Source organism: Peromyscus maniculatus, chromosome 9, assembly GCF_049852395.1.
Source record: "Peromyscus maniculatus bairdii isolate BWxNUB_F1_BW_parent chromosome 9, HU_Pman_BW_mat_3.1, whole genome shotgun sequence".
NCBI lineage: Eukaryota > Metazoa > Chordata > Mammalia > Rodentia > Cricetidae > Peromyscus > Peromyscus maniculatus.
In genome coordinates, this window is record NC_134860.1 from 52667008 (window position 1) to 52734352 (window position 67345).

At 54.0% G+C, this 67345-nt stretch overlaps 4 protein-coding genes across 15 annotated transcripts; 1 reads left to right on the forward strand and 3 right to left on the reverse strand.

Annotated features, from left to right (window-relative positions):
- Positions 1-1574: 1574 nt before the first annotated feature.
- Zfhx2 (zinc finger homeobox 2) lies at positions 1575-32960 on the reverse strand. Of its 2 annotated transcripts, none has more exons than XM_006988509.4 (10): positions 32828-32960; positions 13268-15369; positions 12614-13131; positions 11892-12132; positions 10592-10663; positions 10168-10226; positions 7867-8067; positions 7294-7420; positions 3660-7151; positions 1575-3476 (listed from the first exon to the last, which is right to left on the reverse strand). In XM_006988509.4, exons 2-10 carry the CDS (start codon positions 15318-15320, stop codon positions 2509-2511), a joined length of 7731 nt encoding a protein of 2576 aa, XP_006988571.2. In that variant the 5' UTR covers positions 15321-15369; positions 32828-32960; the 3' UTR covers positions 1575-2508. The 2 variants fall into 2 exon arrangements, with proteins under 2 accessions (XP_006988571.2, XP_042140810.2); XM_042284876.2 differs by lacking the exon at positions 32828-32960 and adding an exon at positions 23759-23859.
- Thtpa (thiamine triphosphatase) lies at positions 32057-39674 on the forward strand. 7 transcript variants are annotated; one of them, XM_006988511.4, is made up of 3 exons: positions 32057-32280; positions 36370-36924; positions 38026-39674. In XM_006988511.4, exons 1-3 carry the CDS (start codon positions 32097-32099, stop codon positions 38151-38153), a joined length of 867 nt encoding a protein of 288 aa, XP_006988573.3. In that variant the 5' UTR covers positions 32057-32096; the 3' UTR covers positions 38154-39674. The 7 variants fall into 7 exon arrangements, with proteins under 7 accessions (XP_006988573.3, XP_076401140.1, XP_042140817.1 ...); XM_076545025.1 differs by lacking the exon at positions 32057-32280 and adding an exon at positions 35498-35639; XM_042284883.2 differs by lacking the exon at positions 32057-32280 and adding an exon at positions 35525-35639 and having other exon boundaries at positions 36370-36967; positions 38026-38516.
- On the reverse strand, positions 39270-47659 carry Ap1g2 (adaptor related protein complex 1 subunit gamma 2). 5 transcript variants are annotated; one of them, XM_042284877.2, is made up of 23 exons: positions 47547-47659; positions 46969-47173; positions 46359-46483; positions 46078-46219; positions 45861-45957; positions 45605-45681; positions 45384-45479; positions 44785-44865; positions 44375-44473; positions 44169-44224; positions 43907-44020; positions 43601-43741; positions 43463-43517; positions 43260-43382; positions 42573-42662; positions 42358-42485; positions 42022-42126; positions 41386-41512; positions 41169-41304; positions 40395-40558; positions 39939-40037; positions 39748-39858; positions 39270-39489 (listed from the first exon to the last, which is right to left on the reverse strand). In XM_042284877.2, exons 2-22 carry the CDS (start codon positions 47170-47172, stop codon positions 39757-39759), a joined length of 2361 nt encoding a protein of 786 aa, XP_042140811.1. In that variant the 5' UTR covers position 47173; positions 47547-47659; the 3' UTR covers positions 39270-39489; positions 39748-39756. The 5 variants fall into 5 exon arrangements, with proteins under 5 accessions (XP_042140811.1, XP_076401134.1, XP_076401135.1 ...); XM_076545019.1 differs by lacking the exon at positions 47547-47659 and adding an exon at positions 47300-47334; XM_076545020.1 differs by lacking the exon at positions 46359-46483 and having other exon boundaries at positions 47547-47651.
- Positions 47660-49070: 1411 nt separating this feature from the next.
- Positions 49071-57952, reverse strand: Jph4 (junctophilin 4). The gene is made up of 6 exons (XM_006988513.4): positions 57300-57952; positions 56211-56760; positions 54692-55463; positions 51647-51765; positions 50839-51371; positions 49071-49906 (listed from the first exon to the last, which is right to left on the reverse strand). Exons 2-6 carry the CDS (start codon positions 56587-56589, stop codon positions 49823-49825), a joined length of 1887 nt encoding a protein of 628 aa, XP_006988575.1. The 5' UTR covers positions 56590-56760; positions 57300-57952; the 3' UTR covers positions 49071-49822.
- Between the last annotated feature and the right edge of the window lie 9393 nt (positions 57953-67345).

The window sequence follows — 67345 nt, forward strand, 5'->3', positions numbered from 1 at the left end:
GAGGAGGGGGAGGAGGAGGAGGAGGAGGAGGAGGAGGAGGAGGAGGAGGAGGAGTTGTTTCTGGTTACAGTAACTTGGTAAAACCATTCATAGTTCAAACTTAATCCAACCTAACCAGGCTAAAATGCATGACACAACACCTCTAATTATCCCAAGGCAGATGTTTACCAAGATTTTCTTTTAAAGTTCCTTCTTTTTCTTTTCTTTCTTCCTTTTTATCTTTTATACACAAGTCACATTCCCAGAAAGCAGAGTTAAGAAAAAAAAAAAAAAAAACAAAAACAAAAACAAAAAAACCCTTTTTTCCTCATACACATGCTGCTAAGAAAATACTTTTATACATAGATTTTCAACAAGTGAGAGAAAAGGATGGGGGGTATGTGTGGCTGTGAGAGATGCTGAGAGGCAGGGACCAGTGGCGGCAGGCACCAGACCACCACGAGCTAGATTTTCTAGTGACTGGCATTTTTGGTATCAACAGAACTGGTTTCATCTTCCCCTCAGCTGGCTCGAGCTAGGAGTTTGTTAACCTTCAAAGTGAATGGCACAGGAGTTTGAGATCCAGAATATGGAGAACTAAGGATTTAAGCTGACCCTCCCCTCTTCTTCCTTTCTGCACACAAAGCGTTGCTTTCCTGTTGGTATGTGGCTGGGGGACCCTGCAAACGCTAAGTTCCAGGGTGGGCAGATAAATATTCAATGGGCAACTAACGCACGAGGCCTGGAGGGACTGCTGGGAGCTGGGGGGAGATGAAATAGCTGGAGGAGGTGGGGAATTGGCAGGCTTTTCTTTGCTAAAATAAAACCTCTATCAAATCTCTCCTGTGCCGTTCGGGCTAGATTTGGGGATTGCCAAAATTACCCCCGACGGTCACACAGGAAGTAAGATTGGGTGTGGGAAGCTTCTCCTAGGACACTGGCCTCCTGTTGTATCCCCGGAGAGCAGGTTGTGTTCAGTCCCGCTCCCTACACATCTTCTTACAGGTCCTTATGCCTTAACAGACAGGCAGACTTTGGACAACACCTCCAGTAGATGCCGGTTAATGGAGGGGCAAGGGAGAGGGCCGAGGACTAGGCGGAGGAAAAGTGGAGGGGGGACAGGGGAGCCTGTAAAAGGCAAAGGAGGTTCCAGACAGTCAGAAACACCACAGGAGCCCTGGGGAGGAAAGAGTCAATGAGAAGAGAAAAGGACAGGCAAAAGGGATCCACGTCTTGATTTCAGAAACCAGAACTGCCCCCAACTGTGCCCTTCTGGGGATGGCCAAGACTCTTGAACAAGGCTTTCTGACCACTGAGAATGAGATGTATCTTCTGTCCTGACACATGGTCACCTCAGGGGACGGGAGTCATGTCGGGGACTTGGCACAGCGAGGGGAAGGCCGCAGAGCCTACAGTCCTGTGGATCGCCCCAGTGAGGACGTCGAGGCATCAGAGCTCAGACTGCAGGAAACTCTCAAATGGGGGTGGGAGGGAGGGGGACACAAACAGAAAAACAAAAACAAAAACAAAACCCAAACCAAAGTGGGGGGAAAAACCACTTGTTTGATGGGAGTTTTCTTTTTTTTTTTCTCTCTCTCTCTGTATATTCAAAGTTTATGTTTTTCTTTACTTCATTCCTCTGGTCTCTCCATCTCTCTCTCGTGAATGTGCACACTCTCTCTTGCTCTTGTTTATTTGGTGTGTTTCAGGTTTTTTTTTTTTTTTAAAGAACTTTGGATTTGCCATTGGTGGGCAATGCTGATCCCCCGAGGCTGGACTGCCCTTGGCAGGGCTGGGGCACGGGGCAGGCCCACGGCTGCTGAGAGGATCTCTGTGTTTAAAGCCTTTGAGAAAAAGTTACTGCGGTTTCCAGGGTATGGGGTGAGGGCTGGTAGAGGGGTTCCTGGCAGCCGCTTCCCCGGGAGTCCAGGCTGCAAGGGTCCCATCAGGTGGGGAGAGGGTCAGGAGGGAGGGGAGTAGGGGAGAGTGAACAGGGGCGCCTCTCCCCCTGACAGCCTCCAGTTTGGTTAGTTTTATGGGCTCCCTGCCCATCCCAGGCTCCAACCTTAGGAACCAGTTGGGTTTTTGGAGTTTGTGAGCAGTCTGTGCTCTGGACAAGGGGCAAGGAGGAGGGGGGTGTGTGTGGCAAAGTTGATTCTTTCCACCCCCTCTTTTGTCTTGGGTTTTCTTTTTTCTTCTTCTTTTCTTTCTTTTGGCGTTGTCTCAGTCAGTGTAATAGTATGGGAAAGGTGTGTGTTTACAGTGGGATCGATGGGCTGGACGAGGGGCCGGGGCAGACGTGTATGCCAAGGTGTGTGTGTGTGGGGGGGGCGGGCGGTGCGTCTGCAAGGGGCTGAGAATGAGGGTCAGAGTATCGGTGGGAGGGGGAGGAGGCAGGACTCTGCTGGAGGTGGGGTGTGTGAAGCCCACTGCCGGTGGGAATCCACCGACTCCCATGAGGTGGGCAGAGCTGAAGGTTGGGGTGAGGGAACCCTGAGGCCCTCTCTTGCCCCATCTTGGTTTATCTGTTTATAAAGCTACAAGTGTAGAGGTAGTAGTAGTTTTGGGGTTGGGGTCCGTGTGAGGTAATCTTGCTTCCTCTTTGGCAAAGGCCACCGCAGCCGGGACAGCAGTGGCGCTGTTGGTGACGGTGATGGGGGGGCCTCCGGGGGGTGGGGCTGCCTTGCGCCTGTGGGCTGAGGAGCGCAGATGGGAGGCCAGGGCCTCGCGCCCGCTCAGCAGCACCTCGCAGGCCAGGCAGTGGTAGGTGCAGACGGGTACCCGCAGCGGGGGAGGCATGGGACCCCCGGAACCCCGCCCAAAGAAGCAGAAGGATCTCTGGTGGGCGGCGGCGGGGGCCTCGCCGTCAAATGCCATCTTGCACTGACGGCACAGGTAGCGGTGAGTGACATCGACGGTGGAGATGCCGGCGCTGCCTGTCAGCAGCTCGTCGGCCTCACCGCTTTCCCCTTCCCGGGGAGCCGGCAGCTCGGGGGGCTTTGGGGGTGCTGTGGCTGTAGGCTCGGGGGCTTGGGGTGGTGGCTGGAGGAGGGCATTGGGGAGCAGCCCAATGAGGGTCTGAGGTATCACTGGGTTCATGGGGAACAGCCCCTTCTTCATGCCGTAAAGCTGTTGGAAGTAGGCCCCCTGTAACTGGGGGCCAAAGACGGCGGGTGGAGCCGCCCCGCCTGACGGGGGCAATGGGAAGGGCAGGAACTGGCCCCCCAGCAGGGCGGGGACAGTGGCCTTCAGTGCTTTCAGGTTCTTGAGCGCATCCGTGGAGGAGTTGGGAAGGGTTGCCACCGGCTTTCGCTCACCGGAGACTTTGTCTCCTGGGGGCTCAGGCGCTGGGCCAGGGGTGGGGTCAGCAGAGCTGTTGGTTTGGTTGGACACGGGTCTCTGAGGTAAGGGGCGGCCTGGACCAGCAGTCTGGACCACTGTGGTGGCAGGCAGGACCGAAGTGGCGAGGCCGAGGAGGCCTGAGGAGGCTGCAGGGCCTAGGAAGACGAAAGGAATGGTGAAGGATTAATCCTTACAGACCTCCCTGCTCCAGACCACTACTGCACACACCCTTCCCCTACCCAGCAGCCCGTAAGAGGAGAGTCAACCCGGAAAAGAAGGGCTTGCAGTTAGAGGTGATGCTCTCTCCAGGCCGGCTCCTCCCAGGCTCCCCAACTCACCTGAATTGAAAGAAGCTATGCTTCCGAGCGGTGGCTGGGCCAGAGCTGGGCCTGGCAAGAGGACAGGGGCCAGGCGAGGCAGGGTCGGGGAAGCCCCCAAGGGCACAGAGGCAGGGGTGGTGGCGGGCGGCCCTTTGGGAGCCAGCGGGGCCTCGGGGGCCGGAGCCAAGTCATAGCATTTGCTTTCACTCTTGAGCTGGGCTCGGACTGCCTCCTTGAGCTTGGCCAGGTGCTGTCGGGAGAAGAGGTGGCCCCGGCAGGAGACGTAGAAGTCGTACTTGACATCGCAGTAAGGGCAGTCGGTGCGCTGGGCCGCCAAGGTGCCCTCGCTGCTGCTGCTGCTGCCCCCGCTGCCTGCAGGCGCGGTCCCCTGCAGTTTGGCTTTCTTCTCCTTGGCACGAGCGTTTTGGAACCAGACCTGAATGACTCTCTTGGGCAGTCCGATTTCCTCCCCCAGCACCTCACACTCCTGCATAGTAGGGGTGCGGTAGGCTTCGTAGCAGGCTTTCATGATCTTCAGCTGCAAGCTGCTCATCTGGGTCCTGTATCGCCGCTGCCCCATCCCATCGGGAACCCCAGTCCCACCTCCTGGTCCCCCGCTGGTCCCTCCAGCCCCAGGGGACTCTGGTTCAGCCAGGCTGGAAGCAGATGAGTCACTCAGGTCTCCTGCCGATGGACTGCAAGCCTCGCTTTCTGGAGATACTTTAGAGGGTTCCTCTGGGCCTTCATCCTCACTGAGTGCGGGAGCTGGGAGGGGCGGAGGGGGCTCTGGTGTTGGCACTGCGGCCTCTTTCCCTGGTGGTAGGAACGACAGAGGCCCGGCAGCCGGGGTGACTGCCGGGTAGGGGAAAGCAGGGGCCTCTCTCTTTGGGGCTTCCTTCCCGGTGTCATCTTCTATCTTGCTCAACAGGAGGTTGAATTTGGGGAAGGGCGCTGGGGTGGGCGTAACGGTGGGTTTCACCGCCGGACCAGCGACTCCCCCAGGGGTGCTTCGAAACTGGCCTTTCCTCTCGCGGGCTCGGGTGTTCTGGAACCAGACCTGCACCACTCGCTTTTTGAGCCCCACCTCCTCAGAGATGCAGTCGAGCATCTTCCGCGTGGGGTTGGAGTCCTGCATGTACCAGCGGTACAGGATCTCCAGCTGCTCGGGCAGGATGGTAGTGCGCAGGCGCTTGTCTTTGGGGGGTTCGCCCTCGCCTCCACCCCCTGCTTCACTGCCTGTGGGAGACAGACTGCCATCGTCGTGCTTCCGCTTGAGGGGCGTCCCCGTCGCCGACGAGGGGCCCGATGCTCCAGGGTGTCGCTCCCCCAACACCAGCAGAGGCAGGTCCAGGAGCTGTGATGCAGCATTGGGCTGCGCCGACGACGATGGTGGGAAATGGAGTCGGTGGTGAGCGGCCAGGAGGTCCTGGCTGGGGAAGGAAACGGCACACTGCTCACAGGTGTGGGCGGGAGGTGGTGGGGACGCCTTCCCTTCAGACTCTTTGCCCTCCGGCCTCGTCGGCTCTGCTTGGTTCAGGTCTTCCCCACCTGCGTGCAGTTCGGGTGACGGGCCACCACGCCCGTCAGCGGGGTCGGGGTTCCGCTCCTCCACCTCTTCTTCCTCCACCTCCTCTTCCTCCTCCCCTGCCTCGGCCTCCTCCTCCTCAGGAGGCTGGTCATCATAGCACTTCTTGAGGTGCCGAACTAACTCGAAAACGCAGGCGAAGGTGGCGTGGCAGCGCCTGCAGCCCGAGTGCACCCCGGTGCCCCCTCCGGCCGCCACCGGCCCACCCTCACAGGCATTTTTGCGGGCTTTCTGGCGGGCATTCTGGAACCACACTACCACCACGCGACTGGCCAGACCCAAGAGACTGGCGAGCCGCTCCACCTCTCCATCCTTGGGGTAGGCGCTGGTCTCAAAGAAAGACTGCAGCGCCTGGGTCTGGAACTCGGTGAACTTGGTCCTGGAGAACCGGCGGCCGGTGGGCACCGTCGTGGGAGGAAGGCTGCCCCTGGAGCCTTCCTCTTCCTCCGGGGCCCAGTGCGCTCCTGCCAGACTTCGCTCCTCCGATGACGTGTGGATCCCTCCGACTTCGGGCTCTGGAACCATGAAAGGCGGGCCCAGCTGGGGAGGTGACTCCAGGGACCCATCCGGAGGTTTGGGGGGCTCAGCTGGGGGCGGGTACAGGCTGTCATAGCTCTTTCGAAACTGGGCAGCGTAACGACTCAGGGCCTCAAAGGGCAGGAAGCGGCGGTGAACGTGTTCCTCGTGCGTCTTGAGGATCAGCATGTTGGAGAAGAGTTTCCCGCAGGCCCCGCAGGCCAGCTTGTCTCCACCGCCCAGAGACTCTGGGGGAGGCGGCGTTGGGGGCGGGGGCACTGCCTGCTTCCCCTCGTTGTACTGAATCACTAACTCAAAGCCGAAGTTTTCTAGAAGGGCCTTGGCGGCCGTGCGGGCAGCCTCATTGGGCGACGCGTGGGGCGGTGAGGAGGGCCCCGCTTCACCCCCCTCTTCAGCGATGAGGGGCCGCTCCCATTCCTGCTCAGCCAGCTCAGCCTTGGGGGGTGCGGGGAGAGGAGGCGGGGTGGCAGCTGGGAGGGACAGCATGGGCGCAGGACTAGCCAGGGCCAGCTTGGGCCCCACCTTGAGGTCATGGAGGTAGAAGGGCAGGAGCAGCTGCTGCTGCTGGAGCTTAAGCAGCGATTCCGGAACCAGAGGGAAGGGGGGCAGCACGGGTGGGGTGAAGAGGGGGGCTGGGAACCGGTGCAGGTCCAAGGGAGGGGGTGGTGGAGACAGGAAGGGCAGTCCAGACATGAAGCCCCCGGGCTCGGGGCCTTTCTTCTCAGGGAGCACCTCGCCCTCAGGCTCGCCTTCCTTGAGCTCGTCTTGGCTGCGCTCCGATCCTTCAGCCTTGGCATCAGCCTTGGCCCCCCTGGAGCGAGTCTGGTGCAGAACGGACCGCATGTGGATCTCCAGGGTGGAGCTCTGGTTGTAGGACACTCGGCAGACCGTGCACTTGAAGGGCTTGTCCGACGTAGCGGTGGTGGGTGGCGGGATGCCCGACTCCCCTCGGGCAGGGCACGAGGGGTCAATGGCAGCCTTCTTCATCTTGTGGAGGTGGGAGACGGAATTATAATGAACCAGGAGGATGTTCTTCTGGGTGAAGGACTCCTTACACACAGTACACTTGTAGGGACGGGCAGGGTCAAGGAATTTGTCCAGGGCGAAGTTGGTGGTCTTCCGATAGGTTAGAGGGTGGCGAGAGTCAGCTGGCGATGGCTCTACGGAGCGCGCCTCCCCCAGGGCTCCCTCTTCCTCCTCAGCCATGGCGGGGGGCGGAGCCACTTCTTCGACTTGGGCATCAAGCTGAGGGAGCGGAGACGGGACTGGAGAAGAGGGCTGATCAGGGCTCCCCGAGGGCTTCTCTGGGCCCTCGGCTGCTGCCAGGGGAGGCTCAGGAGGAGGAGGAGGAGGATCTGGGCTGGCCTCTGGAGTCAGGTTAGAGCTTTCTACAGGAGACAGAGAGGAACTGTGTTCAAGCCGAGCTCTAGCCACTCAACATCCAAAGCCCCTGACTTGATGTCGGTTGCCTTCAAAACTCTTTGATCCCCTCTTCGGCCATTCTGGGAGGTACGCTGTACCCTTCCTTACCTGCTACCTGGTCTCTGCTGGCAGGGGGCTCTGGTCCAGGAGTGGGGCGTTCTAGGCCATCCTCCACAGGGGTTGGTGTGGGTCCAGGTAGCATTTTGGTTGCGAAGGTCATCTCTACGGTGGTGGCCTAGAATGCAGGAGATCCTAGTGGCCTCAGCACTATTCACTGGCCTATGCTATTCCTGACCCTTTCCCCGGGATCCACTCTCCTGTCTAGACAAACCTCCCAATGAATTGATGCTTTTCTTTGGATGAGGGACCGGGTAGGCAGCTGCCCTGACCCCCTTCCCCAGGCTAAAAGTATCTTACCTCAAGACTACCTGGTTCTGCTATTAACAACTCTTTTCAGGGTTTAGTGGAAACTAGAGGAATGCAAGGTTGTCTTGTCAGGAGTGGAGGAAACTAGGCAAGCTTCGCGCTGAGAGCCTCCACACCAACTTTAAAATCTCTCTAGAATGCTGTTTTCCTCACCTCCCACCCCCAGCACACTGGCCTGGGTATTGTTGCCTCTCCCTGTCTTCCCACGCTGCCCTGACAGGACTGTAAGACCGTTTTCCCTCAGCCGGCACTCACCACAAGCAGCAGCTTCTCAACGCACTCGGGCACCACGTTGTGAAGGTGGCTGAGGTGGAAGTGCAGGGCAGGCCGGCCCACCAGCTGCTCCTGGCAGAGTGGGCACCTGTACTTGGGCTGCACGGCATGCTGGGAGAGTGTATGGACCCTCACCTGGTCAGACTCTGGGCTCAGGAAGCTGCAGTATGGACAGCAGTATACCTGGGAACACACAGGGGGGGTGGAGGAAGAGGAGTCAGGGAAGAGGTGGATCACTGTTTCTAGGATTCAGTGCAACACTGTCCCGGTCTCCAGATTTGGGAGACTCGGACAGGAAGGCACCCTGGCCCACCCAGCTCCCAACCAGTCCTGGAAGCTGGCAACTCCACTGGACGAGGACCAAGGCCTCGCTGGCCTAGGGTGCTGTTCCGACTTCCTTCTTTGCCAGCCCCCCTCCCTCCACGTGGTGTGTCTTCCCCATCTCTGACACGCTCGTCAGTCTTCCAGCTGACAGATGGCCCTGTACCAGCCTCTGCCCTGAATCTGGCTCTTACCCATAGCCCACGGCCCGTCTTTTCTGTGAAGTACATCCTTTCTTCCGGACAGTTTCCGGACCCAGAGGTCCCTTACCCCAGCCTAGTTTGCTTCTTCCAGGTCGCTGAACATCTACAGAGGGTCCGAGCTGTCTGCCCCTGAAGCTGCCTCTGCTGCTCCCCCTTCTCCTTCCCTTTCACTACTTCTGTTTGTTGTTTGCTTGCTTTTTTGTTTTTCAGGACAGGGCTGCTCTGTGCAGTCCTGTCTGTCCTGGAACTCACTCTGTAGACCAGGCTGGCCTCGAACTCACAGAGATCTGTCTGCCTCTGCCTCCCAAGTGCTGGGATTAAAGGTGTGCGCCACCACCGCCTGGCTTCACTACTTCCTCTTCTTCTTCTTCTTTTTTTTTTCAAGATTTATTTATAGCTGGGCGGTGGTGGTGCAAGCCTTTAATCCCAGCACTCAGGAGGCAGAGGCAGGAGGATCTCTGTGAGTTTGAGGTCAGCCTGGTCTACAGAGCAAGATCCAGGACAGGTACCAAAACTCAGAGAAACCCTGTCTCAAAAAACCAAAAAAAAAAAAAAAAAAGATTTATTTATGTATATTGGTGTTTGCCTGCATGTATGTTTGTATGAGGGTGTCAGATCCCCTGGAACTGGAGTTGCTGGGAATTGAACCCAGGTTCTTTGGAAGAACAGCCAGTGCTCTTAACTGCTTGAGCCATTGCTCCAGCCCCGGGCCTCACTACTTCTTAATATTAGTAACTGCCACTCCCCAAGTGGCCCAGGGAAATTCTGGTCTGTCCCTCAGCACACTGTGGCCTAGACCTCCAGACAGATGGAGGCAACAGAAGCCTGCTGCCACTAATGGAACTGTCTGGGGGGCATTTTGCCTGCTGCCTCAGATCAAGCTGCTCTCTCTGGCCTGCTTCTCCTGCTGCCCTGCACTTGCCCAGGCCTACACATCAGGGCAAGGCACCCAGGCTCACATTAGTGCACCCCTCAGGACAGGTCCTGCAACACACAGGCTGCAGGGAGGGGTTGGGAGGAAAAGAAACTGAGCACTGAGGAATCTCTGCATGCTGCAACCGAGTCTGGGAAGCTGTGAGGCCCAGGATGGCATAAAAGACCAGAGACTTGGAATCTCCTCAGAACAGACACTTTAGAGGCCATAAGGCCAAATTGCTCCCGAGTCCTTTCAGGCCCAGGTCCTGGAGCTCAGAGCTTGTTTGGTGTCAGGTCAGCTTGCTCCGGCTTCCGGCTCCTGTAGGAAGGAACATCCTCCTAGCTGTCCTATGAGACTGCTCTTTTGTCGTCCCCCCCCCACCCTGCTCTTTCCATTTCCCCACGCTTCTCTCTCGTCTCTCCTACCCTCAATACAATCTCTCTCTTGACGTTTCCTCAAGGTCCCGCCATCCCTTCCTGTCACTCCCCTTATGGGCAGCTTTCTTCCTCACACGCTGAACATACAGAACTGGCCCCGAGTAGAACTTCGCCTGTGATATTCTGAGTTAAATTAGCCACAAGCACAACAAAAGCCTTTAGAGCGGCGGTTCTCAACCTTCCTAATGCTGCGACCCTTTAATGCAGTTCCTCATGACCCCCAACCATAGAATTATTTTTGTTGCTACTTCATAACTGTAATTTTGCTACTGTTATGAATCACAGTGGTCACAGGGGACCCCAGGGGGTCGTAACCCACAGACAGGTTGAGAACCCCTGCTTTAGAGTGCGAGCTCTCAGTAAAGGCAGCCCCCCCCTTCATCGTCCCAGTTACCCCAGTTCTGACCGTGATCTGGTTGGCAGCGTCTGTGGAAAGGCCGGTTCTGTCCTCTGTCACGCCAGAAGCTGAGGGCGAGAGGAGAGGATGTTAGAGGACTCCTTAATCCTCTCCCCTTCTTGCACAGCCCCTCTGCTAACGTAGAGCTTTCAGGGTGGGAAGTGGGCTGCTCAGATCGGACAAGATGGGCAAGGAACTCGGCAGCAGCAGGGGAGGCCTGGCAGGGATGACTTCCGGGCTAGCCAGGGCTGGGTTTTCAAAGAGGCCAGAGAGACGCCTGGGCTGGCATGACCTCTTTTCCCTTCCCGTGCCTTTGGTCAGTTTTGCTCCTTCTGGGAAGGAGGCCTTTTGGGGTGCTCGGGTTTCTGATGGGTCCCCTGAACATCCCAGGACACATAGTGAACTGGACCAGGGAAACGGGTCGGAGGCTCACCCAAATGTTCTGTCTTGTTCTGGGCATCTTTCTCAGAGGTGGGCGGCTTAGAGAAGGGGGTGTCAGCCTTCCCTGTGTGGGATGGAGAGAGAGTCAGCACACCCCGGTGAACACTGGGGAAGGAGGGAGGACACAGGGCAGAGGAAGCAGGACAAGCAGCCAGTCGGTGAAGAAATGGATGGGTGAATCGGGAGGCAGGAAAGGATGAAAAGCCACCGGGAGAAACACAGGGTAAAAGTGAAAATTCCAATAACGGAACAGTAGGGCAAGCCTAGCACCCCATCCCTAGAAACAAGTCCCACCATAGGACTGGACTAAACTTGGCCTCCTGGCCTGACAGACCCTGGAAAGGGGAAGCCCCCAAAACACAGCGGGAGGGGCATCGCAAATGCTGAATGAGGCGGCGGCTGTAGTGAACGGGAGGCGATGGGCAAGGAGATTACCACTCAAGGAAGAATTGACAGATGTGTAGGAATTTATTTTCGGTGGCAGCCTAATTAAAGTGTTAAAAGTTCCTTAACTCCATTCAGCCTTGCGCCAGGATCGTTAGCTATTGATCTGGGCCCCTCCAGCACTTAACTCCAGCCAGTGTATTGGCAATTCAATTAGCACTCGTCAATGCTGCCTGTTCCTGGTTCCTGCTGCCCTGCCCTCACCCTCGCCCACCGCTGGCCTCTCCAAAGCCCAGATGCCCATGCCCACCTCGGACAGCCCCTTCCAGGCTCTTCTCCTGCACCCTCTGGATCAATGGCACCTGGCTGGCTGTTCCCGGCCTCTGCTGGTACAACCTCTGCTGCCTAAGGGGGTCTCTAAGCCCAGCCTTGGGGCTGAAGACCTCCTAGGAGACAGGAAGAGGCTGGGAAACTTGTTGGGGCCTCTTCCCATCCCTGTTGCCTTTGGGCCATGCCCACAGTGCCCGTCTCCTTCCAACCAGTCTAGCCCGGCGGGAAATACGTTTTGGGCTTTTCTTTTGGCCTACCAGCCCGCACGACCAATAGAGCTACTAGTCGTTACTCAGAATCACCGGGTCGGTCATTTCCCCTTGCGGTCTTCCTGTTCTTTACTCGGCAAAGCCTCTGCCATCCTCTCCCATCTTCCTGTGGTCTCTCGTTCCTCTCTTTGCTGGGAACCCTCCCAGTCCCTGAAGCCCCCATCCTGCCTTCTCATCCCTTTCCCCACGCCTTCCTCCTTGCTGCTGGTGGCTCACAGACCCTCTTTCTCCTTTCCTCGGTCACTCCGTTATGTCCCTGCCTCTGCCGCCTCCTGCCCAGCCTGTGTGCTCCTGTTCCCTCTTCCTCACCAGGAGTTCGGAGCCGCCCATGGCTGAAGCTCAGGATGCTCTGAAGAGCTGAGAGTCCTTCTTCGGCGGCCGGGCCGTTTTGTAGCAGCCGCAGACGCCTCTGGGCCTGGGCGTCGCGGTGGGCAGGTGTGCGGAGATGCTGGAGCACGGCGAGGCGGGAGGGTGTGGCCCAGGCGCACAACAGGCAGCGGTAGAGGCCCGGCTCTGGCCCCGCCTCTGCTCCCTCCATTTCCAGGAGAAACTAGAACCATGGAAGAGGCCGGCTCAGATGCAGAAGGGGCAGCTCCAGATCTCTGGGGACACTCCCTCCTCACTGGACTCTTACCCCTGGCTCCCCTCCGCTCCCCTTCTACAGTCACCTAGATAGCACTGCTTCGTCTCTGAACTTCCCTCCTTCTCCTCCCGACCCCGGGTTCCCGAGGATGTGGCTGCAATCTGCTGCTGTCCTCTCATACTTCTGATAACATGATGGGCCGGACTGAGACGGACTCATCCTCCGGCCTCCATTGCCAGAAGAGCTGAATAAAGTCTGTTTCCCCCCTCCTCACAGCCCACTGTCCTCTGGTCTGTTTCCAGGTCTGCCCAACACTCTGCTACCCTGGTACACGCGCGGCCCTGCTCCTCATGTCCATCACTCGGGGTTCCTCCACCACTTCTCTATTCCGCGCCTCCTTTCTCCCTGTTCCCGCTCCCTCTCCTGTCCCCCGCTGCCTGAACTTCACCTTGTAGACCTGGCTGTTTTCTTCGTGGGCTGACCCGCGGGCATGCAGCTGCATCTTCTCTTTGCTGTTGGACTCGAAGTCACAGATGTTGCAGCGCAGGTGGAGGGGGGAGACGGAGCCGTAAGCAGCCCCGTCCCCCAGGGGCAGCGGGGAAGGCGTGCCCGCGGCTCCACCCCCCTCCCGCAGGTGGGCTGCTAGCTGGTACTTCTGGGTGTGCTTGTCGGTCTTGAGGTGGAGCTGGAAGTTGGCCTTGAGCTGGGTGCCGTAGCAGCAGAGCTTGCAGCGGTGGGTGTCGCCGGCCACCTCCTTCCATTCGGCCTCTGGGAGGCTCCGGCCTATGCTGCAGTGGTAAAGCAGCAGCTCCAGGCTGTCGGTGCCGAAGGCCTGGCACACCAGGCAGCGGAACACCTTCAGGGGTGGGCTGTCGTCTGGGGAGGGCGAAGTGGGCAGGCCATCGGATGAGGAGCCCAGGAGCTGACTTGGTGGCAGATGGGTCTCAGGGGAGAGGCTGCCGGGGGCTGGGGGACAGAGACAGATTAGTGGCTAAGGAGGAAAGCAAGCGGCGGGGAGCTAATTAGGGAGCGCCATGTTACCTGGGTGGGGAGCTGACCCCTGGGAGAAGGCTTGAGTAGGGAGCAGAGTCAGGGCACTCACCAGTTGTGGGGAACTTGCGGGCAGGTGCTCCAAGGTGGTGGAAACCATTGAGAAGCAGCTGGGCTTCAAGGGGTTTGTCGGGCCTCAGCCCCGGCCCAGGCATGGGCGTCTGAGGCTGTCCTAGGGCCTGGGGCCCAAAGTACTGGAAGAGTTCAGGGGGGTTGGTGGGGGCAGTCGCCGGTGGGGGAGGGGGTCCCGGCCCCACCAGCCCCGGCGGCAGGCCGAGCGGCAGCCCCTGGTGCAGCATCAGGACGTTTTGCATGTGTTTCTCGGAAGTCATGTGGATCCGCAGGTTCCGGGAGATGTTGGTTTCGTAGCTGCACACTTTGCACTGCCAGGATGATTTGGTCTTGGGCTCTTTGTCCCCTCCGGCGGCGGCGGCGGCGGCGGCTGGGGGCGGGAGGGAGGCCTCTGGGGGACTCCCCTGGCCGCCAGGCCCCGCCTGGAAGCCCTGCAGGTTGGCCAGGTGCTTGTCGGACTGCATGTGGATGCTGAGGTTGCCTTTGGTGGTGGTGGAGTAGTTGCAGACGTCGCAGCGGTAGGGCTTGTAGCCGCAGTTGTAGCTCTCCCCGCGAGCGAGGCGGGGGTGGGCGCCGCCGGCGCTGCAGTAGCTGCAGTGGCTGTTGCTCTCCGGGTGCTTCTCCCGCATGTGCACGTCCAGGGTCTGCTGGTACTTGTAGTGCCAGTTGCACTTGGGACACTTGAGAGTCTTGCAGGAGTTGCGCGAGTGCAGCAAGGACATGTGGCTGGAGAGGCTGAGGCCCTGGAAGGCTGCAGGGGCCGGAGGGTAGTCATCGATCAGGCGGCAGGACTGAGGCAGGTCGCTGGTGTCGTCAGGAGACCCTCCCGGAGCTGGGAGCGTGGTGGCGACCTCCTTCGAGGTGGGTGAGCTTTGGTTGAGTGGGAGGCAGAGCCCTCCATCCTCTTCTTGGCCCTCAGGGAACCAGTCTGGCCCTGCCTCGCCTCTGGATACTGGTGATTCTTTGGCTTGGGTTGGGCTGGGGTCCCAGGTGGCTAGGGCTGTGGGTGGGGATGGTGGGCTGAGGGCCATAACTTCTTCAGCAGGGAGAACAAGGGCCTGCATGTCTGCCTCTGGGGGGCCATCCTCAGACTGGGCTCCGTTCGTCTCCATGGTCACTGTGCTGTTCTCAGGGACTTTAGGAGAAGGGCAAGCAAGGGGTTTTGGTTCCAGAAAGCTAAGGAAGGCCATGCCGCCATCGTCACCTTCCTGAAGTACGGCTGGGCTGCCCAGCAAGCCCTGGTGGTGGGCAGGGCTCAGCTTCACTCCATGAGAACGTGTGTGACCTATAAAGGCCCGGAGCCTGCCGAAACCCAGGCGGCATAGAAGGCAGATCCAGAACAGTGCCCTGTGGTCTCCCCATCGGCTCCCCATGGGGCCATCTTTGGGATCTTCGGTTGGGTTTGGAACCAGCTGGTAGCTCCAGAAGGATCCATCCCTTCCCTCACAGGCGGCCAGAGATGGCGCTGAGGTATCATGGGACAAAATTTGGTCAGAAGAGCTAAAGCCTTGGGTTGGGTCAAAGCCATGCTGGATGTGAAGGGCGGTAAGGTGTGAGGAGGGGAAATGGGCGAGGAGGGGCAGGCTGGGCTCTTCCTTGTCGCTTGCCTCATCCCAGGGGAAGCCCTTTGGTAACAAGAGTTCACTGCCACCTGACAGGGACGGCTTGGCCAGCAGGTAGGCCTCACCTCCAGCTGCAATGAATAAGTGGTTGCTTAGGTCCAAAGGAAGGGTTCCTTCCTCTTCCTCCTCCTCCTTTTCCACCCTGAGGTCCTTTGGTGGGATGTGACCACAGCCAGGCTCTTCTTGGGGATCTCCAATCTCCTTTGGTGGAACAAGGCCACAGCCTGACTCCAGAAGCTCTCCCCCTGGCTCTGAGGACCTTACACTCTCAGAGGGGGAGGAGGCATCAGGGGGATCTTTGGTGACAGGATCAGAGGTGCTGGAGGAGGAGGTGTCTGGAGGTGGGGACGGAGCATCGTGCCCAGGAGAAGGAACGGTACCGGAGGACGAGGCTGAGTTAAGGGTGGCCATGGTAGACGGAGGACTGCTGAGGGTTCATTTCAGCCTGACAGCCAGCACCCTGCAGGGAGGCATGGAGAGAGCAGAGCCGTCAGACCTCAGGGGCCCCGGGAAGGTTGACATCTGGACTTTCTGGTCCCGTTATGTTCCCTGAGCACCAGACTCCGGTGCCCTCAGGTCAAAGCCCATCAGGCCTAAACATTAACACATCTAAAACTAGAATTCACTGTTGCTCTCCAAACTAGCTCTTCTCTGTCTTGCAATCTCAAACCTGGTACTTTTTACCCTTCTGCGGAGGCATGCCCATCCCATGCTCTGAATTTCCACAGCAAGCTTCAGGATGCACCAGACCCTGCCCTTCCCATCTCCCCACCAGCGTCATCTTGGCCCAAGCCACGGTTAACTTCCCCAGCTAGTGCAACAGATGGGCTGCTCATCTCCACCCCTGCCTTCTGCAGTCTAGGGTCTCCGCCTAAGAGCCACAATGACCACTGCGCCTGCAACTACGAAAACCGCCAACTGTTTGCAGGAGACCCTTTATCTGCCACCAAGCAACTCATGAGCAGTCTTATTTCGTTTGTATCCTCACCGGCTCTCCCACTTTTCACAATCTGTTTTAAAATAAATTGTAGGTCATAATTTTCTCTTCTTTTCTTTCCTTCTTTCTCTTTTTGACAGGCTCTCATGTAAACTAGGCTGACCTTGAACTTCTGATTCTCTGACTTCTACCTCTACTAGGATGAAAAGTGCGCACCAGCACACCCAGTTCATGCAGTCCTGGGAATGGAACCCAGGGCGTTGTGACTCCTGGGAAAACACTCCACCAATTGATCTATGTCCTTAGCCCTCCCTCAGAGCTGTCTTATAAAAAAGTTACTCAGGTGTATTTGTGTGCTGCGGCACACACATGGAGATCAGGGAGCAATCTTACTTCTCTCTCTCCACTACATGGGTCCTGGGGACGGAACTCGGGTTGTCGTTCTTGGAAGCAAGCATTCTCACCTGCTAGGCCAGCTTGTCAGCCCTCATAATTGTCTTTAAACACGGAAATCATACTCCATTCTACTTAAAAAACCATCAGTGGCTTCCCATTGCACTCAATAAAATCCAGACCCCTTTCCCTAATCCGCAAGGTCCGACCTGCCAGAAAGTCCACTTTTAGTCTCCCTCCAGACTGCCCTGTTTTAATCCACTGGCCAGCTAGTCAGCCTTCCTGCCTCTCTTTGTCCCCACAACACCCTCTCCCTCTCCTTCGTGGTCTTTCCTGTTTCTCAAACAAGCCAACTTTATTCCTGCTTGGGGGTCCTCGTCTAAGAGTTTAGTCTGTCTGGGGACTCCTCGACACTCATGTCTGCCCTCAGACTTTTCGCGGCCTAGTGAAACATTTTTCCCGACTTCCTCATTTCCCTTCTAGAGGATTGGTTTCCTGGGAGACTCTATCTGCTTTCGATTTCTCTACGATTACACAGACACAGTCTGGTTCTCGTATAACCTAGGCTAGCCTTAAATTAAAGTAGCTGAGAATAACCTTGAATCCTCCTACCTCTACCGCCCAAATGCTGGGATTATAGGCATGTGCTATCGTGCTAATAAATATCTTTCGAACGAATGAGCCCTCGGAAAAAGCCTCAGGTCTGGCTCCTAGTCAAAGGTCTTCTTGCTTTCCCTGGCACACATCTTTCTCAGTGCATTCCAGATCTAGACTGGCTGGGACACGCTGAGTCAGAGGAACTTCCCTGAAGCTGTCTCCTCTCCAAATTGGAGATAAAAATATTAGTAGTAAGTCCTAGTAATAATGGTTCTAGCAGCTATTATTTATAGCATGGTCTTGGTAACAGCTAACGGTTTACTGGTATCTCACTTCATCTCACAGTATTTGTATTTGGAGATGAGGAAGCCAAGAAACTCTCAGGTTTACATACGTAACCAGGCTCCAAAATGGTGGGAAGCGCTTAGGTGATAGAATGATTATCTAGCATGCATGAAGTCCTGGGCATAATTCCCAGCTCTGCATCAATGGGGATAGGCTCAGCTTGTAATCCCAGTACTCTGGCAACAGAGGCAGGAGGATCAGAAGACCTGGCTACATGGAGTTCAAGACCAGTGTAGGATACATGAGACTCTGTCTCAAATAAATAAATAAAAATAAAAAATAAAAATTGGTGTGTGTGTGTTTGTAGACATAAAACAGGCAGAATTAGCAGTCTCCCAAGAGCTAGGAATCAGGAATAGTGGATAAGGCCAGCAGGGCGCCCACCTTCCTCAAATGATCAGTTCCCTGAGCATCCATCTAACTCCTCTCCCACCGTCTGTATGATGAAATGGCTAATATTCAGGCCACCCTGCTTCAGAGAAAGCGTGAGGGGATGGCTTCCTTCTCCTTGGGCCATCTTTAACCCTCATCTCCAGATTCCCAGATTTGATATGGGTCCTTGGTCCAGGCGCCGTGTGGCCTTCAAGACTATTTCCCCTTCCCTCCCCCTCCTGTGAGGCCAGCTAGGTGTGAGTCAGAACCTTCAAGGAATTCTTGGGGGGCAGGATTAGTATGGTAATGAAATGCAAAGAAGTACCAGGTAAACGGGCTGAGGAGAAATCAAAAGGCAAGTGAGGAAACAGAATGGGGTCGGGGGTGGGGTGCAGATCGCTGGTTAAGCAGGCAGTGGGAGCCGAGGAATTGCCGGAGAAAGGCATTTCTCCTATGGACAGAGGAAGGAAGTCTGCTGGATTGGGAGGGTTCAGTCATTTCCACAGTTGGACCCCACCACATTTTACTAACCCACCTGATAGGAGAGCTGAGGGTTGACATGGGGGAAGCATTGTCCCACCCGTCTCGGCAGCAGGATAGCCCTGCTTACAAGTATTCCCTCCCTCTTGGCTTTCCACTCAGCGCTACATCGTAGCTCAGACCCTGGAGTAACTCCCAGGTCTTCTCCCTCTAAGGCTTAATTCCCACACCTAGAAAAGGACCACTGATGGCTAAGGACAAATCAAAGGGCCAGCTTCTGGGTGAGACCCACAACGGCGCAGGGTAGGTCAGCTGGCGGCTGTTTACAATTGCAAATCTCTTCCCTACCTTCCAGCCTACCCCTCCTCTTCAGGAAAAAATTTCAATTGCAAATTTATCCCTGCCTCGCGCACCCCCGACCTATTTCCCTTGTCCCTTTCTCCTGGTGTTTCGCCCATCACACACTATTTAATTAGACTTTTGTGGTCAGGGTGCCTCCAACTTCTAATCCTTCCATCTCCCTCTCTCCCATCTCCTCTCTGAATCTCCAGGTCTCTTCTCCCCCCACCCTTGAACTGGATTTGACACCGAAGCCTCTAAAAGCCAGCGCCCACCTAACCTGCCACCCTCAGGCCAAGATTCGTGTTCACTCTGTCCCACGGCCACTGGTTCCCGTGGTCCCCAGCATTTCTTAAAAGCGCAGCTCTCGGGTGGGGCAAGCCTCACGGGAGGGTAAAGGAAGAAGTCTGCGGTCCCGGACCCCGACACTACAGCTCAGGAGGCACGGGGGATGGGGTGGGGGCGGCGGCTGGTGTTCTGGAGGTGGGGGACAGCAGAGGGACGGGGCTGGGCCGCTGCCGGGCGGAGAGGGGGGGCTGCCGAGCAGGCCGTGGCAGCAGTGTGATTAGAGCAGAGATTGATGGGAAGGGGCGCCACAGACGGCAGAGAGAGTCAATAAAACGAGAGGATCACATTAGAGGCGACAGAGAGAGCTTTAAATTACAAGGGCTGCTGCCACCACGGGGGGTGGAAGGAGGCAGCCCTGGAGCCAAGGGAGGGTACAGGGTTCCGAGGGGCGTAGGCGCCCCGAAAGATGGATCACCAGCTCTAAAGCGGGCCTTCCATTCCCCCACCCCCTCTCTCTAATGCTCCAGCCCCCCACCAGGGTGAGGTGGAGAGGAGGGGGATGAGAGAAGGAGGTGGGGAAACAGGTCTCCCCTCCCCCAGGAACTGTCACCTCCCCTTCCACCTGGTTTTCCCGTCCGCCTGGTCTTTGGGAAGGGAAGCGTGGAAGCCATGGCTGTCCCGCAAACAAGGCAGTCCTAATTACCGACCTAAGGAGGAAGGCAGAGAGAGAGAGAGATGGGGCGGGGAGGGGCGGCGGCGGGGGGGGGGGCAGGCGACAAGGCCACAGGGAGCCAGGGGCTGCCAGCCTCCCTCACATTAGGACCCGGAGAGCGGAAGTGAGATCAGGAGGCAGACACAGAACGGCCGGGATTTGAAGTTGCAGAGAGAAGCAGCGGAAGACCTTTGAGGCAAGCTCTGAGACCCTGCAAGACGGGAGACCCCTGGAGAATGACTAGTGCCGGGGGTGGGAGGTGGGGGGCAGCAGAGTACTGAAATGCCCTCACTGACAGGCCAGGGAGCCCAGGCTGGCCCACAGACCTGGGTGGGACGAGGAGGGAAAGAAACACCACTGCTCCCTAGTGGTCACGGAGGGAACATCACTGAGCCCCCGATGCCCTCGGAAAAGCAGAAGCAAAGCCGGCCCCCCTCTCTCCATTTCCTCAGGCTCAGTAAAGGACAAAAGGTTCCGTGGCCAAGTGGGTCGGAGAGCAGCATCACTTTTGCTTAAAATCTGCATACAAGGACTTTTCACATCAGCTTTCCAAACATTTTTGCCTTCAGCCAGCATTCCCTTAGAGTCAATTCATAAACTCTGTGTGTGTGTGTGTGTGTAGGGTCTCTTTTAGCCCCAGCTGGCTTGCTTTTGGTGTGTGGTGCTGGAGGATGTACCCACCAGGCAACAGGTCTAGCACTGAGATACTCCCAGCCCCGGGCTTTACATCTCAAGGTGGAAGGGCATGGGCCCATGCAGATCAAGATCATCGTGGCTCCACCACTCACTGGCTGTCAGCCTTGGCAAGTTGCTCATCCAGACTATTTCCTCAAGTGGAAAACGGGAGTAATGACGTGAGGACCAGAAAAGGCAACATGAAAGTGTTTGGCCTGGGTGTCAGTGAGGTCCTTCCTTTACCTCCTGTGGTGGCTATCTCCTTCCTGGGGCAGAGTACAGTGTGAGAGAAGGCTGACATCCCTCTGCTTTGTATTGATGAGGGCCGATGGCTGGGCAAGATTCAAACCCAGGCTCCCAGACTCACGCTTCACTTGTTTCTTCTCTCTCTCCTCCCTTTTTTTTTTTTTTTTTGAGACTGGATTTTGCTCTGGCAGTAGACTACCCATGATTCTTCTGCCTCAGCTTCCCAAGTGGGATTATAGGCCTGCGTTACCATACATGGTTGGCAGAGTTCAAGTTTTACTTGGCCTTTGTTTATTATTGTGGTGCTGGGGGTTAAACTTGGGGCCTTGTGTATGCTAGGCGAGGGCTCCACCCCGGAGCTCCATGTCCAGCCCTTACTTGGCTGCTGGGTCTGGAGACACTCATTAACTCAGAGCAAAGGGAAGCTCTTGTGAGCTCACCCTCAGGCTAGGTGAAGCAGCTAATACTGAGGTCCAAACTATTATGGCCCCTCCCTGCACTTACTTTTTAATGGGTTCATTTATTTCGGTGGTTGTAGGCACTGAATCTAGGGCCTCAAGAGGCAAGCGCCCTCCCACTGAGCTACAGATGCGGACCTTTTCTTTTTCTTTAAAGGTTTGTTTTTATTATTTTTAATTATGTAGGTGTGTGCACGCCGGTGGGTGTGAGTGCAGGTACGGATGGAGACCAAAGACATCAGATCCCCTTTGGATCTGGAGTTACAGGCAGGTGTGAGTTGCTCGACATGGATGCAGGGAACTGGGTCCTCTGAAAGAGCAGTGAATGCTCTCAACTGCTGAGCCACCCCTTCAACCCCCCCCCCTTTTTTTTTTCTGAAACATGGTCTCATCATGTAACCCTGGAACTCTCACTGAAGACCAGGCTGTCCCTGGACTCACAGTGATCCTCCTGCCTCTGCAGCCCAAGTACTAGAATTAAAGGTGTATGCTATCATGCCCAGCTGTCCCTTCCTTTGATTTTACTATAATTTTAGAAGAAAATTTCAATCTTCTAAAGATGTTTTTTATTCTCTCTCTCTCTCTCTCTCTCTCTCTCTCTCTCTCTCTCTCTCTGTGTGTGTGTGTGTAGCCTGCAGGCACCCAATGTGGGTCAACAGGCTTGGCAACAGGTGCCTTTATGCACAAACCATACTACTTGCTGGCCCTTTTTTATTTTCTGATATAGGATCTGACTAAGTGGCTCAGGGTGGCCTTGAACTCACTCTGTAGCCCAGGCAAGCCCAAAACTTGTGATCCTCCCAAGTATGGAGATCACAGCCCTGTGCCATGCAAGGCCCAGCTTCCCTTACATTTAAAACGATAACGTCTCTTTAAATCTTACCTGGAATTGAAAAGGAAAATTACAATGCATTACTCCAGCTTCCATTTTGAGTCTACCTTCCCTACTGATGGACCCAGCCTCATGAATATTTAAAAAGTGCTTACTTTGTGTAAGATTAATTTTTTCCAAAAGAGAGGGGGGAAAAATGAGTCCAGAGGAAAGTAAACTAAGCAAGCAGAAAAAAAAATGCTACAGAGGACAAAGGAAGACAGCTAAGGCCTAGAAAGAAGAGGCAGAGCAGTGGCGCTGAAGGCGCGCCTTGATTTGCATATGTACATACTGTGTGTCTTCCAGACTGGGTGGTGAGCTGCCCCTGGAGCAAGGAAGGCGACTGTTTCACACCCTGCAAGATGCTCAAGTTGGGCTTGAGGGAACCCAGTGATATGTGAGGAGAAAAACGGGGAGACTCAGAGGGAGATGGAGGTGGGCGGGAAGGTGAATGGGTGAAAGGGAAGTTATGGGCTGAAGCCAAACATGCTAACACGTACACGGGTTTTTGAGGTGTGCTCACTGCTGGCAGGGATGGGTATCTAGGAGGAGAGCATGCCAACCGGGTGCCCCCCTTGATGGCTCAGAGGTTAGCTATTCTAGGACAGTACTATAGGGCTGCTCTGGTGCACAGGTCTGTAGGGCCATTTTTAAAAACTATTTATGTTTGTGTGTGAGGTGCTGCGTGAGGGAAGGTGTCAGTGGTGGGTGGGGGTGGGGGTGGGGGTGGGGGGTGGGGTTAGAGATGGAGGCGGTTGACAGCTGCCCAATGCAGGTACTAAGGAACTGAACTCTGGAAGAACACACGAAGCCAGCTCCGATCCCTTTTGTAGGAGCCCTCAGAAGTGAAGGGGCAGAGACTGGTGCCCTTACTCAGACTCACCAGCCCACTGGATCCGGGCATAGGATGTCTCTGGAAGATTCTTTGAGTTTGGAAGAATACCACTGTAAGGTCTGTGTGAGTTTTTCTGGTTCTTCAGTTGATGTGAGCTTATGTGATATACTAATGTCATTTAAATACTACTGTAACAGCCCTGCCTATAATCCCAGCTACTTGAGAAGACTGAGGCAGGGACATCATAAGTTTGAGCCTGTCTGGGCTACAAACTGTGGGACCCTGTCTCAAAATAGAAAGTGCCAAGCACAGTGGTGTAGTCATGAAATCCCAGCACTCAGGAGTTAGGAACAAAGGGACCAGGAGTTCAAGGCTAACCTTGGCTACAGAGTTATATGAGAGCCTGGCTAAAAACACCAAAAATAAATACATAAAAAAATATGTATTAAAAAAAAAAAAAAAAGCATCTGTAGGGGGAAATAGCTTAGTGCCTAGGATGTGTGAGGCCCTGGTTCAGTCCCAAGAACTACTAAATAAATAAATCCTACTACAACAACTACAGTAGTTTTCTCTGTTCTAACAATTCCAAGTGTGGGGTGGGTGCACACTGGAGTCGAGTGCTTCCTTGTATGCACGGGGCCTTGGCTCACTATTCAGCCCTGAACGGCATAAACAAACCAAACCCTCTTGGGGTTGGTGGCCCATGCTTATAACCCCAACATTCAGGAGGCCGAGACAGCAGGATTGCCATGAGTTGACAGCCTGAGTTACGCAGTGAGTTTAGGCTAGCCTAGGTCTAGCCTAGTGTTAAGACTTTGTCTCACAACAAACAAAAAACCAAAAGAGGAAATCCAAAATGTTTTAACATTACATTTGAGCATCAATACGATTCTAGTACTGCATACACCTATACTATGTATATGAGTCACTCAAATACTGTGGGAAACGCTCCTCTTCCTCGGGGGCTGGGGAGATGGCAAAGTGATTAAGTACACTGGCTGTCCTTCCAGAGGGTCTCAGCATCCACAGAGTCAATTCAATCTTCTGTAACTAGCTCCAACACAAGCATCCACGCCCACGTGCACACAGGCATATAGATCACTATGAGTTCAACGATAGCCTGGTTTAGACCAGCCAGGGCTACATAAGTGAGACCCTATTTCAAAAAACAAAAAATAAGTAAAACAAACTTCTAAAACTTAGAAAAACAAACCAACCAAATTTTCCTCCGGCTAATGTTAGCTTGACAGGCGTTGTCAGGCTTGGGGGCGGGGCTCTGAAGATGGACGGCCTCCCATTACCTTAGGAAAGGGTGGAGGTATCAGAACTTTGTTAAGGTCCACACAGAGGAAAACTGCTTCTTCTTGTTCAGAGCAATGGAATCTGGGTTCTTCCTCTGGCCCTGGGTGGAGATGAGACATTCTGACTTGCCTTAAATATTAGAACATTGCATATACTCCTGCCCGCCCCCTTGACAGTTAACTTGGCCTGCCAATCGCTTGGCCAGGATACCAACCACTAGGAAAGCTGATTCACCTGAAGACAAGCTAAGGAAAGGGGGGCATAATTATCCCTTCTCTGAGATACTGCACCTCTAAGTCCCAGAAGCCCCTCCCTTAATGCAGTTGCGCGCAGATGCTCACTGCTGAGCCTGAGCGCATCCCTGAGTTCTAGCTCAGAAGTCTAACTTCTCCTTTCTATTTCTCTGGACAGCTGCCAATGTCCTGAGCATTGCTTGCTCTAGCTCTCTGGGCTTTCCCACTCTTCTCTGAAGGCCTCCGACATCCACAGCTGCTTGCAGATCTCTAGCTGATCTACATACTCAAAGGTGCGACTTGATCTTCTCCCCATCTCCTCTCTCTTAAAGCCACCCAGATCTTCAACTTGCCTGCTCTGTTGGTTTTCTCTCAGTTTAATGAAATGGCCCTCAAGCTTCCTTTTAAGGCCATTTTGATTTTGTTCTTTTTGTTTTTTTTGTTTGTTTTACTTTTTTGTTTGTTCGTTTTCTGAGACAGGGTTTCTCTGTATAACAGCCCTGGTTGTCCTGGAACTCACTTTGTAGGCCAGGCTGGCTTCAAACTCACAGAGATCCACCTGCCTCTGCTTCCATAGTGCTGGGATTAAAGGTGTGCGCCACCACAGCCCGTCTTAATTTTTTTTTTTCCCAAAGACAGAATCTCACTGTGTAGCTTTGGTTGACCTGGAACTCCATATGTAGATCAGGTTGGCCTTGAAATCATGGAGATCCAGCCTGCCTTTGCCTCCTGAGGGCTGGGATTAAAAGGCGTGAGCCAACATATCCAGCTTTGTTTTTAAATTCTTCTATCAGTGACACCAAGAACCTATACAAGGGAACCCCAATTCCCCAGTAATACTATATGTCTAAAAGATAAATATGAAACATGATTTTCATGTTTAGACTTCCGTTCTCTAAGCCATCTCCTGTGTGCACTGTCTCTGTTCCTCTGTCTCTGTGTCTCTGTCTCTTGAGCTGAGGAGAGATAGTCCACCTGCAGCTGTAGTAATTACAATAGCTGACATCTTTAACACAGGGTCTGGTATATGCTAGACAAACACACTACCACTGAGATACATTCCTAGTCACAACAGCCAACATCTTTGAACGCTTGCCGTGTGACAGGCACCATGTGGGGCCCCCAGCGAGTATCACAACACCGACCCTCCACTACCGTCTGACAGCCATACAGACACTTCCTTCAGAAAGTAGCCCAGGCTGGCCTCGAACTCAGAGATCCACCTGCCTCTGCCTCCCGAGTACTGGGATTAAAGGCGTGCGCCACCACCGTCGCTGGATGGAAGAGGCTTTTCTGAATCGTTACGCTGCCCTTGTGCATGCACTGGTGCCCCTCTTTGAGCTTGAAGGTACAAGGTGATCATTCTGTCTGTACAGAGAAGTTGGGGGCTGGGCAGGGCTATTTGAATGATGATATGCGTGTCTATTCACGTCTCTTTAAGTTCAAAGTTGGAGAGATGGCTCAGCAGGTAAGGATGCTGTGGTACGAGCTAGACAGCCTGAGTGTGGTCCTAAGAACCTACGTAAAGATGAAAGTCGAGAACTGATTCCACAGAGTTGACCTCTGACCTCCATATACACACAACAAAGAACACATTTTTAAATAGTTACATCTACATGTGTATTCATATTAGCACGGGAACTCCATCAAGCAGAATGACGCTACTTAAAAAAACAGACTTGGGGCTGGAGGTGTAGGACTGCCAATAATAACCCATCACCTAAAGAAAACCCCAAACTCACAGCTTTGGAGTCAGACAGACAGACCTGGTAGCAGACTCTAGTCAGTTCTGGTCTGTGATAGGTAAAGGGACCCTGCTGTGTGGCTTAAAGCCTCAGTCCAGGTCTTTTCACTGTTATAAAGAAGGCAAGTAGTATGACATGGAGCTTTGCCCCCCCTTCAGACCAACACGTTGGATGTGATCAATCAATAAAATAACCACCACTTTCTATTCACATGCCTTACTTCCTGACGGGGGAATGTTTGAAATGCTTGCTCTCTGACGGTGTGTGCGGGTGGCGGGTGGGGTAGGTGGCCTAGGTGTAGCCCTACAGGGGCACCTCTTGGGGGGCTCGTGAACGTGCTCACCTCGGGCAGGCGTGCCCTAAAGTCCTGAGGCTGACACCTATGTGGGCCCTTGCTTTCCATTCCGCACCGTGTGGAATGCTGCTGTGTGCCTGCAAGTGCTCGGTGGCCGGGCGGGCGGGCGGGCGGCTGGCACAGAGTGTTTGGGGTGGTGGTAATTACTAGGATGGCCCAGCCCTAATGAGTGTGATCTCGTTACACTCTTGCTGCTTCTAATGGAGCTAACCTCATTTCACAGCCATTAGAGATGGAGATGAGGCCCCGCCCACAGGCCCCGCCAGCTGCAGCTCTCATAGCTTTGGCCATGGTCTCCCCTCCTGCTCGCCATTATAGTTCACCTCTGTCTCCCTCTTTTTTCATCTTCCTTCTGGGCCCCATTGTTCTTCTCCATGTCCATCTCTCTCTCCTCTCCCCCTTTTCCCATGCCTCTCTTCTGTCTCCTCGCCGCCACATCTGGGTTGCTTTTACCTCTGTTCATTGCCTCCCACACGGTGTCTGGCCTCTGTCCTTCACACTTCCGTCTCCCTGTCCTCTTTGTCCCCTGCCCTTCACCTCTGCTGTCCTTCTCCTCCCCCACACTGCCCTGTCTGGCCAGAGGACACATCTCCCGAGGAAACCAGCAGAGACAAACAAAAGGCAGCGACTTCATTATACTGGTTAATTAGAATGAACCAGCATGGCCTGAACTCAGGACTGACCCGGAGCCGAGTCAAGGCCTTGATGTTTTCATACCCGACAACTCCCTCTCCCTCCTTTGGGCTGTCTTCCTTGGATTAGAGGGTAGGGAAGGGTTCAGACTGCCCGCCTTCTCTGAGGTCCTCTCTGTCCACACCAACCCTCTCTCTTTTTTCATAGAGATGACCGCTCTCATCTCTTTCCCACTCTTCTTCTGGTCCAGTCTGTCCAGAACTTTTTCAGGGAAGAGTCTCGGGCTGGCCTCGAACCCCTACTGTAGCAGAAGATGACCTTGAACTCTGGGTCCTGCCTCCACTGGCAAGCGCTGAGATGACGGACCCACATGTGCTGACATGCCGACTGTCTAGCACCTGTTTCTTTTGCGTTTCTGCTCTTTTCCTTCCCACTCTCCGGCATACTTCAGTTCCTAGAGCACCAGGACACATCTCTGGGTTTTTAGAAGCCACATACATAGTCTCAAGGAGCTGGGGGCAGGAGAAGAGCGCCTGTGGCCTGAGCAGGCCAGTTTTCCAAACATGGGGTGAGGTAGCTATAAAGGAGGAAAGAGGCCTGGGGGAGAAGAGGGGACACTGGACGAGAGGATTGGGGGGAAGGGGCAGAGGGCCCTTGGCTTGTATAGCCAACAAACAGGGAATGGCACTTTTGAGTATGGAAAGGAATTTACTCCGTGTTTTTCCTCCAAGGAAACAATCCAACCCTCTGCCTTCCTTCATTAAGAAGCCAGATGACTGGCAACTTGACCCTTGACCTTTTGCTCAAACCTCGTCCCAGAGGGAGAGCGGGAGGGTAGCTGGCTGGGACTGGAGCGCACAGGGGAAATGTCTACACTTAAACTAAAAGCTTATGGCCCACACCCACCCTGCCCCACCAGCTTGGCACTTCAGCACACCATAGGTCCTATGTGCACACACTCTGGGCACCGTGGTCTCCTAATGGTGTACGCCCCCATCCATACATCCTTTTGGTAGAGGGCTTTGTTGTGGATTCTAAGGCCCCAACTTCAGCTTTGAGATAATCCTGTATTCCTGCCCAAATACAGGAGGACACTCCAGTTCTCAAGTTTGACAGTTGGAGGGAAAAAAAATGTTGAGGGGGGCTGAGCTGCCTTGGTAGGAAACAGAAAAGAGGCTGGACATAATGCTGCATGCTTGGAAACCCAGGATCGGGGGGAGAGGCAGTAAAGGGTCAGGAGTGAAGGCCTGTACCTGCTATGTAGTGAGTCTGAGGGCTACATGACCCCACCCACCCCATCCCAAAAAAGCAAAAGATCAATAACCAGGACTCAGGAGGCAGAGATGGGGGAATCACTGTGAGTGAAGGCCAGCCTGGTCTTCGTAGCAAGTTCTAGGCTAGCTACAACTAAACAGCAGAACCTTGTCTCACTCAAGAAAAAAATAAAAAAGAAAGAAAAAGACTTTCCTATCCCACCAGTAAAGCCTAACACAGGAGCGGATCCAACATCCGGACATTCTCGCCACATCTTCCACCCCGCCTCCCCAGTCAGGGGTGGGTGGGAAAGGGTCTGGGAGGTAGTTAGACAGGGACTTTATTGAGACTTTCCCAGAGAGCAAAGGGGCCCTGGGAAAGCAGGGGGTGGGATGCCCGAAGCTCAGCGTGAGGAGTCTGAGAAGAAAGATGGAAAAATCAATGAAATGAGTTTCTAACAGTGAGGTAAAGGAGCGCCGTGTCGACAGCTTGTCACCTGCTGAAAAATATGAGCTGCCCAAGTCCGGGGCGGCTGCTGACAGTACAGATGGCTGCCACTGTCTACTGCCTTCCCCGACACCCCCACCGCCAGCCCCTTCCGCGGCGAGGGCTTGCTTATTCTAACCCAGACTCTCCCCAGACCCTCTCTGCCTTGCCTTTTCTGCTGGCTTTCCTAACTCATTCAGGGTCTTTGCCTCCTTATTGCAAGAGCGGGACAGGTCCTGAGCCCTGGTTTGATACACCTTTCCTCTCGAAGGCTTCTTTCTGCAGATTCACTCGGAGCCTCATAGGGAGCCAGCGCTGTATCAACAATGGGCAGTCAGATGTGAAGGTCATTTCTTACAGGGTTGTTTACACCAAGGTTTGGGCCGCAGTTAACACCTATCTCTTATCTCTGGGCCACTTGGCCAGTGTTCATGTCCTTGGAACCACTTTGAGACGGGTGTGTAAGGTGGGTCTGGTGTGGATTTATGAACTTTTGTGGTCGCGGTGTCTGTGTGTGCGCCACAGGTGCACACCTGTATGTCTGAGCATGGCTGATTCAGTTTTAGCTTCATGATAGGGAACGGGGCGGAGATGCTACTTCAGATTTGCCTGCTCTTTGAAAACACCCCTGGGCCTTTTCTGGAATCCGCCTCTGTATCCTCCTCTGTATCCTCCCCAGGCTCCTGGGATGGCTCATTCACATTTTCTTCACATTATCTCCACAGACTTCCCAGGTCCACCCTGAGAGTTAGTCTGGCCCTTCAGCCTCTAACACTGTCCCTCTTCTCTACCCCGGGTCTGCTGGTCCTTCCCCTCGTTTCTGATTTCCCAGCCTGACTATGTATGTAGACTGAGGTCTGGGAGACAGGATGGGAGTCAGGACAGGTCTCGGACTCTTTGGACATTTACTCAACAGGTATTTATGATTATCTGTGTGACGGATACCACGAAGTGTTACAAAACAACTAGAAACCAGAGGGAGGTATGGTGCTCAGACCTAAAATTCTAGAACCCAGGAGACTGTCGCAGGAGGATCTCCTCAAGTTTCAGTCCCGCCTGGGCTACAGAGCGAGACCCTGTCTCAACCCTCAACACATTCTCCCCACACAAAAAGGGAAGAGAGTGGACAGAAGATAGCTGCTCAGAAGAGAGCGGACTAGCCCTGTGTCTCCTACTCTGGTCTCTCAAATGAAGGGCCCTTTCATCTTCAGTCAGGTATTACAGTGCCCTCTGGCATTTCAAGACTCTCCTCCATACTCTTTTCAGGCATCAGTTTACACTCCGCCACTGCTCTGGTCTTCTGAATTTCCAGCTTTGGCTTTTACTCCCAAACCCCACACCACTGGGGTGTGATGCTTTCAATAGCCCTCCTTCCGGGTCACAAGGCCTTCTGTCCTGTGGCTGACATTTTCCGTTCTCTTCCTTTTCGGCACGCCTCTCTAGCCTGCCGTTTCAACCTCGATGCCCACTGTCTCTTGAGGTCACTTCCTCCCTGCTTCTGTCAGGACCCAGCAAGCCTCAGGCACTCACAAAGTAGTTTGTGACAATTGTCCTGAGCTAAGAATAGCTCCAGAGAAGCAAAGTCACTGCTAGAGACAGGAGTCCTCCAGATATGACTCCATCCAGACCCCGGTGCCACACGTGATACACAGGGGGCAAGTTGTTCCCGTACGGGTCTCAATATGGTAACACCAGCTGCCTCTGACATCATGGAGGAGGGACCCTGTCAGGTTGCCAAGGCAACGCAGCAATTTATGACATCAGAGGCTTGAAGTCTTTGGTTCTCAGGGGGCTGGGAAGATTCAAGTTCCTGTCATTTGAAGTAAATGGGAATCCTACTTTTTCATCTCTTTTTCTGTGTTCTCCTGGCTTGCTTGGCCATAAAATACAGAGTGACTGATGAGGCTGACGGGGTGAATGCTGGCGAGGGCCTCTTCTGTCGCTCTTGGTCGCTGTCATTTCTTTCCTCATAAGCATCTCTCTTTTAGGGCCCAGTGGTCGTCTGCCGAGCCATTTTCCCAAATTGCTCCCCCCCTGCTGTGCTCTCTCTTTGCCTGGGTCTCGCTGTGTCCTCCTCACACTGGAGGCATTTGTCTCCTTTGATACCCCACTCTCTCCTCTGTTCCCTTCCCAGGGCTCTGTGCAGCTCTGACCTGCTTCAGCACCCCTGCCTGCCTTCGACGACGACATTACCTTCTTTGTACCACCACAGTCTTTTCCACCTCATCTTCTTCCTTCATTCTTCCCTTCCCCCACCTTACCACCACACTAATTTCATGCTGCTATCATCATCTTTCTCTTTCCTCCTGGATGGCTATTAGCTCATATTTATTAATTAATTCTCTCAGTTTTTCATTAATCGCTCCTCAGGTCCTCCCCTTCTCCACTCATCCCGGACAGATTCTCATCGTTTCCTCTGGCCATGCATTTCTTTAACCCATGTGTTTACTGGATCTGTCCTCTCCTTCCTTCCACCGCCTGCCCATATCTACCTCATCTTTTTATCTCTTAAGCTCCCGGGGTCTGGAAAAATAATAATGGGTTTAAACCCACGATAAACTCTGCACGTCCTTTATTCACGATGATCATTCTTTAGGCGGAAGGAACATGGCCCTTGCATAAGATAGGTTTTCTGAGAATAATAAAACCTGCCTCATAAAGAAATGTTGCCAAATTCAAAGAGAATAATAGCAGGATCCCATGAGGAAAATGAACTCAAAAGTGAAGAAAAAGCCACCTGTATCTGGAATGAACTGAAGGATGGGGGCAGCCAGGCAGGGTGGAGCTAGAGAAACATCCCCTTACAAAATTAAAGTTGACAGTTAACTGACATAATGGAACTGACTGATGAAGGAGTTACATGCCCCTGGAAGCCCATTAAATTGATTTCTTGGCCTTTTTATGTGCCGTCACAAAACACAATCCCCATCTCTCACCCAGCCCTTGGCTTGTGGCATCTTCTGCTGCTAGGGTTAAAATGCTGGGTAACAGGATAAAGGATAAAAAAAACAAAAACAACAAACCAAAAACCCAACTTTGGTTGACCAAGGAGAGAAGGGAACAAAGATGGAGGCGGTGTAAGGGAGCTGACCAGCTAGAGGATACGAACACGGGGTGAAATGAACTGGTGGGGTAAAGAATGTATATACAATGGTAGAGTGGGGGAAGGGAGGGAAATTAAGTCAGCAAGGATGAGGTCTGTGGTGGAAAGCTCCTGGAAAGGCAGAGGACACGCTGGAGACCCAAGGCACATGGCATAGAGGTGATCAACAATGCCAGAAGTTCCAAGGCTTCCCTGCTGAAGGCGACCAGAAGGCTGTCCTGCCCATGCTGAAAGGGCACTAGAGTCATGGGGGTAGACACATCCGCTCCATCCCCCTACTTTCCAGGCCCCTGACCCTAGACTACCACAATCATGGCTGATAAGCAAACTCCAAAGTAGCTGAAAAGGCCACCGTTGTGCAGACAAGACCCTGAAGGAGAGCGGTGGATGGCCGAACCCGTCAGTCAGTCTAGGCGTGACACATAGGGACAGGGGTACGCGTCAGGATCACACTCCGATGAGAAGTGTCACAGTCAAGACAGTGACACACAGAACTGGATATGGATGGGGTGGGGAGCCAAGTGAAAAATGGCACAACCACAGATCAGTGGGGGCGCAGGCACAGTGAGAAGCGTGGTCCAGAGCTCAAAAAATGATGAGGGGCTTAGGAGAGCGGGTGGAGAGAGTCGGGGTGGCAGGAGAAGCAGGGCAGGCATGCTTCGCCGTGAATGGGGCTCCCCTCACCTACTTCAGGCAAAAATGAACATTAAAGGTATCCGCTCCCGCTTCCACCCCGCACCCCGGCGCGCTAGCCCATCCATCAGCCTTCCCGCCCGGGTTTCTCCCCCATCCCGCAGCCAGCTGAGCTCCTCTGCGCCGCAGGCCCCTCCCGGCTATAGCCTTGCACTCACCCAGCCTCCCATTCCCTCCAGGAACCCCGTTCCTGGCACAGCTCGGCGCGGTACGTCTAGGCTCTCGCCACCCTCTGTCTGTCCGGCTGGCCCATATCTTTCTCTTCTCCGTTTCTCCACCCCTGCCTCTCTTCCCCCATTCCGGCTCGCACGCCCTTTCTCCCCACACTCCTGTCCCCTTCTTCCCGGCTGTCTGTCCGTCCGCGTCCCCTCCCCCAGCCCCTTCCCGTCCCTCTCCGTTCCCTCCAGTAGCAGTCTCCCAGCGCCTCCTCTCTCCTCGATCTCGAGATTCGGAAGAGCGTAGAAGGGAAGGAGAGTGAGAGGCAGAGGAGAAAAAAAAAGAGAGAGAGAGAAAAAGAAAAAAAAAAAAAAACCCAACCCAGCAGCATCGGAAATCGATGCACTTACACCTCAGCTGGAAGCAGGGACGGGAGTCGAACCGCGGCCGCCAAGCAGCGCGAGGCGGGGAGGGGAGGGGGCGGCTCTTGGAAGGGACTTCTCCGATGTGTTGATTCCTTTTTTTGCCCCTCCTCCTCCCTCCCTTCAGCGCTCGCTCCGGGGCGTCGGGGACGGAGATGGAAAAATAAATAAATTCACGGCGGTGAGGGAAGTGAAAGAAAATAATCAATGCTATTTGGCTGCGGCTGAAGTGTTTTCCCGGCTTCGTGAGTGGGTTTCCATTGATTCACCCTGGGCACTGGCTTGCTCCCTGTCTCCTCCTCCTCCTCCTCCTCGCCCTCCTCCTTCTAGCCCTCACTCCTCCGCCTCATTCACTGGCTGGAGCCGAGGCGTCCCACACAATGGAATAATCAATACCCAGGCGCCCGGGGCAGCCCCACTGAGCAGGTGCAGCGACCCGCCCGCCGCAGTGCATGCCGGGAGCTGTAGTCTACAGGCCTCCGCCCTCCATAGACGGCTAGCGCCAAGTCTACCCGCGTCCCAGAACGCCCAGACCTGGGTAGGGGCTAGGATCTTAGGCCAGCCTTGCCATGCGGCTTCTTCCTTGACTCAGGCGCTGGGTCTACCCTATTCCTGCAAAAAAGGACAGGTCCCTTTAAACACTGGTCCCTCCTCTTTATCCCACTTACAGAAATCTTTAGTGTGTTTTGTTTTAAGTCACTATTAGAACAAGCTGTTTTCTGTAAGCTGCCCGCAGCCTTCGGATCAATGCTTTATATTCTAATTCCTGAGATTCTAAAACAGAGTCTACAGGAGTTCATCTTACAGTAGAGAAAACCAAGGTTTACCCGCTCAAGATGGCAAGGCCAATAAGCAATAGTACCATCATGCAAACCTCAGTGGCCTGACTCCAGAGCCCAAGCTAGCTGCTGTAGCATTATTTTTCTTAAAATGACAACAATAGCAAAAGCCCCTGAAATGAAGGGTGGGGAAGAAACCAGTACCTTGAGTTTCTGCCATGTATCAGTTGTGTTTGTTAATGAATCTTCAATCCTCATATCATTGTGAGGCAGAGCATTGAAAAAGCAGAGACTTGGGGCGGTGGAGTGGCGTGCAAGGGCGATGGTCTACAATGTGAACCAGTTGACTTTTGAGTCTTGCCAAAGAGTCCCATAAGGAACAGATGAGCTTTAGGCTAATGAGAGGAGTTGGGGTCTTTGGCTTTACTTTTCAGTCTTGCTGGCCCAGAGAACACTGACATTTTCTGTGTTCTCTAAGATACAACCCAGTAGACCAGAAACCCCAGTTTGTGTAATGCCGTCCCGTGTTTTAAATGCCATGCCTGTAAATCAGGGGCCTTCCCCAGAATGCGCCCCCCCCCCCCCGTTTCTAGAAACATAAGGGAGCAGGTGTTGTTCCTGTCACTTGTCATGGAAGCAGGTCTAGAGGTTGGCAGTGTCCTCCCTCAGAGGCACCGACAAAATTAAAGTCTACACTACAGTATTAGGTAAGGTTAAGGGTCCGTCTTTGGTTCCAAAAGCAGACAGAGGGTGACTCCTATGTCTTTCTGTGTTTATTTATTTTTACTTGTTTTGCTTGTTTTTGTGTTTTTCTTTTCCAGGATGGCCTGGAAATCAGTCTGTAGCTCGGGCTCACCTCAAGCTGTGATCCTCTTGCCTCTCGGCTGTCCCGGAGGCTGGGGTTACAGAAGTGTACCCGACAACTTCTCTGACTCCGGACAAAGCCAGCTCAAGGACTGCTGGAGATGGACAGCGTAGTCTGGCGCTCACTCACAGCCTTTTTCAACCTGCCCCTCAACTGTACTTCAAGCCACTGTCTGCTTAGATACTGACGAGGGGCTGTAGCTAGCTTTTGGGTCTTTACCCCGGCAGTTCCTTCCACCTAGGTCTCCAGCAGTCAAAGTCCCATCACATTCTCCTTTTCTTCTTCTTCTTCTTCTTCTTCTTCTTCTTCTTCTTCTTCTTCTTCTTCTTCTTCTTCTTCCTCCTCCTCCTCCTCCTCCTCCTCCTCCTCCTCCTCCTCCTCCTCCTCCCCCTCTTCTTCCCCCCCTCCTCCTTCTCCTCCTCCCCCTTCTCTTCCCTCTCCTCGAATTAATTTTTTAAAAAAATTTCAGTATTTTGTTTGTAGTACCCGAGGCGTCCAGAAGAGGGCGTCAGATTCCCCCGTAACTGAGTTAGGTTGTGATCTGCCATGTAAGTGCTGGGAAGGTAATCTCAGTCCTCTACTAAGAACAGCAAGTGTACTTCAGTGCTGAACCATGGCTCCAGCTCCCCCATTACATCTCTCATTCACATTCAAAATATCACTTCCTCCCCTGATGGAAAGTTTCCCACTCACCTCTGTCCTAAACACTCGTACCAGTTTGTATTGGATTCCCTCTAAAATTCCAGGATAGAGGCAGGGTATGGTGGTGGCTCACACATGTAACCCAGCACTCACTTTAAGGGGATCGGGAGTTCCAGGCTAGTTTGGGTTACATGAGATCCTTGTGTCAAAAATTAATTAATTAATTAATTAATAAAACCATAAAAACATTCCAAGTGGCTAAACTGAATTACTCCACTCATGCGCCAGGCCATTACCACTGGCCAGCCCTTAGTGGGCAGCCATAGACTGCAGTATCTGAGTGGCCGTGTCTCATCAGGCCCACCCACAGTTGACGTTGGGAGGGGTTGGGGGCTGGAGCCTAAGCTCCTTGCATTCTACTCTTCACCTTCGCCACCCCCAACCCCCGCCTGTCCCGCTGGCAACAACTAATTGCATGTTTCTGATCACCATTGCGACGGGTGGGCATGGAAAGGTGAGGTGGCCCTTTGGAACTACATCTCCCAGCATGCATCAGGCCCAGGGTGCCAGGCTCACGCTAAGGCTCGAGATCTTGGCCGATGCCCGGGCTCCAGGAAGGATCCAGGATGAGCAGCGGGCGAGAGGGTGGTCTCGCTCCTCTTGCCTACCGGGTTGGGTCGCACGTAACCTAGCAGACCTCTCGGGCCTAGCTTGCCCTCGGCACCCGCCATACCGGTCTAATATGGCCGCTGGTGCTAGGACCGGACCCGCGCGTCAAGAGCCAGGGCCAAGGTCCGGAGCCGGAGACTGCTCCCGGCATTCCTCGCGGGTGTAGCGTGGGTTCCCTTCCCCCATTTCCGGGTCCCCGGAGAGGGAGACCCTGGGGTCTTGAAGAGAGTTCTGAGGTGCAGCTGGTCCGTGCTGTGCGAAGAATGACAGGACATTCCGGGCGGTGAACCTCTGGCCTGGGTGGCAAGGTGTAGAGAAAAGATGCTGAAAGGTCATCAGCATCACGGCCGGCTTTCAAAGGAGCCTTTGGGGTTGAAGACATGATCAATACTAGGATTTAACTGGAGACTGTCGCCATTGCAGGACGCTGAAATCTCGAAGTAGAACCTTGTGTCACTGAGGCAGAGCTCTGAGACAGTGTTTGTGCCTCATAAGTTCATCCAGGACTAGGGGGGTCTCTGCTGACCGCTTGTACCCTTGAGCACGCAGTGAATTCTTTGCAAACTCTGTTGCAGGTAACATGGCCCAGGGCTTGATTGAAGTGGAGCGAAAGTTTGTCCCAGGGCCTGACACGGAGGAAAGGCTGCAGGAGTTGGGGGGCATCCTGGAGCACCGGGTCACCTTCCGGGACACCTACTATGATACTTCTGAGCTAAGCCTTATGCGGTCTGACCACTGGCTGCGACAGCGAGAAGGTAGTGGATGGGAGCTCAAATGCCCTGGAGGAGCGGGTATCTCAGGACCCCACAATGAGTATGTGGAACTCACATCGGAATCGGCGATTGTGGCCCAGCTCTTTGAACTGCTGGGGGCTGGGGAGCTGGAGGCTGCAGGTGTGCCTGCCGTCTTGGGTCCCCTGAAGCTGCAGGAAGTAGCTAGTTTTATAACTACACGAAGTTCCTGGAAGCTGGCCTTATCTGGAGCCCATGGACAGGAGGAGCCACTGCTCAGAGTGGATCTGGATTCGACAGACTTCGGCTATGCTGTGGGTGAGGTGGAGGCCATGGTTCGTGAGAAGGCTGAAGTAGGAGCTGCCCTAGAGAAGATCTTGAGCTTCAGCAGCAAGCTTGGTGAGGGAGACGACAGGCCCTTCTGTGCTCGGCAGCATGCTTGGTGAGGGAGGCAAGCTCTTGGATGCTGTCCCTGCTTCTCATCCAGCCTCACTGGAGGCGACTTTCTCAAAGCTCCAGTTTGTGTACACGTCTGTAAATCATTTGCTATTCTATAGGAGCTAATTTGGATTTACTCCTTGTCTCCATTCATTCTCCTAGCTGTCACCTCATTTAATCCCCCAGTTCTGCTTATCAGGTCTCTCTCTGTTTTGATCCTTCCCATACACTTCCATTTTTCTCTTTCAACTTCCTACATCCTCATTATTCCCTTGGCTTTTTCTCAGTCTTCTATGTAGCCCAGGTAAGACCTTAAACTCGTGATCCACCCCAGTGCTGGGATTCCAGGTGTAGGGAACCACACCCTCTGGACAGTGCTTTTAGCTTGGAGGAAAGACAGGAACATTGCATTTGTATGGGGCAAGGGGGTCCTTTGGCAGATTTTTCTTTTTCCATGCCTGGCTCTGATAGAGACAGCTCATCCCCACGCTTCAGGGTTTGTGCACCCTACAGGTCCTGAGAGACCTAGAGGGCTGACCCTCCCTAGAAACCACCCAGGGAGTTTCCTGCCATGGGTCAGCACGCCAGTGTCCATTAACAGCACCAGCAATAGTTAGAAACCAGCCCTGTGACCGCCAGTCCACAGTCCCTGCTCCCCTTTATTTCCCACAGCGTTTGGTTTTCTTCTGTACTCCACTGCACGTGGGTCATTGCCAAGCTAATGAGCTTTGGCTTGCCTAGATGGGCTTGACTCTCGATTGGGAGAGAGAGTGAGACGTGAAAGGAGTTGGTTCCCTGTCTCCACGGCACGGGGTGCTTCCTCACCGCTCCTCACTGCCGGAGGAGAGGCTCACGCAGGGCTACTCCCCAACTGAGGAGATTTTTGGGGTCTCACCTCTGCAGTCCAACAAGGGAGTGGGTGGCTTAGAGCAGCTGCTTGGGTGGCATCTGCATTCTTGGCACTGCGTTGGCAGCTTTGGAGTCCTGGCTGGGTGGGCAGGGAGCAAAGTGAGCGTGTTTAATGGCTGCATCTGTTTCTTTCCTCCTCGTCCTCACCTGCAGGAGTGCCAGCCCAGGAGAAGGCACCCGCCAAGCTCATGGTGTACCTACAGCTCTTCAGGCCTCTGGACTATCAGCGCCTGCTGGAAGCGAACAGTTCCGAGGAAGCCACAGGGGACTCAGCGTCCTGACAGCAGCTGACGGGAGCAGGGTTCACTTTCTAGGAGGGAAGGGGACTCTCGGCAGCCGCCATCCACACCCGGACCCACTGTGCCCCTGCCCTCACCACAGGGCCGCTTTTGTCTCCAGTCCTGCCTGGTCTTTGCCCCCCTTCTCAGCTCCCCTGCCTCGAGCCCTCCCTCACCGCTTCCCTCATCCGTCAGATGCAATCTGTGGGCCGCCCCTCTCCCCTGGCCGCTAAGCAGCCTCCATTGATTTCCGCTCGTGTTTATAGGATTTCCACTTAGCCGTGATCAGTAGTTAAGCACAGGAAAATCCCTTGCCACCCCCCCCTCCCGTGGTCGATGCCATTGATTCTGCCAGCAGCTCTGAAGCCGCCTTACAGCTGAGTTAGAGATGCGGGGAAGCGGCAGGGATTTCCCTGCCTCGGGGTGTAGGGAATAGCAACAAGGTGGGGAAATGGTTGGGAACTTGTGTTGGAAATCTGGAAATTCTGCTGGGTCTGTCACTGTGACCAGAGGGTGGCCTGCCCTGTGTGGCAGTTTAGAGATAAGTTTTGCTCTCCAGCCCCGAGAGGGGTAGAAAGAAAATCGTCACTGTTGAGACATGTTCCTGGGGTTTCAGGAAGTTATCCTTCTGTGGAGAAGGCTCTACCCTTGTTTCTACGCATTTTCTTTCTCACTAGGTCGAAATATGCCTTTCTGCCCACCTCAGGTTTCATAGGCTTTCATTATTTGTCGGGCAGGAGGCAGTCTCTTCAGATTGTGGTGACAAATTCAGGGCCAGAGTGCCACCTGCTGTCAGCCCTCAGGGCTGTGTTCCCAGCTGAGGGTGCAGAAAGATTTCAGGTGAGCCGTGGCAGTTAGGAGGCAGGCTAGTTTAGGCCCCAGCTTAGCAACCTGGAACTCCGCTTGGTTTGAGCTGTACACGCCTCTCGTCTGACAACGCACTTGGCATCCTCGGAGCCTCACCTGTATGTGCTGTGTGCACACATCCTTCCAACAACGCACCTAGGCCCCCCACCTGCACTCAGTTACATTTATGTCCCACTTCAGACAATGGAATAAGCCTCTCCTCCCCCAGCAGGCATAGAAACTCTCCCCTTCGGTGGACAGTTTTTATTCAAACATTTTAGAACATACCCGAGTATGGAAAATAGGAGGCTGATTGGATCAAGACGGGTTTTGGGTACAAGCAGGGTAAGGTAGACCATGTCCTTTGGGTGAACTTTTAAGGCAAATCTTCTGTTTACCATCCTGTGCCTATGTAGAATGAGCATATGAGTAAAAATCAGATGCATCATGGGAGGGGTCATGCACAGTGAAGAAAGGCTTACAGAATCCAAGCCTGTCAATCAAAATAGAGAACCATTCAAATCATGCCACTTGGCAATGACCTCCTCCTTCCCGTAAGGCCAGGAAATCATAGCAGCACCAGGCAGTGACGTGAGTCCTGTGGCCGCTGCTCTTCACAGTGTATTCTGATTTGTACTACCACTTCGCTTTTGAATAAAGTTGCCTTGCGACTCGCAATTTATGTACACCTTTATTTCCATTCCTTGAATAAGACACCAAGAGCCTGGAAACACCCCGGCCAGACACAAACCACAGCAAGTTACTGCCAGGTCTCCACGGGCAAGTTGTCCACCTCGAAGGTCTCCTGTACTGGCTGGCCAAAGTGGTTGTAGGTGAGGCGTAGCTTTAGTCTCAGAGTTGCCTAAAAGTAGGGAAGCGGAGACCAGGGTCAGGTCCCTGACTGCCCCCACCTCTCCTGTCCCACAGGGTCTGACCACTCACCTTGTTAGGATTGAGGATTCTGAAGAGCTGGGTGACGGGAAGGCCACCCCGAGCTGGAACTGTGTCCCCACTGGGGGCCTGTAATTGCAGCTGGAAACTCTGCACATGGGGGTTTGGGCAGAGCGTAGTGAGGCCTCTGGTCGGGCTCAGGCGGCCCTCTGCACCCAGTGGCTCCCACACATTTTTGGATAACACCCCAATAACTGTCTCCATGACCCCTTTCCCGTTTCACTCTGCCTCCCACCCACTTCCACTACTTTCTGGCCTTTTCTCCTAGAGTGCCTATGCCACCTCTGAACCCCAATTTTTTCTTCTTTCTTTGTGACAATCTAGCCCACCTTGGCCTCAAACTCCCTATGCAGTCCAGGGTGGCCTCAGTGATTTCCCCCGTCCTTAGCTTCCCAAGTTCTAGAATTATGGGCTACCGCACCTGGCCGAACCCCATTTTTTTCAAACCTTGGGCACAGCTGCCTGGCAAACGAAGTGGGTAACATCCTCCCTTGAGGAGTTGGTGGTGGTGGCAGTGACTAGGAGCAATGTCGGGGTTTCCACGGGCCGCATGAAAGAAAGGTCCAGCTGTACACCCTCACGCTCGAACACTCTGAGACTGGGGATGGGAGCTGGATGGGAGAGAGGCAGCCCGGTGCACAGGTTAGCAAGCCACATGCACCCACTCATCCAATAAAAACGGGACAAGCGAATCTTGGCCCTGCATTGGCGACCAGATCTAAAGAGAAACTAAAGCTGAGGTGGGAGCCGACCATCTAGGGGGGCGGGGAGGAGAGAAACAGCAAAATGCGAGATGATCATCGCCATGATGTTAGGAACAAAAAGTCAAAAGTAGCCGGGAAGGACTAAGTTAAAGAGGAGAGGGAGGGTAAGACAGCTGACATTTAGCTGAAGCCTGAACAGTGCGTATGAGCTAGTCATTTGAGGTGTTGGGTAGAGAACATGAAATGTCAAGTGTTTAAGGCGGAAGAAGGCGGGGAGTGGAAGGGGCCAGTGGAGTGGGTAGTCGGAAGTGATTTGACACAGCCTGAAGCGGAAACAGGAGCGTAGACTGGGATAAGAAACAGGGGGGGGGATCGGTACAGAGAACCAAGATGGAACCGGCATGGAAGGAACGAAACCTTTGCCTACTGAGATGGGTGTCTCCATCCTTGGCTCAGAATGAGAAATGACACATTGCCAGCCCCCTTCTGTCAAGTACCTCCCTTTGCAGAGGCTTACCAGGGGGTGGAGGTACACAGGGAAGGTCGAGGAGCTGTACTAAGGCCTCCCCTGGGGAAGGCTCCATTGGTGGAAGATGCTGAGCATGCCCAGAAGTGTCATCCAGGAGATCAAGCAGATCCAAGAGCTTAGTGGCCTGGGGAAAAGGGCAGGAGGGTCATGACAGGCATGTGCACCCACAGGAGTCCTCCTTACCCAGGTCTTCCAGCCTCCTCACCTGGGGCTCCGTGGGGGCAGGCGCTGCTGCTTCCAAGAGCTGGGGCCCCGCTTTGGTTTCCTTCTGTCCCTCATCAACTTGAGGGTCACTGCGCTCCACAAGAGGCATCTTTTCAAGGATGGCAGCCCTGAGAGGATGGAATGCAAGGGTCCCTCTGTGTGAGCCCTGTGCTCTCACAGAAGCATTTGGGAAGAAGACTAAGAACATAGAAGGCCCTGGGCATGCAGGGTTGCATGCATGGTCCCATGCAGGGTTGCATGCACCATTCTGGTTTCCTTTTTTTTTTTTTAAATTTATTTATTATGTATACAGTGTTCTGCCTGCATGTGTGTCTGCACGCCAGAAGAGGGCACCAGATCTCACTATAAATGGTTGTGAGCCACCATGTGGTTCCAGGACCTCTGGAAGAGCTGCCAGTGCTCTTAACCTCTGAGCCATCTCTCCAGCCCCGATTCTGGTTTCCTAAGACAGTGCACCATTGCTGGTCCTTAGACAACCGATGAGGCTGGGAACCAGCTCAGTGTCAACTATGGGTGGGAGACGCTCACCGCAGAGCAAGCTTCCGCCCTCGTATCCAGGAGGGAGCCCTGGGAGAGGGTCGAGTTCGGAGTTCTACATGTGGGTTTCTGGACATACCTCATGTGGTCGTACTTCTGGAAGAGTGCGTTATACTCCACAGCCCGCTGCTGAAGCTCCACATCCACACAGCTCCCGTAGATGGATACCACCTGGCGGATACGACTGGGCCACAGCGTGGCATGTGAGGGGCAAAGGCAGGCGGCTTGCTCTTCCCCTCCAGGATGGGAGGGAAGGGAGTAGCCTCAGAGAGTAAGGAGACATCTAATATATGGGGCTCAAAAGCAGATTCCTAAGGACTGGGGGGAGGGGGAGGAGGGGTGTGCGCCTGGAGAGTTCAAAGACTAGTAGCCACAACGAAGGGGCATCTTTCGAGGGCTGGGAACCCCTTCTTACTTGTTGTCTCCCCGGAGCCGGGTGCTGAGCTTCATGAGCGCTGTGATAGCGTAGCCTCGGGTGGCTGGCAGGGACATGTGGGACTGCAGGACTTTCTCCAGGAGCGCTAGCACCTCCTCTTCCTCCACCTTCAGGTGTGGACAACAGGTCAGGACCGCAGGTCAGGTCTGTCCTCACAAACCTCCCCAGTGAACCTCTCGCTGCTCAGGTCTCACCTGGAAAGGCTCGGTGTCCTCGCAGTTACCCTCCAGCAGGAGGTCCCCATACTCGCCAATGCACCAGGCTGCCACCTGCGCCAGTGGTTGCTGTAGGAGCGAGGGGACACTGCTGAGTTAGTTGGGGGTCTCCTTTCTCCTAGACCCCACCGCATCCCTTTACGACAGTGAAGAAAAGATGGTGGGGTCGGCAGGGGAGGGAGGGAAAGGTCAAGTTTGTTAGCAAGCTGTCCTGGCATTTTTGGGTCCTACTGCCCTCTGGTGGGCAAGCATCCAAACTACAGGGCCTGGTCACATGACAGAGCCCTGACAGGCTCGCTCTCAGGAGCAAACCGGGATGCTTTCTGCCCACTCTATTCAAGCTGACAGAGGGGGGTTTACAGATATCGGCTGGCACCTGTTAATCCGCCCGGCATCGGAGGCAATAAGAGAAATGAATACATGTGCCAAGCTTTAATATATCTCATTTGATCCCGAAGACAGCCTGGGAGGTAGGCATTCTAGAAAGTTGAGAATGCAGAGCCTAAAGGAAGTGGCAGCCAATAGGCATCAGGGCCAGGACAGAAGCCTACGTGAAAGGTGGGCTTTGTCCTCGACCGTCTTCCGGCCGCTGTGCTTGGGGAAAAGCATTCAAATTCTAGTGCTGAAAAGGCTGGTCGGCTGGAGCTGGGGAGAGGGGAGCGAGACCTGGGAGATGTCCTCTGCCAAGGCACTGTAGAGGCGGCGCACGGAGTAGGCATGAAGCTCCTGGGCCTCTCCAATCAGCTGGGTCAGGTTGGCCACTGCGTCGTCCCTCACATGGGTGCCTGCCTGGAGAGGGGAGGATGTGGCCAGGTCAGAGCAGTGAGCTCTGCCCACTCCCGCCCGACTCCCTGACCACCCCACCTCACCGTGGTCAGCACGTGCAGGATGGTGTCTATGTGCCACCGCTTGCTTGGAGCGAACCTAGGGGACGTGACTCATCAGCCCTGTCACCCTCCCTCCCCAGGCCGCACCCTCTGACGCCCAGGTACTCGTCGTCACCTCACCTCTCCGCAGCCAGAAGGATGCCTGAAGCACAGTCAGCCCGAAGATCAGGGGGGCAGGATTCCAGGAAGGCCTGCAACTCCTGCATCATGGCTCGCACGTTGGAACTGTTCACCAGAGCCAGGCTCAGCTCCAGGGCCCGCCTGGCAGGAGACAGGTGTCCATGCAGATGGCCCAGGTCACCCCGCTCTAGGTCCATTGTTCCCAGGCATCTTTTTCTTTAGCTCTTACTCCAGCTGCTTTGAACTACGCTGGTTTGCGTTTCAGCCACCAGGCACTGTCCTCTGCCCTGTTCTCCCTCCGCTTACCTGCTAAGGGAGGCATCTGTTTCCTGTAGACATTCGACCACAGTGGACCGGTGACGCTGTACAGCACTGTGGTCGGACTGCACCAGGCGGAGCAACGATGTCAGGGCCACATACCTGGTCGGAGTAAGAAAGGCCATGTCACATCTGCCCGGACACCCTGTGTTGCCTCCAGGATAGGTGAGAGTTAGATGGATCAAGACGGAGGAATGCAGAGGGCCAGATGTACAGTGGTACCATCTAGCCAGACACTGGGGGTTGTTACCTAATATTCTTGTCATGGTTGAGCAAGAAACGTCCAAGAATGTTAACAGCTAGAACCTATTGGAAGAAGAAGGGGGCGGCGGTCAGAGAAGAAGCCACTTATGCAGTGGGATCCCCTCCATGATGGGTGTTGGGGAAGAGCCAGTGACCAGGACCAGCTGGGGAGGTGGAATGGTGGCTGGAGAGCACATGGGTATATAATGGTACCCGGAGGCCCGCTACAGAGTGGATGTCCATGATGGTAAGCACTGTCTCCAACAGAACGGCGTTGCCCGCATTTCGGCTCGTGTCTGTGTTGGTGGCGACCTGTGTGGATGGCGGGAGAGAGGCATCTGCACAGGGCTCCAGTCTCCCTGTGACTTCTGGAAGGTGACTGCTGTGTTCTCTGTTCATCCTTCAGCCCCTAACAAAGTTCCATGAACCCCACTATATGTTAGGACCTGCCTACCCACTAGGGCAATAGCACAGCGACAGACTGTATCCTTCCTGCATGGAATTTATTGGTTTATGGGGCACAGAAAGGCAATTATATGACCTCTGCATGATAAGTGGTCATGTGAGGAATGTCCAGGACTGATGAACCCTAAGAAACCACATGCCTAAGGGGTGCCTCTCACCTGGGCCAGCAAGTCATTCATGGCCTCACTGCTTTCTTCATGGTTCCGTCCCAGGATCCGAAGCAGACGAAGTATCTGGACCTGAGATTGGATTAGAGGGGTTTATAGGATAATGTCATGAGCCTGAGGTGGAAAGACCTAACACTGTGGGCAACCCCTCCCTCCCTCTCACCTCCACAGAGTCCTTGGGCCCTGGGAGGAGATCAGACTTGGGTAGAGTCAGGGGAGTCTGGAGAGTCCTTTTATGATTTTTTTTTTTTTTTTGAGACATGGTTTCTTTGTGTAGCCCTAGCTGGAACTTGCTTTGTAGACTAGGCTGGCCTTGAACTCTCATAGATCCACCTGCCTCTGCCTCCCAAGTACTGGGACTAAAGGCATGTGCCACCACACCCGGCTTTGGAACAGGCTTTTTATATGGTTACCAAACTGGATTTTCTGACTCTCTGGCAGCCTCCTTCCAGCCCCATCCCCAGTCCCAGGATGACTAAAGCCGTCCTGAGTCTATCACTTGGACTGTGCCAAAATGGGACGTGACTACTGGCTACGGTCGTCCTGTGAAGTCCTCTCCGTTCTGGGGCTCCAAGTAACTCTCAGCCTACCTGCAAGAAGGGATCGCTGACTCCAGAGATGCTGTGCTCTGTTGAGTATCCCGCCGTCACCAGAGTCCGGAGGATCTGGACCAGTTGGGGTACGACCTGGGGAGAAGAAGGGCACAGGCAGCCTTGTCTGGGCATTCCTCCCCTCTTCTCGACCATCGGTCCCAATTCTTCACCCACCGCCCGCCTTTGCCTGCCCCGCGGCCTGCCCTTCACTAGCCCACCTTGCGAAAGTGCCTGAGGGCTGCAGGGTTTCTTTCACAGAGCTCGGTGATCAGCGTGATGGTGCCCAGCAGGATGCCTGGGGTCAGGGTGGGGCAGTGAATGGCGGGCCAGGCCCTGGGGCAGTCTACTACGCGTGTGTTTGTATGTGTGCACCACCCTTGTCCAGCGAGAGCGGGATTGCCTGGTCTGCTTTCCACTTCAGCTATTCCTAGCCAGACCTGAAGCGGACGGTGGCGAGCCCTGTGCCCTCCTTACCATGGTGGCGCTCATGGAGCAGTTTGGCACAAGGTGGGAGGAAGATGCTGGAGAGCTCAGGATCCTTCCGAATCATATGCACAGCGGTCAAAACAGCCTGCAGAAGTCAAGGGCCTCAGAGAGGGCCACCAAGTTAGACTCCACACCTCTACCTCTTGCATGTGGCTGCTTGGGAACAGCTTCCGGAGAGGCCAGTGTCTCAAGGTCTACGTCTCACCTTCTTACGCACATAGGGGCTGGGCTGCAGGAGCAGCTTCTCCACCTCAGTGGCTAGGTCTCGGCACATCTCAGCAGAGCCCATGGTGCTCAGAGTACACAGGGCCAGACCCTGAACTGGCTGAATCCCTTGGCTCAGGTCACTGTAGGGTTTGGAAGGATGGTCGGTCAAGCTGAAGGAAACCGGTTCTTCCCAGTACTGATAGCAGGCAGCCCTCTGGGATTTTTGCATTTCCCACCTCTCCCAACGCCCTGATTTCAAGTGCCCCAGAACCCTCTCACTTCTTGATGCTGTTGGTAATGAGCAGATGGGCATCGTGCCTCTCATCCAATAGAAGCATGGCCCCAAGGTAGCCCACCCTCTTGTCTGTGAATCTGGGGGAGGCGATCAGTTTCAGGCACTCCATCTACAGGGAAGGAGGCAGACCAGGAAGGGTAGTGTGAAACCACAGCACTAATTTTTCCTTCAAGCCAGATTAACTTGTGAGGAATCATATTTCATCACCGTCTCTTTAACCAGAAGTTTAAGTGGAGATCCAGATGGCGGCAGGCAGGTTTCAGGGACCTGTGTAGGAAGGGAGGCTGGGAGAGGCTGGGGAGGTGCCAAGAACGGGGCTGGCTAAGGAATCACCAGTACGGTAATAGATAAAAAGGCTGAGAAACTAATGGATTTAGCCGGGCGGAGTGGGGCGTGCCTGAAAACCCCAACACTGAAACTAAGGCAGGGATTTTTGCCAGTTCCAGGCCAGCCTGGGCTACATAGAGAACCTGTCTCAAACAAAACAAAACAAAAAAAAAAAACAAACTGGAGAAACACAAATGGGGTACAAATACGCAAGGGGGCCCCCACTGGTCATCTTCCTCAAATTTTGGAGCTATCCCTGGCCAGTACCTGTCCAAAGTGGGCGGGGTAGCCCAACATGTGGACGTATAGCAGTTTCGCCAGCTGGCGGTGCCTCTGCAGGGGGTCCCCATCGCGGAAGGAGGCCCGAATTTGAGCGCACTCCTTCTGGATCACTTCCCGTTCCTGGGCCAGAGTCTTGGCCCCGCGTATCTCTTCGATTAAGTCCTGAAGTCTCAACGAAGGCACCACCATCCTGGGGGCAGAGCCCGGGAGTGGAAAGGCTTTAACACATGCCAGCCGGGCAGCCAGAATTGCCCTGCGCCAAGTTCTTTAAGGGCTCGAGTCCCACCACCACCCTAAAACTGTGCCCACATAATACCTCCCACCTGAATCCGAAAGCCACCATCCCGCCCCGCAAGGACATCCCCACTACGCATGCGTCCTCGCCCCACCCCGTGCCAGTTTCTAGTGAGCCTGCGCTGAAGCCCAGTTTATTTCTCGCTTTCCTTCCCGGACTGATTTCTTATCTCTAGTTTTCCTTTTGGATCCCTGCGCTGTTTCCTTTGCGTGATTTCCTGCTCCCCTTCCCATTTCAGGAGGCATGAGTTTCCCGATCCCAACCTCACCTGGCTTCGCTGTCAACTCTGCTTCTCTGCCCCCTCCACCCACCCAGCACTTCCTGGTATGGGACAGAGCTGGGGTTGGTGCTTGGTCCGGGTCCTTCCCTCTTCCCCGCCTCTACCACGGGACCCCGCCCCTCTAGGGCCGCCCCGCTGAGACGTCTTGAGATTTCTGACCTCTGGCCTCAGTCTTTGGCACTTTGGGAAAGGAGCCTAGAGTGGTTACAGCACTGTGGCTCCCCAAGGGGCCTCCTTTCTCACCCACCCCACCAGGTGACACTCAGAGAGCTTGAATTTGAAATCATCGCACCCCAAAGGAGATGACAGTCCCCCCCTTTTTGGAACTTTTTTATTAATATACTTTTTTTTTTTTGTTAAATTTCTTTGTATTTTTTTTTTCCTGCAAGACTTGGTGTTGGCGGCACTGTTGTATAACGTCAATCCCAAATTCCATGAAGTAGAAATCAGAAGTCAAGGTTGAAAGGGAGGGAGGAGGAAGGCAGGCCAAGGAGTAAACAGAGGTTGACTAGAAAAATAAGAAGAGTGTGTGTGGTGGGCATTCCCGGGCTAGGCCATTCCTTGAGGAAGGGGATGGGCAGGCAGCTTGCCTCTGCCTCATGCAGGAAAGGAAAGTTCCTCTTTGTAGAGCGTTCTGTCCCCAGAGGAAAAGCTAGTAACAGGGATCAGCCACATCTCAAACAGGGCTCTTCACCCACTTCTCACCTGGGGTTGACGCCCACCTCTGCCCTGCCTGGGAAGTGTGGGAGACATTGGCCTCTTTGGATCCCCTTTTGTCTTCCCATCTCACAGGATTCTGACGTGATGGTTTGGAAACACTAGACTCTTTGCAGCTTCTGCTGCCCTTCGGCTCTTTCTTGGCTCTATCCTCTGGAAGTGCTCCCCATAACTGCAACTGCCAGAACTGAGTTTCCTCTGGAAGTGCTCCCCACAACTGCCAGAACTGAGTTTCCTCTGGAAGTGGTCCCCACAACTGCCAGAACTGAGTATCCTCTGGAAATGCTCCCCACAACTGCCAGAACTGAGTTTCCTCTAGAAGTGCTCCCCACAACTGCCAGAACTGAGTTTCCTCTGGAAGTGCTCCCCATAACTGCCAGAAGTGAGTATCCTCTGGAAGTGCTCCCCACAACTACCAGAAACTGAGTATCCTCTGGAAGTGCTCCCCACAACTGCCAGAACTGAGTATCCTCTAGAAGTGCTCCCCACAACTGCCAGAACTGAGTATCCTCTAGAAGTGCTCCCCACAACTGCCAGAACTGAGTATCCTCTAGAAGTGCTCCCCACAACTGCCAGAACTGAGTATCCTCTGGAAGTGCTCCCCACAACTGCCAGAAACTGAGTATCCTCTAGAAGTGCTCCCCACAACTGCCAGAAACTGAGTATCCTCTAGAAGTGCTCCCCACAACTGCCAGAACGGAGGAGCTGAGTCCTCGCTTGCTCCGGTGCCTCTAACCCTCTGCAGAAGTGTCTTCTTCAGGCCCCTTAGGAGTTTAATCAAAGGCCACAAGTGAGTCCAGACCAATCAAATAAATTTTTAAGGGGGCAGAAAAGGGTAGAGAGGTGAGTGGCAGAGTCGGAGAGGGCTTGGTGCACCCAATAGATTTTGTTGCTTTTCGCATTGCTCCTGGCATGACATGCCATCCTTTGGGGGTTGGAAGGGGGGCTGGCTGCGGGAGGGGAGGGAGCGTCTAGGGAGTGTTCTGTCGTCCACTCCCCTTTTCTCCCTCGGGGAAGGATCAAGTTAGGCAAGAACTTAGTGGGTTCCGGGAGGCATGAGTGGAGGTGACTGTTGTTGGGTTTTCCATCTGGGCGAGTGAGCCCCGAGCGGCTCGGCCAGTGCCTTGTCTGGCACTCAGTCACCTCCACTCAGATTCCAGGAGACTCCTCAGGACACCAAACCCCCACCCTTGGTGAAGTCTTGATTTAAAGAAGAGGTTGGGGAGGACATGGGGGCAATGGTCTGACTTAGATTTGTGTGTCTCAGAGAAGAGAGCCGACTCTGCAACTCTGAGGGAGAACAGCCCTTCATATGTAAACAATCTAGAGAAAGAAGGGGTTGGTGAGGGGGGGCGGAGAACAGGGGAGACCAGAAACAGGTCCAGAGTAAATGAGACCATCTCAAAGAAGAGAGGGAACCGGGAAGCAAGAGACCAAAATAAAGGAGGAAAGGAAAGAGGAAACCCAACTAGTAGGGGAAGAGAAAAAGGCAGGTCAGAGTGGGTGGAGAGGCAGGCAACCAGAGCCAGGAGGAGCCAGGCTGTGCCTCAGGTGAGGAGCTGGGAGAACAGGAACGCCAGGCTGAGGTCCAGCAAGGCCACGGCTCCCACCACCAGGGGGTTGGCAGCTCCCTACAGAGACAGAGGGTGAAGTGGGTTCAGTCCTTGAAGCCAACTGCTAGGTCCCACCTCCACGTCCTGGCTTTAGTGACAAGGCCGAAGGGTCCCCGAAACCTCCCTGCACAGGTAAGGGCAGAGGAGCCCACCCCCATTTCAGATTATGGAGCACCACCCTTCTTCCTCCACGGGGGCCCTGTCTTCCTCCACAGGGCCCCGCCCTCACACTGGGAAGACAGACAGCAGCGCTTCCTCCCACCTCCCACCCCCACCCCCAGCGCTCTCCCCCATCCTCAGCAGAGCATGTGGGCAAAGCAGAAGGTGCCTGGCCTTAGGAGCAGACATTGGCAGCAGCAGCGGCCAGTACTGCAGTAAGGCTGAGGGAGGATGTGGTTGCTAGGAGATGGGAGAAGGCCTGGAATCCAATCAGAGCAGAGGGTTCTGGAGAGACTCTCCGCCTGCCTCTCCCGATTTTCTGCCTCCCCCCACCCCCACCCCCATTCCCTTCTTCCCAGGAGAGGGAGGGAGAATGAGGGTTGGGAGGAACAAGTTTTTCCTATTTCTGGGCACCAAAGAGAGAAAGTATGGGGGTGGGGGTGGGGGTGGGGGTGGAGCAGGAAACTGGGACTGGAAATGATATGGAAGGAGACCAGGAAAAAGTGTTCCGATTCTACCACTAATTCTTAGTTTGCAGCTAGGGGCAGGTTACTGACGTGCCCGGGGTCTGTCCCCTAGCTGTCCTCGGGGAGGGCTGCACTTGAAGGTCTCCAAGGTTCCTTTGAGCTGGAAAGTTATCTTTTTCATAAAGTGGGATATGGCCCAAGACTGGCCAGGAAGGCAGAGAGGAAGCTGGGTGGAAATGGAAGTCCCTCAGGGGATTATACAGAAGTCTGGAAGGGGTGGGGGGCAGGGCATTGAAAACAAGAGGGCATAAAGGGGGGGCTCACCGGCTGGGCAGGCCTCTCGGTGGCAGCAGGCTCCTCAGATTCTTCTGTCAGGCACCCAGCATCAGGACCCCTTGAAGACAGGCCCCTCAAAACTGGCGTGGTGACAGGCTCAGACTCTGAGCCCCCTGGAGCCCTCAGCGGGGGCAAAGACTCTTCATCTTCCCCCTCTTCCTCTCGAAGACTTCCGGAACTGTCACTGCAGCCTCCAAGGAGTGGGGAGCCGTCTCTGGGTCCTGGACCCTGCGTCCCCGCCTCATCCTCAGCCTCATAGCCGGCTAGTTCCTCTGCCTGCTCCCCAGGACCTCCCCACTCCTCGGGCCAAGCTTTAGGGCTGGAGAAGGGACCCCAGTCCCCTCCAGGAGACAGTGGGTTCCGGCAGGCAGGGGCTCGCCAAGGTTGGTGGGAGGGGGCAGGGCTGCTGGGCAGTTCCGGAGAGCCCTCTGAGGGAGTCAGTCCGTTCTCGTATACCCCAGGGCTGTCCTCATCCAAAGGCTCTGTGTCAGAACCTCCTGAATCATGTCTGGGTCTGCGGCCTGGGCAGGAACAGCTAGGAATCAGTGGGGCTTAACTGGCCAGGAGCCAGAGAGGCCTGCAGCTTATTCCTTGGTTAGTACTTTCCAGGGGTTCTGGTTACCTCCGGGTTCATAGTTTCTCATCACCAGACCCCAAAACCTTCCCTTACCACGCCTCAGACATTCTGGGTTCCACCTCTAAGACACCCTCCAGGCCCTTTTATCTTCCACCCTCCCCCATCTCCATGCCCCCCCCCCTCTCCAGCTCCCCAGGGAACAGGAAGCCCCCGCCTCACCTGGGGCCTCTAGCATGGGTTGCAGGTCCTGGGCTATCAGTTTGGCCATCCTTGCCGCTTCCACAGCCTTCTCGGCGATGCTGCTGGCTGCCACTGCTTTTAGGAGGGCGTCTGCTGCCCTGTTGGGTCCCAGGGACAGGGACTCGTCTGACTTTTCCCCCCACATCAGTGTACATCCATGCTCTGATGCTCCAGCCCCTTACCCTGTCCCCCACCACACCACGTCTGTCGGAGGGAGCTACCTCCGGAGTCCTCAGCCCTCTGCTCAAGGCCAGCTGCTGCCCATCTTCAGCGGGCCAGGGCAGCTCCCCGACTGGTGTCTCCACTTAATCCCGGGCTGTACACCGTCCACACCCTCCTCTCACACCCTTCTACCTTTCCGTCCTGTAGTAACACCTCATACTTCCCACTGCAGGGTCAGCTCCCCTCTCAAGTCTATTGCTGTCCTGATCCTGCCTAATGAGCCTGGGCTGTCATGGCCGCTCCACGGCCCTGTTGTTAGAACCTCTGGATCTTCCCAGCCTCTCCTGCCCCCTAGGGTCAGACACCTTTCTACGGGATGCAAGGCACTGTCCAGGACCCTTATCCTGCTCTAATAGTGGTGACACCCCCGACCCTGTTCACCCATCCCTTCCTCTTCTCTCTCCCATTTCCCGCTGCAGGACCACTTTCTTTAACCCTGCTTCAAACCAGTCTAGGGTCCCTGGCAGGAAAAGTTTGCATCTTGCTTTCGTCTGGCCTCTTCTGGCCTCACACTCTTCTGTTTCCGGCACCGCCTCTCCCCACCCCCCACCCCCCTTCCCTGCTGATGTGCAGGCTCTCTCACCCCGGCAGCTACACCTCTGTAAATTCAGCCTGCCTCCTGTGCTCCACTGGCTCCCTAGCCTGCGCCTCATGTTCGGCTCACTTTGCTGTCAGTCCTTGCTCTGTTCCTGTTTCTCAGTGCTCTGCTTTCAGATGCCTCCTCAGTTCTCCCTTCATTTCACCCTCTGCTGCTGGGTGGTTTAGAATCACCCAGCTGCCTCTGTAATTCGGACTGAAGTAAAGCACAGAGGAGCAGAACTGATCAGATGTACTTGATATGGGTCTGGCTGGTTAAGACTCAGGATTCTTTGGTCATCGGTTTTGTTTTGCTTTGTTTTTTCATCTAAGAAAGGCAGGCTGTATCTGGTGGTTGGTGACGCCCACTATAAATCTAGGTGAACCTATTGTGTACCTTGGGCATATGGTCAGCTTCCTTCCTTCAAAGCGGGTGGGTTAAGGAATTCAGAGCTTACTTGGAGGGACATTCAGGGTTTTCAGAATGTTTATGACTAACCCTGTTCTGGTGCTGAGCTGGGTTCCGAGCAGCTCTGAGGGTCATTCACCCTTGGGTCGCACTGAGTTATGTAGATGGCCATGAAAATGACAATAACCTGTGGCTCTTGACATGGAGGGTGTGGATTATCAAGCCCAGGCAGTAGACTTAGTCTGTGCTCAGGCATCAAGCCAGACTCAAGCTACCTGGCAGATGTACCTGCTGCTGAGGCTCTGTTGTTACCATGGCAGCCAGCAGCCAATCAGGGTTGCCAGGCCTGTTGCTGGGGAGACAGCCAGCTTCTTCCCACTGCCTGATCTTCTAGTTAGTGAGATCAGTGTTTTTTCCCCCCCTGCACATGCCTCCACCCTATCTAGCTCAAAATGTTCCATGATGCTCTGACCTCCCTCTGCCCTATCTTAAGGCCCCAGCTTCTAGTACCCATACACTCAGACACATCTATAGATGCATATTCTCATCCAGTCATCTACTCAGGATGTTCATACATGTTCATACTTAATCACGTTCACACATGTGCACACCAACAACAACTTGCCTATTACATAAATTCACTGATACATATTTGGGCATATCCTGATCACTGGCCCTCTGAAGTATCCTCATCCCCTTTAAAGGAAACAATACATACACATTCAAATGCGTGTGAACTATATAGAGCAAGGGTCTTTTGAGTCTCATTCCAAATGAATTTTGGTTATTTTTAGATCTGTGCTATCTAATTCAGCAGTCAGAATCCATAGAATTATTAAGCACTCAAAATGTGGCTGATCTCAAAAAGGACTGATGTGCTGTTAAGTGAAAAATGTACGCACCATTTTAAAGAATCCAGAAGGAATATAAATTATATTAAATTGAAAGGATAAAATTTTGGAAATATGGCTTAAATACAAATATATTATTAAAATTCATTTAACTTGTCTCTTAATCTTTATTTATTTATTTATTTACTGAGACAGGGTTTCTTTGTGTAGTCCTGGCTGTTCTGTAACTTGCTCTGTAGACCAGGCTGGCCTCAAACGCCTGCCTCTGCCTCCTGAATGCTGGGGCTAAAGGTGTGCGCCACCACACCTGGCTTACGTTATATTCTCATTGGTCATCACTGCTTTAGATAACAAGGCTCCGATGCATGGAAATGTAATCTGATTTACTAAAAGAAAAAAAAAATCTTCTCTAGAGGCAAGACTCCTCCCTTCAAACCTAAGCAAAATGAGCCAGAGAAAGAAAAGCTGTATAGAGAATGGATTTCAGCTGCAAACACTAGATAGACCTCAAGGGCCAAGGCTGAAATAAAACCAGTCTGGGAGCTAGTGAGGAAGGGACTACAGTGTTTGGTCCAGGATGGATGCTCCTAGCCTGAGGCCTGAAGGCTGGGTGAGCTGAGCAAGAGGAAGACCAGGGAAACCCAGAGGTTTTGGGGCCTGCACAAAGCAGCATTCTTCCTACCAGCTACACCATGGATTCCATAGACACACATCTCTACAAAACACACTGGGGAGCGGTCTCACTACCTCCCTCCAACGCTCAGCCACCCAAAGTTACTCCCACACCCGCCTACAGCCTCAGGTCTAAACATTTCCAACTCGTAGAGCTACAACTACCTGGACGTAGGCCTGCTCATGCTTTCCCACCAGGCTGCAGGCCTTCGCTTTCGGCTCACTTTTAAGCATAGTACCCAGACGGTCCTCTCCTTTTAAAGCCCTGCTTTGATCTATGCACCAGATGCCCACCTGGCAGCCGCGACTTCCTGGCGCTGGCGGGCAACACTCACAGCTCGACGGGCACCTTCGACAGCCCTGTCCACCTTCTCCTTGACTTTGCCCCGTCTAAGGGCCAGAGGCAGGAGGCTGCGGACACGTCCGCCGTGCACCAGCCGGTTGCGCTTGTACTTGCCCTCCTCACGGGAGCCATCGGGCCGGGTGGTGCGCCCATATCCGTGCCTTCGGTTGCCCAGCCACTCGCCTTCGTAACGCAGCCCGTTGGACCTCTGGCTCACTCCGTAGCCACTGCGCCGGTCTGCGCGCCACTCACCAGCGTACACCTCAGTGGCCGAGCCCTCGATGAGGGCAGGTGGCGCTGGGATAGGGGGCCCACTGGCCTCGGAGCCCAGGGGTCCTGTACTGCCCACTTCGCTGCTCACCTCGCTGCGTAGAGATCCCCTCTTGCTGCCCAGGGAGCTGCGGCGCCCACCAGCCCGGAGCCCGCTGAGCAGCAGTGAACGGCGGAAGAATCCACCTGCTGCTGGGGTGCGCTTACGGGAGGCCGCCCCATCGGCGTCCCCGGGCCCCGCCAGCACGAAGCCGCCTCGGGAGCCGGAGGCTGGGCTACCTCCTTCATCTCCTGGTAGGGGTAGGGGCGGAGGCGGCGTCGGGGGGTCGCTGTGGCCCGAGTCCAGAGAGGTACGGCGGGGTGAGCGCAGAAGCGCCGCCTGGTGGTAGGGTACACTCTGGCGCACCCCGAAGCCGTGGCGCTTCCCGGCCTGCCACTGGCCTTGGTAGGTGCCTGTGGATGTACAGGAGTGAAAAGAGTCAGAACACTTCACTGGGCTCCCAAACCCAGCAATCCGTGGTCCCCGAGCCCTTGGAAGCCCAAGGGACAGGTGAGAGTGGCGGTAGCAGTTAGTGTAGAGGGGTGGGAAGGGACAGGACTTGGCTGGTAAGCGTGGAAGAGCAGATGCAGTCAGGTAGGTAGCATAAAAGATGTGGATTTTGGCAGGTGTCAGTGGACTGGGGAAAGGCAGAGAAACCGGCAGGCTGGGGTGTATGAAGGACAGGTGGCCCAGAGGCTGTGATGCACAGGCTGACAGGTGGTGGTGTGTAAAAACAAGGCACGTGACAGGCCAACAGGACGGCAGGGTACAAGCTGACGGGAAGAATACACGTTGGGTGGAGAGGGGTCAGGCAGGTAGAGGGGGCAGGTGGGAGGGGCAGGCAGATTGGGGTGGGGGAGAAGCATGCAGGAGACTGTCAAACGAGGAAGTTATGGGTATGGTGGTGGTGGTGGTGGTGGTGGGAGAGGCAGGAAGATGGGGGCTGGGGTCCTGGGCTGGGGGATGGTGTGAGGGACACACGGGAACACTGGAAACAGAAGGCTGGCGCACCGCACGCCTATGGCTGGGGAAGGAGGATGGAGGATGGAGGATGGGAATAGCAGGGCGTGGAGGGCGGAAGCCTGGGGAAGACACACGCGCCGCAGGCCGGCGGGAGGCGCACGCGGACGGGGCAGGGAGTAGTGGGCCGGGCCCCGCACCTCCATCGGAATAGGTCTCGGTGCCGTAGCCGTCCTGGAAGCCGTCCTTCCAGAGCCCGGCGTAGCGCAGGCCGGACACGCTCTCCCACACGCCGCTGCGCCCCTTCAGCCCGCCCAGCCACTCGCCGCGGTAGGTCCAGCGGCTCTTGCGCTCCACGCCCAGCCCTTCGCGCTTGCCCTGCTGCCAGTGGCCCTGGTAGCTGTGTCCGCCGGGCCCCGTGAAGACACCCAGCGACTCGAAGCCGTGCGCCCAGCAGCCGCTGTACTCTCCCTGGGCGCCGGGCCCGGTGCACACGCCGTAGCCATGTGCCCGCCCCGCCTCCCAGCCCCCCACGTAGCAGCCCCCGTCGTCAAAGTCGAACTTGCCCCCGGGGGACATGCATGTAGTTGGCGCGGCCTCAGCCCCCCGGCGGCTCAGCGCATCCTGGGGCTGGAGAGCCGGCTGGGGGCCTGGGGGCCGGGCGAGGCCTGGGGGCGGGGGCAGTTAGACCGGGGCTGGGCGGAGGGGCCCCAGCGCGGGCAGGCAGGGCCGGACCCTCATCCTGAGTGGCTGTGGAGAAAGAGGGGTGCAAGTAGAAAGCGAGGCAAGTGGAGAGCGAGGTCCCCTTCTTGGCCTGCCGCTCCCCTGCCGGTGGCTCTAGGGCATCAGCACCGCCTTCCAGCCCTCCTCCCATCCCCCCTGAGCAGCATCTTTCAGCAGCTCCCAAGCGGTGAGGGCAAGGGGGCTTTCCCATCCCTCCCAACTTGTAGAGGGCGCCTCCCGGGACTTGGGGGGTCCCATCCCTCATCCCGAGTCCCACTTCCCCAACCTAGAACCCCAGAGTGTGGAGTGTGGATGGCAGTTGGGAGGTGGGGGACTTGGGAGGGGCCCGGGCAGGGTCTCCCGACACCTGCTTTCCTGGCTCTTTGGACCCCTCTGCCTTGATTCTTTGGCTTCGCTAGCAAACCCGGGTGCGGGGGAGGCGGGAGGTAAAAATGTAGCTGGAAATCCGGACCCAGGTGGGCCGACGATAGAATGGGGATGGGGGGCGGGGGACGACGAGGGTAGGGGTGGGCAGACTGGCGAAAGGGAGGGGACAGGTTACTCACCATGTGGGCTGGGGCTCAGGCTGCCTCCCGGGCGCAGTTTCCATGGCAGGTTCTTCACTCACACCTCACCAGGACAAGCCAAGCCCCCTTCCCTTCCGGAAAGACTGCCACAGCCCGAGAAGGGAGGTGGGGGAGCTATGGGAGAGTCCCCTCTCTCTCCTCGGCCGAAGGTGCAGGCTAGTGTTGGGGGGTGAGGCAGTGGCTGGGTGCGGGGTGAGAATGAGTGTAGGGGGGGAAAAATCTGCCTTGAACGGAGACAGCCAAGAGGAGCTGGGAGCTGGATGGGAAAGAGGAGGGGGGCTATCAAGAGGGGGTGTTTTTATTTTTTTTCTTCTTATGGTTGGGAGAGGAAAAAAAAAATCAAAATTCCAATTCCATCCCAGCACAAATCAATGTTTGCTCCAAACCCAGCATCAAGGGGGAGGCTGGGCCAGGCGGATTTAAAGGGGCAGAGAGGAGCGGAGAGGAGGAGAGGGTGGGGAGGAGAGTCAGTGGCGATGATCAGGCTGGCGAGAGGATGCCCCGGCAGGAAAAAAATGGGGGCTCACTACCCCTGAGGTGAGGAAGAAGGCAGGTGGAGAGGAGAACGGGAGGCTCAGAGACCCCCACGGTGGAAAGAAACCCTGGCATGCAAGCAGGGAGTGGAGTGAGGCGGAGGGGAGGGGAGAGGAGCCAGGGGGAGGAGTCTGAGCTTAAGATGGGGAGGCAGGGGGAGGCCAGAGCCAGGTGGGGGAGGAGAGATGCTGGGGAGACCGGGAGGGCGAGAGGAATACAAAGAATGAGGTGCAGGGGTGAGAGCTAGGGCGGGGGTGGGGGGTGGGGGGGTGCCGAGGAGGGAATACACCCGGCATGGGAGACCTATTCCAGGGTTGATGAGAGATGGCCAGGAGGAGAAGCAGAGGAGGACGAAAGGAGGGGAACAGAAACAGACAGGGAGCCAGCCGAAGAGCGAGCGAAAAGAGGGTTGTGATGGGAGGGAGAAAGCTCTGCGGAGAAAGGGCAGGCATGGGAATAGAAATCCAGGCAGGGAGAGCCCAGACTGAGACAGGAGGCCCGGAAGTGGTGTTTGTGGGGACCCTGGGGAGAGACATGAACCTGCCAGCTGCTTGGCCCGAAGCCAGGAAGCATTTGAGCTTGGATACCTCTGTCCATTCATCTCAAACTCCTCTTCAAGGCTGACCCCACCCTCTCACAGTTTTAGAGGTGGCTTGTAATGGGGCCCTCTCAGGAAGCCGGGCTATACTAATAAGCACAACCCTCTCTGCCTTCACCACCTGTTTCTGTCTGTCTGTCCCTCTGAAGGGAGTGTCGGTGTTTTAATAGGGGGATTGAGTTTGAGGAGACCATCAAGATCTTGGGGCTCTGGAGTCTTCTATTTTGCAACATAGAAACAATGATGCATAGGTTTGCTGGAGCAGGCGGGCCCTTGCTGTGGCTCCTTCAGCCTACAACCCTCTCCCTGTCCACTCACCAGAGTGACGGCATCGTTAGACCACACTGGCTCTGGCAGTCTCGGGGCACAGGCTGTTTCCCCTCCCTCCTCAGCTTCCTCAGGCCGCCTCCGGTCCCATGCCTGCCCTTAAGCGTTTCAGGGAAGGAGGTACTGTCCAATCATACACAACAGTGTGACCAACCAAGTCTACTCAATTGCTTCCCCCCCCCCCCCCGTCCCTGCTGCCCCACCCTCAGCCCCACACCTTACTTAAAGAGAACTAAAGCCCAGGAGCGGAAGTCACTCACCAGGGGCCACGCAGCGGAGGTGGCAGAGCTAGAATTGGAACACTAGACTTTAGATTTTTATCTTGCTTCGTGCTGGGCATTGAATCCTGGATCTTCGATAAAGCATGTGCTCTATCACTGGACTCATAGGAACCCTTCAGTTCCTCCCAGGAGTCTGTGCTCCAGGGCATCCCCTAAAGTCAAGGGTTACTTTGGGTAAAATAAAAAGTGTGAAGATTGGAATAAATAAGGATTTCTCTTGCATTGTGTTTTTCTTATATATTTTGTGGTGTGTGTGTGTGTGTGTGTGTGTGTGTGTAAGAGAGAGAGAGAGAGAGAGAGAGAGAGAGAGAGGAGATCAGAGGACAACTTCTTCAGAAGTCATTGTCTTCTGTCTTGTTGAGACAGTTCTTGTTCTGATGTGTGTGGTATGCGCCAGGCTGGCTGGCCAGAGCCTTCAATGGATTTTCCTGCCTCTACCTCCCATTTCCCCTTAGGAGCGGTAGGTTTGTCGATGAGGACCACTGCATCTGTTTTTTGTTGTTTTTTTTTTTTTCCCCTTTTGACACAGAGTTTCTCTGTATAGCTTTGGAGCCTGTCCTGGAACTCACTCTGTAGCCCAGGCTGGCCTCAAACTCACAGAGATCCGCCTGCCTCTGCCTCCCGAGTGCTGGGATTAAAGGCGTGCACCACCACTGCCTGGCTCTGGTTTTTTACCTTGGTTCCTCAGATTGAACTCAAGTTGTAGCTTTTGTGGCAAGCTGTTGAGCCATATCCCTAGTTCACATTGTGTTTTTCTAAAAATCTAAGCCTCAAGGAAGGGACAACTCTTTTATATATATATTGAGACAGGGTCTCACTATGTAGCCCAGGCCCATGGCATTCATCATTCCCAGCTTCAGGCTCCTGAGTGCCGGGATTACATGCAGTGCCACATACCCAGTAGGGACCACATCTTTAAAGCACCTTGGAGAACAAAATAGGGCAGTGTCAGGGACTGGGGATGTGTAGCTTAGTGGTAGAGCTTGTGCCTAGCATGTGCAAGGCCCCGAGTTCATTCTCAGCACCCAAACCTAACAACAACAACAAGAAAAGCCAGGGCAGCTGTAAGTCCATTTGACCCATGATAGTCAGTGGGGAGTTCGTTCGTTCGTTCGTTCGTTCGTTCGTTCGTTCGTTCGTTCGTTCGTTCGTTCGTTCGTTTCTCATTGAGCATCTACATATTGACCTTCTATTAGGAGGCATCTGTCCAGGAGCTAGAGATCCGGCGGCGGTATTTGCTGTAGATCTTCTCAGTCAGTAGGAGAAACAACCGATGAACATGTCTGGTCTAGTGAGGGCCATGGCAGGTTCAGACGGTGGGAACAGGGCATGCAGACGGAACTTAGTTTAGGCTGTCTCCCCCAGAAAAGAGGAATTTAGGATAGATCCAATACCAGGGGGTTCTGAGGCAGGCACAGGTGCACCGTGTACACTAGATTTTCAGTTGCTCTTTCTCCACAGTGTCTTATTCCAAAGGTTCCCCCTCTCCTTAAGAAAAGGGGGAAATAAGAGAAGAACACACACACACACACACACACACACACACACACACACACACCTTGTTGTTAATTTTTAGTTTTTAAATTTTTATTATTTTATGTGTATGAGTGCACCATGTGCTTATGGAGGCCAGAAGAGGGCATTGGATTGGATCCCCTGGCAGCAGAGTAACAGACAGTTGTGAGCTGCCGTGTGGGTGCTGGGCATCAAACCGGGATCCTCTGGAAGAGCAACCAGTGCTCTTAACTGCTGAGCCATCTCTCCGCCCTTGTTTATTTATCACAGTGCTAGTGACCAAATCCATCCTCTCCCCTTCTCTTCCCTCCTCTCCCTCCTTCCCGCTTTTGTGAAACAGGGTCTCACTCTGAAGCCCAGACTGGCCTCAGATATGGGGCTCACCCTTTATTTGCTTAGCCTCTCAAATGCCGGATTAAAGACACATTCCTTCAGGTCTTGTTTTTGTTTTAAATTTATGTTTATTTTTTTGACTGGGTTTTACTCTGTAACCCAGGCTGTCCTTGAACTACTGGTCCTCCTGCTGCGGCGTCTGGAGACCCCACCCGTTCCCTTTCCTGCCGGAGAAAGGGTGTCAGGGGTGAGTAGAAGGTGGGAACAATGCCTTGTGGACAGGGTAACTGCAAACGTATTCTGAGGTGCAAATTAAGGTGCAGCGTTTGGTGAAGTCCCGAGAAAATCTTGGAAGGTATACCCTGAAATGTATGGGACACACAGTCCCAGCCCTCATATTTCCCTGAGGGAGCTAGCCTTCTGGCTTGTCCCTAATGGTGATTACAGTCCCTCTTTCACTTGTTATTGTTTTTCCAGAGAGTGAACTGGTTGGTTTTGTCACAGTTTACAAACGTAAAAGTGTCATGGAGAAAGGAACTGGTGTCAGCCGAAGCCAGGTTCTGTGCTCGGCACTCCGCCTGCATTAGCTCATCCAATCCTAACACCAACGGTAACTGAGCAGTCTAGGCTGGGAGCCAGAGCTGGGCTTCCTAAACAGACAAAGCCAAGCACTTTACCTGGTGTTTCTGAGCTACAGCTGGCCTGTCTCTAAAATGGGAATATCACAGCTTAGCGAGGGCTGGAATGACCGTATAGGAACAGTATGTATGATAATATATGGAGATGAAACCATTTGGTGTGGCGCCCTCCCAGGGCATGTTAAATGCCCAGCAAATGGTGGCTTGAAAACTAACTTGGCATCGTTTCATTTTTATAGGTACTGAATCTGGTTCTAGAAGTTATTTAATGTGTAACAGCCCTTGGAACTTAGTATAAGTCAGATTCCCAAGTTAGTGCGTGTGTTTCTCGTTGCTAAGACAAAGGACCCGAACCAAAGCAGCGCAGAGCGGGAAGGGCTTCTTCCGCCTCCCAGTGCGAGTCCATCACAGCGGGGGAAGGCACACCCGCAGGAGGCTGGTAATTCCTCTCTGGGGCTAGCCGGGAAGTAGAGAAAAGGGCTGACCGAAGCTGCCCAGGTCACTTCCTCCCTTTTATTCACTCTAAGACACCAGCCTGTGGAGGTGGTGCCACCCGAATTCAGAGTTACCCGCCTCTGGAAGAGCCCTCGTGGACACACCCGGAGGCGTGTTTCCATGGTGAGTCTAAACCCCGTCAAGTTGACAAAATCATCTGGGATTTAGCTAGTGCCTTTGGGGAAAGCAAGACCTCCACTGCCGAATTATGAAAATCAAGCACAGTATCAAGACGATAAGAGCTCATGTCGTCTCCTTGTATAACAAGCACCTTAATGTATTTTCTTTTGAGATTCTATTTATTTTTATTTCATGTGTGTGAATGTCTGCCGAATGCGTCTGTGCGCCAGGTGCATGCAGTATCCAAACAGGCCAGAAGAGGGCATTGTATTCCTTGCAACTGGAGTTACAAACGGCTCTGTGCTGGGAACTAACCCAGGGCTTCTGGAGAGCAGCCCGTGCTCTTCTTAACTGCTGAGCCCCCTTTCAGTGTGTTTGAAAAGTGTGTTGTGTTATATCTATAATCTTGGACCATATTTGTTCATTTGTCTTTACATTACAAACATTTTTTTTCCTGTCATTAAAATATCCTTGAATCTTAAATGGCTGCCAATCTGTGATTGTCTGGGTGTGCTACAGCTTGCTGACCTATCCCAGCAGAGCATTTTTATGCTATTTGCATCTTTCTCGCTTCCTCCCTCCCTCTCTCTCTCCCTCCCTCCCTCCTTCCCTCCCTCCCTTTCTTTGTGGCTTTTTGAGAAAGGATCTCACTATGTAACTCTGGCTGTCCTGGAACTCACTCTGTAGCCCAGGCTGTCCTTGAACTCACAAAGATCCACCTGCCTCTGCCTTCCGGATGCTGGGATCAAAGGTGTGAGCTGCCATATCTGGCTCCGTATTCATTTTTAATAGCAGAAAGGTGTAAATATGAGCTGGGTGTGGTGGCGCACACCTTCAATCCCAGCATCCGGGAGGCAGAGGCAGGTGGATTTTTGTGAGTGCAAGGCCAGCCTGGTCTACTACTAAGTTCCAGGACAGTCAGGACTACATAGAGACTGTTTGAAAAATAAACAACAAAACCCAAAAAACCCCACCACCAACACAATAAACAAAAAACCCAAAGTTAATGTTTGTATAGAAATCTCTCCATTTCTGACACTTTCTTTAAACATTTTGCCACGGAAATTAAAACAATCAATTTTATTTATTATTGTGTATATGTGAATGCGTATGTTATGGCATCCATGGAGGTTAGAGTTGATTTTGTCTTTCCACTGTAGGTTTGGGGCTCAAACTCCACTCCTGAGGCTTGTGTGGCAGAAACTTTCACCTGCTGAGCCTTCTCACAGGTTCCATCATGGCGAATTTCAAACATGTGCCAGGGAAGACGAAATGAATGAAAGATCTTCCATGCATGCCCCCACCCCACACTCCCCGGCATCAACAATTACTTTGTCCAAGCAATTACTCTTGCCTAATTTTGTTTTGTCGTCTCTGATTTCAAATTTCAGACATAGGTTACTCTGGTCTGTTGATTGTTTTGTTATTTTTGAAGCAGGTTTTCTTCCTTTGTACCTCATACTGGTCTTGGCTGGTGTGGCTCTGGCCTCAGCTTCCTAAATAGTGAGGTGCATGTATAAACCCCCAGGCCCCACTTTGAAATAGAAACCCCTCCCCTACCCACTGCAGATGGAACCCCAAACCATGCGCAAACCAGGCCAGTGCCCTACCACTGAGATACCGCTCTAGCTTGAAGACACATTCTTAATTGTGCAGTTACTGAATTCTGGGCTAGAAATACTTTTTAAAGAATTTGGCTTTATTTGGCCAGGAATACTTCTAGAAAGGTTGTGTGAATTTTCGCCCTCAGCAACTGTGTATGAGAGGGCCGGTCTGGTTTTATTTCACCCTGTCCTGTATTGACTGTGTATTGTAACACCCATATGCACATGTACATACATTTACATGCTTGGAATGTCAAAAGTGCTTTCTTTACACACACACACACACTTTTTTTTTTTTTTTTTTTGATTGCCAGGCTTCTACTGAGAAGGTGTCTAATGAATACAGTGAGGTAGCCTCTCCTGAAGAGGCCACAGGAAACATGTCACTCTTAGGGGTCCCAGCTGGGGGTATGGGGGTGCGTGAGGGTCTTTTCTCCAGCTGTTCTTGAACCAGGTAGGTGTGGTTCTTAGCTCAGGGAAGAGCTGGGAAGTCTCCTGCCTCACCTAAAGGGCAGCCGCCAGGGGTCAGGATGGGGCTAGAGATCCTGCTGCTGGGAAGGAAGGTGTGGCCGGCAGCCAGACACTGCATTTCCTCTGTCTGGCCACTGCTGGCTGTGACATGGCTGGCTAAAACTCTGCTTCCCAGATCATGATTCCAGAATGTTCTGCAAAGATGTCCTTCTCTGATTGTACTGGTTTTTCTCAGCTTGCTGAAAAGGGAGCTTCTGAGAAGCCCACATCCATACTACGGGTGTGCCCTTCAGAGCGATTCTTTCTAACCCTTGTGGTTAAAATCTGTATTAAACATCTTTAATAAACCAGACTCTTTTTGTTGGGGGGGGGGGGAGAAAAGGGCAATGGCCTGCAGAAACCACCCTGCCAGGAGAACTGCATTTTGCTTTCTCTGTGTACATGTCTGTGAGACTGAGCTCACTGTAGAGCAGACATTTTTAACTTGACATCCCTGAGCTGAGGGAGCTAAGGACGGTTCTTACCAACCCCTCCAATTTTTGTGAATGGTGCATGCATATAGTGTTCCTCTCTAGGGAGAAAGCAATAGCTTTTATGAGATTCGTGCCTCAGGCAGCCCAGTATTTTCTGATACCCATCCTCCTCCCAAGCCTCTTGGCTTCCTTTGGCGATTGGGAAGTGAATAGGGGTCTGGAACACAGTGTTCTTTGGTGGCTGGGCTAAGGGCTGGACTCTTCTCACCATCCAAGCAAGCTAAGAAAGAGCCTGGATTTTCCCTGGGATGGGATGGAGTGAGGAAGGGCCATCAATGCGGGATGCTAGGATGGATTTGGATACTTACCCAGGTACCCATGTGTCAAGGCAAATGTACCCATATATTAAATGGCTGCTGTGGGTAGCAGAGGATCAGGGAAAGAAGGCTGATCCCAGGCCATAGTCTTGGAGCCTGTACCTTTGAGCCCTGAGTGATGGGCAAAGGGCCAGAGGCAGCAGTCAGCGAGGCTCCTCACTGCCAGGACACAGCTTTAAAGCCCGCTCCACTGTAACTCCATTTTAGTCTTTCGCTCAGCTCAAGCATGGGTGGGAGGTGGCATCGGTTGTCACAATACAAGTTTGCTCTGTGGAAGAAAGAGGATCTGGGGAACTAGAGAGCCTGAAGGTCAAGACCAGGGTTCGGCATATCAAAAACGAAGAGATAATCCCAAACACTGCAAATTCCAATAGGAGTGGTTCATTTTATTTCCTAATAGTGGCTTGTATTTGTAAATAGAGAAAGATACAGTGAATTGTGATCATTATCCAAATCTGTTTGGCAGCTGCATGAAGAGGAGGAGGCGGCGGCCAGAAGAGAACTGGTGTTAAAACCGCAGTTATACAAGGCACCCGTCATGGTGCCCGCCATGGTGCCCGCCATGTTAGCCTGGCAGCCAGAGTTCCGATATAAAGGTTGAAGGAGTGACTTGATGTTACAGGGTTGTCCTCTGACCTCCACACATGGACCACTGCATACACACCCCACCCCCATCATGTACACACAATAGTAATAGCATACAACTAAAAAAAAAAAAACCCTAAAAACTACAGATATACAGCTATAAATGCCAGGAAATCAGCCTCAGACTTCGGATTCCAGTTTCCCATGTTTCCTTGGGACGTGCAGTTCATTATCTTCTTTCCCGGGGGTGGGGAGGGGGGAGGAGGGAGAAATTTCACCTTTTGTAGCAGCAACAGCAGCTCCTCACAGAGTTTCCCTTGTTAAATAGAAAATAAGCAGGTGTTAAGACTGATTGCCATCGTGTTGACTTGTCGATGAAAATAGAAAAACTGGGGGGAAAGTGACATTTTCGAAGAAAAATGGGAGCAACTGTTTGAAGTGATATGCCAAGAATAAATGCAGTACTAGTACGGTGTCACATGCCTGTTTTCCCGGCACTGAGGGGGTGGAGGCGAGAGGAACAGGAAGTCAAGAGCGGCCTCCACTACACACGAGTTTGAGGTCAGGGAGCTACAGGAGACCCTGTCCCAAACAAGCCAACCCCAAACCGGGAGAACCTCTTTCTAGGTAAGGAAGCTTCTCCTTCTGCCCCAGGGGTCAATAGGTGTCCCCTCCCTCCCCTCCCTTTGCCCCTGTGGGATGCCTCCTTCCGGACACAGCAATGGTAGACTCCCTTCCCACGGCTCACACACCAAGTCCTCCTGTGTAAGGCTGCCCTTGGCCTGGATTTGCCTCTGAACGAGACTAAGGATGCTCACGTAACCAGGTCAGCCCTGTCCTCCCACTTGAAAAATGAAATCTTGGCATAAGCGCATGGAACCTTCCATCCAACTTCCCAGCATCCCCGCCAGAGGTTCTGATGCAGGATGAGAGTGGGAAATAAGAAGGTTGAGGTCCCTCTTCCTCTTTAGGGAGGACTGAGGAGCCAGAATCCCCCACTGGTCCATTCCATGGGAGATATGAGAAGGCTTCCCACTTGGCAGCTCTGGCTTCACGCAGCAGGCTGCTCCGCAGGTGGAGGAGAGGGGTCTCCAATGGGCCAGAAATGCCTGCTGCCGGGAGAAAGTATACTTCGTGTCTCCAGGTCAGTACTGTGGGTGCCAGAGACTCTTCATCCCTGACAAGTTCCTATTAGAGGCTGCCGCTGCAGGACCAGGGACTGAGGGCTGAGTCATGTCCACAGAGGAGTTTCTTTGTCTCGAAAGCCCATGGTGAAGCCACTGCACACACACAGCCGTATTACGGACTTGCCTGTGGAGATTCCCCCAAACCTCGCCTTGGGTGGCAGCCAGCTTCTCTCCTGGCTCTAATCATACCCTTAGCTTTCTCTTCACTAATAGACCTGTGTTGTTCATTCACCACCAACCTTAGGACTTTGCTGCAGCAGCTGGACAGGCAAGATGCTCTCTCACCTAGTTGGGAATGTCTTCCGAAGGACACACCATGGTATTCTCTCCTCAGCTCCGGATTCTGGGTGCTTCCCTGGTCCCAAGCAGTAGCTAGGAAGAAACTGCAGCGGTACTTTGTGAGCATGGCTTGAAGATGATGGGGCTGCCAGCCTGACTGTGTTCTTGCCTCTCTGTTGCATCTGTAGAAACAACTTTCATGCTCTAC

Excerpts from the sequence above, each read along its gene's own strand:
- Zfhx2 (XM_006988509.4), bottom strand. The coding sequence starts at position 15,320 with ATGGCCACCCTTAACTCAGCCTCGTCCTCCGGTACCGTTCCTTCTCCT. Across the intron at positions 12,133-12,613 it reads AAAACAGCCAGGTCTACAAG|TTTCTCCTGGAAATGGAGGG; the intron begins GTGAAGTTCAGG and ends CCATGGTTCTAG. Across the intron at positions 10,227-10,591 it reads GAACAAGACAGAACATTTGG|CTTCTGGCGTGACAGAGGAC; the intron begins GTGAGCCTCCGA and ends TCTCGCCCTCAG.
- Thtpa (XM_042284883.2), top strand. The coding sequence starts at position 36,375 with ATGGCCCAGGGCTTGATTGAAGTGGAGCGAAAGTTTGTCCCAGGGCCT. Across the intron at positions 36,968-38,025 it reads TGTGCTCGGCAGCATGCTTG|GAGTGCCAGCCCAGGAGAAG; the intron begins GTGAGGGAGGCA and ends CCTCACCTGCAG.
- Ap1g2 (XM_042284877.2), bottom strand. The coding sequence starts at position 47,172 with ATGGTGGTGCCTTCGTTGAGACTTCAGGACTTAATCGAAGAGATACGC. Across the intron at positions 45,958-46,077 it reads GCCCCTATGTGCGTAAGAAG|GCTGTTTTGACCGCTGTGCA; the intron begins GTGAGACGTAGA and ends TGACTTCTGCAG. Across the intron at positions 41,513-42,021 it reads CAGAAGTACGACCACATGAG|GGCTGCCATCCTTGAAAAGA; the intron begins GTATGTCCAGAA and ends CCATCCTCTCAG.
- Jph4 (XM_006988513.4), bottom strand. The coding sequence starts at position 56,589 with ATGTCCCCCGGGGGCAAGTTCGACTTTGACGACGGGGGCTGCTACGTG. Across the intron at positions 55,464-56,210 it reads CGAGACCTATTCCGATGGAG|GCACCTACCAAGGCCAGTGG; the intron begins GTGCGGGGCCCG and ends GTACATCCACAG. Across the intron at positions 51,766-54,691 it reads CAGGAAGTCGCGGCTGCCAG|GGCAGCAGACGCCCTCCTAA; the intron begins GTGGGCATCTGG and ends GGGACCCAACAG.